General features: G+C 43.9%; 1 protein-coding gene and 1 pseudogene across 1 annotated transcript; one reads left to right on the forward strand and one right to left on the reverse strand.

Moving 5' to 3' along the window:
* Positions 1–4926: 4926 nt before the first annotated feature.
* Positions 4927–49961, forward strand: MXRA7 (matrix remodeling associated 7). Its single transcript, XM_066587140.1, has 4 exons — positions 4927–5394; positions 23016–23076; positions 37726–37822; positions 47613–49961. The coding sequence occupies exons 1-4, from the start codon at positions 5017–5019 to the stop codon at positions 47725–47727; spliced, it is 651 nt and encodes a 216-aa protein (XP_066443237.1). The 5' UTR covers positions 4927–5016; the 3' UTR covers positions 47728–49961.
* LOC136588914 (5.8S ribosomal RNA) lies at positions 36267–36420 on the reverse strand (annotated as a pseudogene).
* Positions 49962–72089: the final 22128 nt, after the last annotated feature.

Below are 72089 nucleotides of genomic sequence, written 5' to 3' on the forward strand. Positions count from 1 at the left end.
GGGTTGGATTCCACATTAGGGATCCGGCAGCGGAATCCGACCATGTCCACTGCCCGTGACCCCCGCATACCTGTCCACAGTCTTCTTATCTGTATTGCGGACGTGCCGGCCGGCGTGCCAGCACACATGTGCAGTACAGATAGTGCCGTGCCAACGCTAGGGGATAACGCGGATCCAGTGAGCTTTCTACAATGAAGATTGCAGAAGGGCCGTGGGTCAGACGACTGCCATTGACTTTAATGGAAGACGTCCGCACTGAATCTGCCTCAGAATAGAGCATGATGCAATTTTTTTCCCCGGCGAGCAGAAAATCTCAATTGATTTCCGCTTGTGGGCAGGAAAAATCGCTTTTCCATAGCATGCTATGAAAGGCATTTGCCATGGATTCCACAATGCAAATCCACCCGTGTGCAGGCGGCCTTACTATCTTCGAACTAAAACTAAGGTGCATCTTATAGTCTGAAAAATATGGCAATTAAGCTACTCCAAAAATGTTTTGATCTATATATATATATACACACACACTTTTGGAATTGCTTAATTACACTAAATCTATATTTTTTTTTTTTAGCCTAGGCTTGCATATCTCCTTTGTGTATCTCCTTTAATAAAAACAGCATGCGGCAATGGTGCTTTGAATTCTGCGCATCCAGCGACAGATAAATCAATACTATACGGAAAGAGGAAGTGGCTCTGCCCTTGGATCCATCAGAGTGTCAGGGTGATGTTTGATTTCCAACAGCTAATAAAAAAATCCTATGGCCATAGTTCTCTTTGACGACTTCTAATATCCTTGTTCCCACAACGGGCTCCTGACCGCGGTGAGTGAGACAATGGGCAGATATTGCTTGGTAACACTCCGCAAACATTCCTTATTTTATGATGTGATCACTATGTGGATAAGGCAGACTATATTACCCTCACTAAAGCTGGCCATCCACTTTAGATGAATGCTTGACAGCTATTCCTGCTGCCCGCCATACACGGGCACACTTAGGGCTTATTCACACAGTTGTCAAGATTGCGCAGAAGTTAACTAAAAAATTGCAGCTAACTAGCGCAAAAATCGAGTGAATGGACGACTTTTCTGCAAAGTTCGGAGACGAGAGAGAGAGATCACTGCAGCAGCCCCAAAGTCCCTCTGAATGGCAAGTTTTCACTTTTTAACCCCTTCCCGCTATAGGATGTACAGTTACATCCTGCGGGGTCGGGATGTGTATGAAGAGTTATCGCAGGGCAACCTCTCTTTACACAGTATGGGCGCCAGCTGTTTACAGGTGACACCTGCGAGCAATAGCTCCAATCAGCCACGTGGCTGATGGGTGCTATTAACCCTTTAAATGCTGCTGTCAATCCTGAATCGCAGGGAGTCGTGCGGGTGTCATGGCAGCTGGGGATCTTCCTAGCAGACTGCCAATCAAGCTATCCCCGTGGGATGGCTTAGTAGACTGTGTGCCTGATCGCAGCAGGATGTAATGCTGTGGCATTACATCATACTGCAGGAACGATCAAAGCATCGCAAGTTGTGGTCCCCTAGGAGGGCTAAAAAGGAAAGTGAAAATAGGATCAATAAAGTTTTACTTATTGTAAAAAAAAAAAGTAATAAAAGTTTAAATCACCCTCCTTTTTCCATATCTATAATAAAAGAATCTAAATCATAAAACAAAAATACATATTTGGTATCACTGCGTCTGTAAAAGTCCAATCTATCAAAGTAATGCATTATTTAGCCCACATGGTGAACATGGTCCAAAAAAAAAGAACGCCAGAAATGCTCTTTTTTGGTCACACTGTCTCCCAGCAATCAAAAAGTCATATAAATTCCAAAATGGAACCAAGGTAAACTATAAGGACGTCCTGAAAAAAATGAGTCCTCTTACAACTATGTTGATGGAAAAATAAAAAGGTTAATGCGCGCAGTAGATGGGGGCAGAAAATAAGTTTTTCCGTGAATTATATGGTACTTTAAATAGCACCATTGAAAAATACAATTCGCCCCGCAAAAAACAAGCCCTCATACAGCGACGTTGATGGATAAATAGGAAAGTAGGGAAAAATAAAAATGAAAAAAAAAAAAAAAAAAAGGTCCACGTCCTTAATGGGTTAAATATCCTGCTGTGTGCTCATGTTAGTCCCCGAGAAACCTCTGCTGGAGCCTCCCTTTATCCCTGCCAAGCTTCCCTTCATCTCCCCAGAGTCTCTCCTCATCCCCACAATGAAGGGAACCCCCTAGGAGATGAAGGGAAGCCCCGGGGAGTGCCCTCATCCCCATGATGAAGAGAAACCCCGAGGAGTCCCATCATCCCCACAATGAAGGGAACACACGATGAGATGAAGGGAAGCCCTGGGGAGTCCTCTCATCCCCATGATGAAGGGAAACCCAGGAGTCCCCTCAAACCCGCAATGGAGAGGGTCCCCCAGGGCTTCGCTGATGTCCTATCTTTTTAGGTGCAATTTTTTTTGCATGCCTAAAATTCCTTTAACTGAACTTTTCCGTGGGAAACCATTAGTTCTAATAGTCACTTTTTTTAAATTTAGCTGCACAAATTCCCTTGCGTGAATGAGCCCTTAGCCATAAATCGCTGCCAGACGTCTCTGACGGTGACTTATCTCCTCTGATAACAGAAGAATTCGATGTATTGCAATTCAATATATCTGACTCTTCTTGCTTAGGGAAGAGTTGGCACATCTCCATATACACTAGATGGTCAGCTGTTCCCAAAGAAACAATCAGGTTCAGGTGACATTCATCTAATGCGTACAACATAGAGGAAGCTACATTTGTAATGCTGCAGCCATGAGGGCATGCATATATGGGGCACAGATATTGTGCATTTCCACTGCAGATTTGTATGCAGAAAATACACAATATATTACAGTACAAGCCAAGTGGATTAGGCTTTAAGAAATCACATCCACACAATGCAGAAAAAATCTGCAGCATAAATTGACCTTTAGTGGGGATTTTTTAATCTGCAACATATCAATCTATGCTGCACATTTTGACTGCAGGTTTCACGCCATAAAGGTGGTGGTTAATTCCACAACAAATGCGCTAGCAGCATATGAAAACTTTGCAGCGGACCTGCAGCAAAATCCAAAGCATATTTTCCTCTGTGAATGTAAGAGGGATGTCGTGAAGGAACTCACCATGTTTGTTATTACCATACCATATCTGAAAATAAGCTAATATTTGCGTTAAACTGTGGACAAAGGCTGACCTCTAGTGGTCATTCAGTGTTACAGCTTTCCTTTGCAATGTAAATGTATGGTATTTTGGATGGGCTGTAAGGAGATCACATGTTGGAAAGGTCCTGGAAGTTCTGGGGGACTAGAATAAAAGCATGATCTGCGAGAAAGATGGAGCAGCTGCCTGTAGGGATGCTGTACCAGGCCCCCTGGCATATGATGAAGAGAGCAGAAGGAATGGCTGCCAAATGGGTTCAGTACCAGGCCCTATGGCACGACCTACATAGAAGAGCTGGTATCCAGCCTGTGAGCTCAGTGTAAGGAGTTGTTGCCTGGTGGGGAACTCCGTACGCATACAAGACTGTATCGTTTGATGAGCGTGACCTCAATTCGTGGTGGGGAAAGAGTGAGAGAGAGATCTCCCCCCTGTTCACTCCCGCCGCTCCCCGCCCCCCACCAGCACCCGAATCTTTTGAGACGAGCGGGCAGGTACTCGCATAAGGCACTACTCCCTCGAGTAGTTTGCCTTAGCGAGTACGCTCGCTCATCTCTAGCCGCAACCCATTGACTATCTTGATGCACTCCTGTGATAGGCCAGGTATGGCCCGCCACTAACAGCACCCGTGGGTTCAATCCTGGAGTCTTCTGTGGTCACCAGCCCCCGCAGCTCCAAACCTGCCAGAGGGCCCAACTTCCACTCTGGGGCCCCTTTCATGGACACACCCTTAGGGTGCTTTTACATGGGACTATCTGTCGGTCAACAGAAGCCTGGAAGTGTGGTAGTTAATAGAGGCGGAGCAAAGACAGGAATTGTTCCGGCCAGCCCGCCTTCATTCACAGTAAGCATGCAGTTTACACGGAACGATCTGGCGTTCAATTTTCTGCATACAGAAACTCAATGGCGAACGAGAACAACTAATTCGTCATTCAATTGGGGCACGCATTTACACTGAATGATAACTGATCAGATTCTCGCTGGATCGCGGTAATGCGAACGATAATCATTCCGTGTAAACGCACCTTTGCTCTAAATCCCTGTAAAGCCCGGATATCCGGGATTGACAATACCGTGTACAATATCTAGTTATTGCAAAGCGCTGTAGAGTATGTCGTCACTAGATTAACAAAGCTATTATCTGTAATGGCACTTAAAGGGACACTTGACCAAAAGTCCATCTTCTCTCTATTTGCAGGAATGTCCTATTTAGTCGCTTGAAGGACTGCACGAGTGCTGACGTCATCGTTAAGGTCGCCAGCGCAGGGCGTTTCATTAGTCGTCCCGTGTAAATGTCCCTTTAATTGCAAACTATAATTATTCCCCTTTATTTGCCCTTTCAACTTGAGTAATGTGTTTACAAGTGTGTTTACAGTCAAGCAGTCCAGAAAAAATGTCTGCCCCATGATCGCCGCCTTATCTCCAATTGTGAAAACATTGACCTACATACGTGTGAATATTAGCAGCTGTTTAGGTTTAGTGATCCTCTAGTTGGCTGAAAGAGACGAGTAGCACATAGTAAGACCGAGTAGAACAAACACTACGAGCAATAGTAGTAGACCTCGATGCTTGGTTGGTCGGTCCTATATATTATTTCGGTGCTATAGGGTCATAAGTAAGTGACTGGGAAGACGGGGCAGACCTGGAGGGTTCCTATTGCCTGCTGTATACTATATGGGTAGGCGGAGAGACGCAGGGAGATGGATTCTAATGGAAGAGGCAGGGCCAGGACAATGACAGCTGTTTTGTGGCAGGGTAGCTGGGAGGAGAGAGGATCAGTCAGTACAGCTTCTGCCAGGAGACAGAACAAAAGCCTTCTCATCCCAGACAGCATGGAGCAAGCCGGGGACTTCTCAATGACAATTCCCCTGATATTCACAGCCCTAGCAGTCATTCTTGCCACCGTTATAGTCAAACTCCGAGCTGCCAAGGAGAAGCAGCCAGCTGAGGCTGTCCAAGAAGAGAAGAAGGAGACCCTGCTAGAAGAAGAGCCCTCCGAGACGGAAGAGAAAGACAAAGAGGATGCTATAGCAGAGGATGAAGTGGGTGAGAGGACAGAGAGCGATGGGGCAATCCCAGTAGAAGAAGTTGGCACAGTTGACGAGTCGCCACAAGCCAAGGAAAATGAGACTGAGGTAGAAGAGTGCACTGCCAAGGAGAGGACCCCTTCCAGTCACTCTAGTCAAGAAGAAGAAGAAGAAGACAGTAAGGTAAGACCGGAGACACAATATCCGAACAATAGAGTACTGATTACAGACCTAACAATAGGCTAAATATAAGGAGTCAAGGAAAACGTAACTTTCCAAGAAGTTACGTAGCTTTTTTTCCACTGCGTACGACAGCCCGGTGCCAGTCTGAAAGTGGTGGCATCATCTCTCACCAGAAACACCTTGACAGCATTGAGTTTCGAGTTTCTTATCTAAACTTTAGGGTGGGCTATAAACATGTCCGAGTACGCTTTATCTGAAGTGGGTAACAAGGCCAAGTTAACTTAAAATGGCTGCAGATGAACTTTCAGTGCCAGCGTGTAACTGGCATCCAGACGGTACACAGCTGTCTGTACCCGCCCTGCAAGCGCAGTGTGTATTGTTAATGGGCAGTGTCACAATGGTGTCAGTCCACATTTTCTTGACCAGTTATGCCCCCCCCCCCCCCCCTCCAAAAAGTGCATTGCTATTAATATAGTTGGGTAGGAAATGACTGCAGTAGTAAGTTGTCGGTGAAGATGCACCAAGTACAGTAACTTTTCCTTTAAAAGTAGCAAAAGATTCCCTTTCAAGTCGATACGTAATTCTTTGTGCAGATGTAGCAGAGCTAAATGTATCATACCTATAACTTTTTAGAATTTAGGTAAAATCACCCCATACTACAATGAGCTGTGCCAATCTGCTACTTATGTACTTCTTTATCTACCTGCATGCTAGTATATAGCACTTTCGGGTTGTTACAAAGTAACATACATGTACCTCTCCCCGCTCCAGTCTGTCTGGCCTTGTCTATATTGAATTCTGCCCTCTGGGTTAGGAATTTTGGTCTCCTACCCAGGAGCAGGCTCATTTCCTGTCCACATTCCTACCCTGTAACCCCTTACGGTCAGAGGACTATGCAAGGCATTGCAGGCTTCCTAGTTCTCTACCTTTACCATATGAGTTATGTTGTACTCCACTATACCTACTGCCACAAGGAAGACCCTCATACTACAGCTGCCGGTATATTACTTCGGATGTCTGCAATTATCTTTTATTACAGCCCTGGAGTTTCTGTAAAGTTTTTCTAACTTCTTTTCAACTTTCTCCTGTATTAACCCTCATGACAGCCATTTTTTTTTAGCGCCCACTAAAGTTGTCACCCAGCTCTCCAGGACTCCTGAATGATATATTTCCCTCGCTTTGCAGAATTACAGGATTTATTACTGTGTAATTAGGCATATTTGACTTCTAGATGTCTGGCTCACAGCAACCGGCGGTGCTATAAGGGTTATTAAATCTGCAGTCACCCAACTTTCCCGGAAAATAGAAAGAACTCTTTAAACTGTGTCCGTATTGTAAAAATAGGCTGGGCGTATTGTTCCATAGTATAGAGTATATAGACACACCAGAATTTATAATCAGTGGGTGGAGGTGTCAGATCATAGAGTATAAAGCTGTGCTTGACCCAGGTCCACACGCGCCTCGCACATACGCTTGCAGAGACGGCATACATAATAATGCAGATATTTTGGCAGGATGCGGGTGATTACATAATCATGTCGGAGTTAGAGATACCTTATTTGGGTTGGGTGTTAAACATTAAGTCAGAGCTGTTAGATTACCCAAAACTTCCAGCTCTACTTGTATGGGCCTCTCGCTCCTATCTGCCGGCAAACATATTAATAGATATCAATGTGTAATACAGTTTGCTGTGCGCATTTCCTTGATAAGTTGCATGTGGCGGCCTAGAAACAGGCGCTGCTGTCAGCGGGTGACAACACTCAACTTCCACAAGCCTATGGTGATCCAGAGGTGTCTAGGAGGAGACTACAGAAGTAACACTCCTCAGTTTAAACCATGGTGGGCACTTAACCCATATGACGGTGCGCTGAGTGCTCTACGGCAGGGGCGTAACTATAGAGGATGCAGGGGATGTGGTTGCACCCGGGCCCAGGAGCCTTAGGGGGCCCATAAGACCTCTCTTCTCCATATAGAGAGCCCAGTACTATGAATAAAGCATTATTGTTGGGGGCCCTGTTACAAGTTTTGCATCGGGGCCCAGGAGCTTCAAGTTACGCTTCTGCTCTACGGGCCTACTTTATGGGTGCTATCAGCAACATTTATCAAAAAGTTAAAACTCAACTAATTTATTGACATGGGTTGTGACATACTTACATGCCCTATTTGATAAATTTCACACTGGTTAAAAATACGGCACTTTTCTGTAAAGTAGAGATGCAGCTTTTTTCTCATTTGTGACTTTTTTACTGTTACTTTTCATAAATATGCATGTCATAAATAAGTCTAAGGCCGCTTTCCCACCTGCGTTAGAGCTCGGTTCAGGGTTTCTGCCTCTATGCTCTGTTTTTGTAGGGCAGAAACTGAAAAAAACTTTTGTTTTTTCCCCATTGATTTCAATGGGTTTCAAAAAATGGAAAGGCTTCCGTTTGCTTCCATTCCCTCAGCTTTTCGTTTTTGGATAGAAAAATTGCGCAGCATAATTTTCAAAAAAATGGAAACCTGCCAGAATGGAAGGCTTTCCGTTTTGCTTTCTGTTTTTTTTTTTTTTTTTGAAACCACATTGAAATCAAGGGGGAAAAAAACAGATCCATATTTTTTATTTTTTAAGTTTTATTTCCATTTCTCTCCTCCAAAAATAGAGCAAAGAGATGGAAGCCCTGAACTGAGGCCTAACGCAAGTGTGAAAGCAGCCTAGTTTCTGTCTGAGCAGTGAGCCGTGTCCATTTTTCACTCCGCTCCCACTGACGTGTGGTACAAATGGTTAATAAATATGTTTCACTGCAGATAAGGTATTATAGTAGGGCAAAATGCACTGAAAACTAAGTAAAAATATGTTGATAAATCTGTACCTATGTGTGCCGCCTCCATGCGGCACTATAATATGGCATGTTCTGGCGTATGCCATGATTTTTTCTTAATGGAAAACCTGTGTGTGTGTTAGTGTGCCAACGCACCGTATGGGACCATAGAATGGGCACCATGTCAGGGATTAATGTGTTAGAGATCCCAACTACAACAGTGTAGATAAGGTCTAAAGGTGGACGTTTACCAGGGGCGTAACAATCTCAACTGCGTCCAATTCTGGAGGGGAAGGCGGCCAACCTGGATTGTTGGCTGAGCGCTGCTTTTCAACTGGGTCCTTGTCCTCAGAATATGGATGTAGTTCAAAACTATGTCTGTGCACTACAATTAAAGGGGTTTTCCAGGAAAATGACTTGCCTGTGGCTCTTACTAGGAAAATGAAAGTTTCTTCCAAACTACTGCACAGATTTAAACAGCAGTCATGTCGCCGATGCATGTGTAAAAAAGCATAGTATGTTCCGCAAAAACTTTCCGCTCATGCGCGCACAAATATGCTCATGTGATGCTGGCCATAGAAGTGGGAAAATGTAGGGATCCACGGTCTATCTGGCAACATCTTGGGATTTGTGCTTTAAATGGAAACCCCTTTTATTTATTTATCCAATGCATGTAAACTAAAAATGAAGCCATTTTGCAAATACTTGTTTTGTGTCTACAGCTCCCTTGCAGACTTATGTGTCTCCATGGTTTCAGGCTACAAAATATCCTCATGTAGTCTTCTGTAGTCCTACTCCCTTCTACCTGTGTCCCATTACTTACTAATGTACATTTGGCAGGTTAACAAGAAGTAGGGGGATAGATGGAAGAGAATATGGCCACAGGATCAGACTTCGCAGGGTTCATTAGGCTGTTTCCATGACAACATATAGACCTGCATAGGAGCTGCAGAAAAAAATAGCAGCAGATTTTTAATGTACTATTTGCAGAATTGCTGCATTACTAATTTGTATGTGCAGTGGGAAAATAAAAGCCTGTAATGGTTGTGAAGGTAGATCATTCCTTTAACATTTTTGTGTCCCACATTTTAAAAGTGAGGTTGTGAGTCTTGTGCAGATTGCTGCAGCAATCACTGCTAAAACCACAGCTCTAGGAAAGGGTTAAAACCACAGCATTGTGCTGCCCGTGAATGGTTAATGCATGTCATTCCCAAGTGAGTCACTGCAGCAGGAATCCAGCCTTACAAGGAACAGATCCTCACTTGGTCTTGACTCACAATGATTCCGAATTTTAAGTTCTCTTTCTCTACATGTAAAAAAAAAATATTACATTTTGACCCCCTGTGTCCTGATCCAACCCATATTCTCCGTCACGGCATGGTGCCTCTGCACTTCCTGTGTTTGCGCCCTTCCTAGTTTTAGTACAATCGCACCGTGAGGAAGTCTCGGAACATTTCCATGGTTGGATGTCACGTTGTCCGTCTTTGCATTGAGACCCGGTCTTATCTGCACCTTGCACAATTTGAAGTATGGCTGGAACCTGACAAAGGAAATAAGCAGATTACAGACTGGAAAAGATTAAACCATCTAAATCTTCACTGCCAGCTAATTCTAATGACATTAGGTTACTTTATATGAGGTCAAAGAATGAGTGTGTCTAGTGCCACCGCCACTAGAGAGACAACACATAGCTCTTCTAATAAATTATTATATAGGTCGAGCCCATACTACTGTACCCACCAGACAGAATTAGCCAGGAACTTCTGCTTTTACATAGCAGGACTATAAAATAATCACATAAAGTGCCTACAGTGCAGTTACTACTATAGCCAGGGGCGTAACTAAAGGCTGAGGGGCCCTGATGCAAAACGTGAGCTGGGCCCCCCCTCTATCTGTATCTGTACCCGTACCCATACCTAAACCATGCTGCACAGAGACATAACTTGAAGCTTCTGGGCCCCAATGCAAAACCTGTAACAGGGCCCCCAACTATAATGCTTTATTCATAGTACTGGGCTCCCTATATGGAGAAGAGAGGGAATGGATGCAAACGGAAGCCTTTCCATTTTTTGAAACCCATTGAAATCAATGGGGAAAAAACAAAAGTTTTTTTCAGTTTCTGCCCTACAAAAACAGAGCATAGAGGCAGAAACCCTGAACCGAGCTCTAACGCAGGTGGGAAAGCGGCCTTAGACTTATTTATGATGTGCATATTTATGAAAAGTAACACTAAAAAAGTCACAAAAGAGAAAAAAAGCTACATTCCCTACTTTACAGAAAAGTGCCGGATTTTTAACCAGTGTGGAATTTATCAAATAGGGCATGTAAGTATGTCAAAACCCATGTCAATAAATTAGTTGAGTTTTAACTTTTTGATAAATGTTGCTGATAACACCCATAAAGTAGGCCCGTAGAGCAAAGGCGTAACTTGAAGCTCCCGGGCCCCGATGCAAAACCTGTAACGGGGCCCCCAACTATAATGCTTTATTCATAGTACTGGGCTCCCTATATGGAGAAGAGAGGCCTTATGGACCCCCTAAGGCTCCTGGGCCCGGGTGCAACCGCATCCCCTGCACCGTCTATAGTTACACCCCTGACTATAGCAATGCCCACAAGACACGTATCTCCTCCATATTCTGGCATTCCTCTACTCCAGTAACAAGAACTTAAACTTGGGCAGAAAATCAGAAGCCTCTTGTATGTAATTATCCCTTTCTGTGCTAATCTGTACCACTAGAGATAAAGAAGTCCATTGGCAATAGTCTATTGATGTCCATTTTCAGGGCAGCGTTCTGGTGTTCGAGGACAAAGCCAAGAGTCGTTGACTGTCTTAGAGAAGTTTAGAAAAGTTAGGAGCCACAGGTATGGAGTCCATTAGCCAAGGGAATAGCACTGTTAAATATTCATATTATATAGGCAGTACCAGGCTTGGCATTGTCAAGAATCTTTGGAAACATGAATGAGTATGGCCGATTTCACATCTGCGTCGGAACTTCCAGATGGAGGTTCCATCACAGATGTGACAGAAAATACTGTAAGGAAAAGCGCTAAATGCAGCGCTTTTTCTTCTGGCGAAAAATCCGCCAGCTGAGCGGAAACCATACGGACCCCATTATAGTCAGTGGAGTCCGCTCGGCACTGTTTGGTTCCATTCAGAGACTGAACCGTTCAGCCGTGGGGATTCCCCTTCCATTTGGGGAGCAGGAAAGTGGAATCCTCAGCACAGATGTGAAACCCCCCTATGGCATGACAGACACATTGGATGACAATACAGCAAGTAACATAATGAGAAGATAATGTGCTATGTGGATCGACTATACAGCATATCAGTATGAACAATACCTCATATGTATAGATACAGTATAGACCAATCGGCCATAACATTACAGTAGCACCTGTCAAGGGATGGGATATATTAGACAGCAAGTGAACAGTCAGTTCTTGAAGTTGATATGCTGGAGACAGGAATAATGGGCAAGTGTGAGGCCAGAAATGTGCCAAATCTATCAAATTGTGTGACACTGTGATAGAGTTGGTGTATCTTTGGAACACCTCAATAAATTTATGCTGTATATGCATTAGACAGCCTTAATAAATCTTCCCCATTGAGTCAACATCCACAGTGCAGGGAGAAAAAGTAAGGTGTGAAAGTATTGAATTATATTTCATGCAGCAGTGTCATGTGCTTAATATTAGTGCTGTATGTATAGCAAGACGTACGTGTACAAAAGACACATATTGTAGTATTACTAACAGGGTCCCAGACGCTGAGCATGCAGCTTTGTCGTAATTAACCTTTGCAATGTTTTACTGAGATAGAAGTATCACACATGCTGTAGACTTTGAATTGTTGATTTTGTGGAGGATGCCACACTATGTAACCTCTTGCATTGTAATAATAAAACAGAAGAGCTTGGAAACCTCACCCGAGGGTTTCTCATTTTATTCTTCGCACTGGCCCATGTAAATACGGCCCTAAAGTCAGGACTCTGACTTGGTCAATCCAAAACTCAAATCTACTTTTTCAACTCTTCTTTAGTTGATTTGCTTCTGTACTTTGGGTCATTGTTAGATACATGGTCCAATATCTCTTCAGCTTGAGGTCGTGGACTGCTGCTCTTACATTCAACTGTAAAACGTTTTTATCCACCTTACGTTCATTACTCCCTCAATGACCCCAAGGCACTCAGGTCCTGAAGGGGCAAGGCAGCCCTAAACCATGATGGTCGCTCCACCATATTTCACACTTGGGATGAGCTTTGGTGTTGGCGACCAGTGTTCTTTTTCCTCCAAACATAGTGTTGTGCATTTGTGCTGAAAAGATCCACTTTTGTCTCATCTGTCCATAAAACATTTTCCCAGAAGTATTGTGGAACATTGAGATGTTTGTTTGGACAACAGCAGCCTCCGTTGTGGTGTCCATCTACGAACACCAGTCATGTTCAGTGTTTTTCTAATACCAGACACATAAGCAGATGTTTTTGCAGTTTGTGAAATCTTTTTCAGTTATTTTGCTGCTGCCCTTGGTTCTTCCTCACTTCTTTTAGGACTGCCCGTTGAGCTTTTGGAGGGATTTCAAGAGGACACCCCCTCCTAGGGAGAGTAGCAACAGTCCTGCATTTTCTCCAGCTATAGATAATGCAAAGACAGCTACCATAGATGGTATTTTTGGGTCCTTAAAGCCATGATCGGACTGGCAATCATGGGGTAGCTTGGCAGTACAGAGGATCAGATAAGGCTTGGCTATATAGTTGAGCTGAGCAGGTCCTGGCTTAGCAAGGCTAGATATAGCAAGGTTGACATAGCTTGGCAATTCACAGGACCAAAATGAGGAATGAACTACATTACTGCTCAAGCAAGACACGAATGAAGTCCCAGAGTATAAATAGAGAAGTTAACGAGCTATTTAGGAACCACTGTGGCAACAGAATTCAAAGACAAAGAAGAATTAACTATTGTATAGCCTTAGTGGACCATAAGACATTAACAAAGCATGCCTGCAGGATCATATAGTATTCTGGCTGAGATACCTCTGGCAGCCTAGTGACATGGTGCAACTTTTGTAAAATTGCAGAAGAACAGTACCAAAGTGATGAGCTGTAAGCAACTTTACGATTGGTGCATTATATTACAAATAATTTATCTAACTGTGAAATTTTAGGTACAACCAGGTCTTTAGCAATGCTTTTGTAGCCTTTTCCAGCTATATTTATCTCCATAAGACATATTCTAAGATATTCTGAAAGTAGTTTGTATCAAGGCATGACTCACACTAAGGGTGCAGGCTGATGTTGCAACAACCACAATGCGGCTGCACCTCTGCTCACCCACGATGGCCAATACCTGCATGATTTTGCTGATAATGCTAGCAGGATTGTGTGGCTATTGGCTGCCATGGGTGGGCAAGATTTCAGCTGCATTTCAGCTACCGCCATATCAGCCCATACTCTGACCAAATTCTTGGGGGAAAAAAACAGATTTGTCAGTAACCAAGCTTTGTGTGCTTTTATTTAATGGGCAAAGCGCTTGTAAACTTACACTTCCAATCTTATCTCCTTAATTGAAACACTTTTACCAGTAGACTCTTGGAGAAGTTGTTAACACAACAGTTCACTTATTTTTCATCCCTACACTGTGGATGTTACCTCAATGTGCTCAATAAAAGGCATGAATGAGGCAACTGTTCATGTGTTAGCAGCTTAGACACATGGTGTTTGTCTATGATTGTGACTTAGATGACGATCACACCTCATGAGTGGTAATCCCCAAAGGTTCACTTACTTCTTCTTGCAACTGTATACAGTTATATATATTTGGATTGATCTGATTTTTAGAATAGAACAGTGCAGTCACGCAGGACACATTTCCTCATTACAAAGACACTGAACAAAAACTCAAAAGACAATAATTTCTGATTTACCCTGTTGACTGCCAAGAAACGGCATCTCACCCAATTCTTCCGTCTGTCATTACATACACAATGAACATGCTCTGCCTATTTGTTTGACACCAGCTATTTGGTCCAAGCTATATTATATCATGAACTGGAAATATGTCTATAGCTGGTCTGCCCTTCCTCAGTGTATATACAGTATGGCATTGTTTTCTACCAGTTATCTCCCTTACCACCTGATGTATTATACAAAAAAAAATCGCCTTGGCATTGATGCTATTTACATTTGTTCCTTATGAATTGCTTTTTTTTTAATCACGGAGTCCAAAAATGGAACACAATATGCAAACAGATGAAAGATTAGATTGTTGGACAATGAATAAGACCTGGATTATGTGTAATATCTTCAGATTGAGTATGAGTATATTCAGTGGCTGGAGTTCAGAAAGTGAGTCAGTGTCATGTATAATGAGTATGACACATTACTCATCTGCGGGGCCAATGTCAGTACCAGGCAAACCTGGGCAGATGCCATGGTTTATGAGTGATTGCCATGGTAATATATGTTTGTGAAGCTGAGGTTGGGATAGTCAGGGGTCCCACTGTGATTGTGTTGGCAGTCATGCGCCTGGTGCCAGGCTTGCTTGTGTGGTACCATAAACTACAATGTACAGATAGTTAAAGGAGTATTCCAGCTTTTTGCCATCTGATGACCTATGCTCTGGATAGGTCATCAGTAGTTGATGGACGGGAATCCGCTCATGATCCCCATACATCAGCTGATCATCCAGGCCCGCTGTTAGTGCAGCAGAGCCGTATGTCATCATCAGCGGACAGGGGAGGAAGTGGGAGCGCCGCGCTTCACTCTTATTGAAATCAATGGGAGAACCGCGCTTCTATTACACTTCCTGCTCCTGTTACAGATAGGACCACACATTCTGTAGATAAGGATCCCGAGCGTCAGATTCCCTTCCATCCATCAACCGATTGTCTGACCAACTGTCAGTGCAGCAGAGCCGGATGTCATCCTAAGTGGAGGAAGTGGGAGTGAAGCCGGTGCTCCCATTTCCTCCCCTATACGCGGATGACGAACCCCAGCCTCTCTTGCACTGACAGCAGGTGGGACAATCGGCTGATGGACGGAGATCAGCCTCTCAGGATCCCTGTCCATCAGCTACTGATGACCTATCTAGAGGATGAAAAAACTCTAGAATATCCCTTTAACTAGTATTTACCCAATTAAGTAAATGTAAAGTCCCCTGGTGCAAGGAAAAACTGCGGAATAACTCTTTAACTAGTATTTACCTAATATAGGTAAAGTTCCCTGGTGCAAGTACCACGTCATGACTGACTCCTCGGGTGACGTTACAATGTGACATTTTCTAGCAGACTGTTTTGTCATTGTCTTCCCCAGTCATCTTTTACCCCCAGCAAGTTGGATATTCATTTTACTGATTGAAGTATGAGTCAACCTTGAGCTGGCTACCTGAACCAAGCAGGGATTGAACCTGCAACCTTCGGGTCATGAGCAAGAGCTTAGGACTGCATTTCTGCCACCCTAACACTCTGCGCCACACAAGGCTCTTGCATTTACCTAATTACCAGGGGCATAGCTATAAAGGCGTAAACGATGCAGATGCACCTGGGTCCTGGAGCTTTAGGAGGGCCACAAGATTCCTCTTCCCCATATGAGGAGGCTAGCACCATAAATAATCCACTGTATTTTTATAGCGCATACAAGTTATGCAGCACTTTCCATCACTTGATATTGGGTCCTGTCCCCTTTGGGGGTCATCATCTATATTCGCCTTTCTGCATGTTTTTGGAGTGAAGTATTATAGCTGGGGGCAGCCCTTTCACACATTTTACATTGGAGCCCAACAGCAACAAGTTCCGCCTTTGTGGATTACTGTCCAAAAATGGGACAAATTCATTGGACAGTGAAGATCAGCTTTAGTGTATTAGGGTATTTTGCCATAAAATATCAACAAATTAAAAGGAAAGTGTAAAAGTAAGGCCGCCTGCACACGGGCGGACATCCCGCGGCGGTATTTCCCGCGGGATTTCCGCCACTGAAAGTTTTCATAGGAGTGCATTACAATACGCACTCCTATGCAGACGGCCGTGGCATGTCCTATTTTTGTGCGGGGCTCGCACTCACCCGGCCGCCGGCTCCGGTCTGCGCATGCGCCGGCTGCGCCGCAGCCGGCACATGAAAGAGCCGGGGCCGCCAGGCACGGGTGAGTATGCGCTCGTCTCTGCAGGCTCTCGAGTCGGGTCCCACGGCGAAATTCTCGCTGCCGGATCCGACCCGCTCGTCTGCAGGCGGCGACTACACCATCCTTAAGTAGTCAGACCATAGTGTTGCTATCCTGATGAACATACCAGTTTTGACCTGGACCTTCTGGCAGGTTCAGCATCACTTTCCTGTTCCAAGCTCTACTTTGCTGTTCCTCCTGCAATCCCGACTCTGCTTTGTAACCACCACCAGTAGCGTCAGGCCAAGGGTGCATGCACATTGACGATATTTTGGTCCGATTCTCCTTTATTACCTAGTTCTCCCAGAATCCTGTGCCAGTTATAAGTTGTTTCTGACTTGTTGGTGTGGCTTGAAGTGTGATTGTCTGACTCCTGGATTCTGACCCGACTTCCTTGACTACTCTTCGGATTACAGTCTTCTGCTGTTACCTGAATTCTGACCTTGACTTGCCTGTCTGACTACTCATTTGCCGTCTGTCTTGTACCTTCTAGTTCTCCTAGCTTCACCCCTGTTGTATACCTGACTCTGATCTGGATTATCCTTTGGCTTCGACGTTCCCTCTGACCTTCCAGTACTGACCATTTGCTAGTTTGATTTTGTCGCTAATTAGCGGCTACTCTGGTATCGCACCCTAACCGCTAAATAGCACATCTTAAGGTGGTGTGAAGGGTGCAAACATGCAGTTCCTAGTAGTTAGCTCAAAATCTGATTATATATGCTCTATTATTGGATAGATGTTTCTTCCCTTAATATCAACGTGACCGTCCCATGTAGACTAGTCACTGCAGCAAGATATCACAAGACTGTGAAAACATCATTGTAGTTATCGGGTAATGTGGCCATGTGACATTACAGCCATATGAATACAATGTCACTGTGGCCTTGTGTATACAGAGTCTCTCAACCTTCTTTGAGTGTATGAGTGTATGTTACTACGTGTTATTCGTGTGTGTTTTGCGTGCGCAATATGCTGTACTGATCTCACATTGACTTACAATTGTGCAAAATACGTGCGCAAAAAAGAATGTGGCATGCACTATTGTGGCGTGCAGTATGCGCATAGACACCAAGATAATGTATGGGGATTATCAGCATACAGCAAGTATGCAGGTCTTTGCGTATCATTGCATACTTGCTGTGTGCTCCCTTGTGAGAGATACGCTGCAAAAAAACTCTTGTGTAAGAGAGCCATTACAGATCAGCATGATCCAAGGAAGATCTCTCTTCCCAAGGAGAAAAATATCATAACTAAATTCATCACTCTCATACATGTACAAGTGTGTGGGTGAGAGGAGTAACTATAGGGGATGCAGGGGATGCGGTTGCACCTGGGCCCAGGAGCCTTAGGGGGCCCATAAGGCCTCTCTTCTCCATATAGGGAGCCCAGTATTATGAATAAAGCATTATAGTTAGGGCCCAGGAGCTTCAAGTTACGCCTCTGCTTACACTGAGTAGGGGGGGGGGGGGGGGCTTTACACTGGCGATGAAATCACATGATTTCCCAGCACTACGAGGCTCCAAGAAATAGCAAAACTATGGAGCCAATGGCTTCAAATGGCTCCATGCACATGTGCGATGTTTTAACGCTTGCGATGCAGCATTAAAACAAAATTGTGGCATGTCCATTCTGCAGCGCCAGCCCCATTGAAATCAACAGGAGATACTCGCGATCCTTTGCCACTGCTGTGATAGCAGTGGCAGAGGACTCCCCGTGGCAAGGATTTTCAGAGGTGCTTGAAGTATAAGTTCCCCCTGAAAATAATCCATGAACTGTAGAAAAAAATATTAATATATCACCTTGGAAAGGCAGTCATCTCCGGCGCCTCTTCTAGCTGGTCCTCAGCACTTTTCTTCTCCTTCTCTTCTGGGATTTAAAAATCCCCGCCTTTTGAAAGCACTGCCTCTGATTGGCTGAGAGCTGTGACCAATCAGAGGCAGCGCAAGCCGTCATTCCCATAGAGCAGACAATCTGCCCATGTACACTGAGTGAACAAGCACTGACTAACATGGTCATTGTTGGTCGGTGCTCTTTAGCACTACCAGAATTATCTGCCCATGTAAAAGGACTTTATTTTGAAAGAAAAAACAAGTCCATCCAGTTCAGCCTATTATCCTGCAGTGTTGATCCAGAGGAAGGCAAAAACTCATTTTAGGAAAAAAAAATAACTTCCGACTCCAAATCTGGCAGAATAACTTGTTAGATTAATGACCTGTCTCCAGTAATCTAGCGCACATAACATTTAATATTCTTACAAGCTTGTGGGTTTTCGAGATTCAGTGGGAACAGTGATGAAGTCTCAGCATTGCAGACATTGGCCAAGAAAGCTGTTATAGGGAATTTCCATATCTTAAACCATGATGTCTGATGTGATCTAAAAACTGTGTGGACTGTTCTGGCTCTTGTTTTTGACTTGTGCTCTGATGCCATTTTTGAGTTCAGCTCTCATTCTTCATTCTTTAGCTGTTTCGGCACTCCTGTATTTGTGATCCGCCTGTTGATAGCACCCATCTCTGGATCTCATATAGACAGTTGTCACAGCTGCTGCCACTTGTTGACTGGGCAGATTCTTGATAACATTTATAGAATAGTTCAAAATTGGGGTGGTCATGCCAGCCGCTAAATCCTTCCATGCCAAAGTAGTAGAGGGACTAAAAAATGTTAACTATTCTCCAAATTAACCAGTTTGCACGAGCTTGCCGTGGTCCAGTTACAGAAAGGATTGGTTAGTGAAGAGAAAAATGTGATGGGTGAAACGAAGCTGACCGAAATATAAAGTTCAATACAAGAAGTAAGCTCAGCTTCTCCATTTTATTTTATACCAGCATGAAAAGACGTATTTCGGGGCAGCGCCCCCTCCTTAGTTATGGCTGGGGATACACCTTGCAGTGGCTATTGGTATGTGCATGGTGTACTAATTCATCAGAATAGTCTCACCTGCCAGTGCGACTATCATTGGGTTGGCTACACCCGAACAACTAGGTCTTTTCCACGACCCACCATCTTAACGAGAGAGAAGAATCACATCTTCTGCACGTTCCTCTACCTATATTTATCCAAATCACCCACTCATTCAAGTAGCTCCACCACAATATATATATATATATATATATATATATATATATATATATATATATATATATATATATACATATACATATATTATATTTTAGTTTTTTTTACCTTACTACCAGATAGGATTGGTGAGATGCTGGTGGACGTGGTCTGCATTAAGGGTTTCTTCACACGACCGTATTGTTACAGCATATTCTGCGCACAGGCTTTGCGCACGGAATACGCTGTACCAATCTATCATAGGCTCCCATGCTGCCAATCACACGTGCAAAATATGCACGCAAAAAAGATCGCAACATGTTCTATCTTGGCACATGTTACGCGTGCATACAAGCCAAGATAGTGTATGGCGATCGGCGGCCCACAGCAAGTATCCAATGTCATTGCATACTTGCTGCATGCCGGGCGACTGTCACATGCGGGTGGCATGCAGCAAATTTCGTTTGCGTGCAGCCGGCCTTAACTTGCAAAGGCTAGCCTTGCAGTTTTTATTGTATTCGGTTAGAGCTTTGAGGTACAGGTTCTTATTGTATTCATACCCTTTGTTTTATTAAACTTGTGTAGGACATTATGTCCTCCACCAGCATCAGTCCAAACAATTTCTGCAGTCATGTCTGTATTGATTTTCACCCATTTTTAATAATATGTTAGGGTTTGTATTGTAGATAGCGTGAGGGTTGGTTTGAAATACTTGACGCCAAGGCAAACCGTTACAGGACCCCTATCTATGATGCATCACACTGATCTTGTTATATAGGGCAGTGCAGGGGTACTTTTTGGGCTTCTTCAGGCTCCAGGAACGGGATACAACTGTAACTTCTTCCCCTCCTGTAGTTACACTCCTGTTTGTAGTTCTGTATAAGTCTTCCATGTTTGTGCAACTACATAAAAACCGTCCAGAAGATGTTTGTCTAGGTATATTAACGTGCTAATAAATTGGAACAAGTAACAGCTGAACACTCAAGTACAATAGCAAAGGAACAAGGTGAACTGCATTCTGACTCTACCAGGGTCATTATTCTTTGATCCCATCAAGAAGCAGATGGTAGAGTGCGCAATGGAAATTCAGATGGACAAGTGAGAACATACAAGGCAGAGAGCAATTTGGAAAAGATGAGAGGAATGTTCATTATATAAGAGAATTATCATGCTGAATGTCCTGAGTTATTAAGCAGTAGATGGTATTTATAGCCAGATTCCACATAGGTGTGCCAAGGGCGAATTACAGAAAAATTACACCATAATTGGATCGAAACAAGTTATGCAAGTATCGGTTGATTAAATGAGTTGGCCAAGTGATCTATCTATATATATATATGGAGTTGCAGTCTTGGACTTGTTGAGTTATCAGAAGAAACCATGAACAGTGATAACCATGAATGAAAGTGACCATGGGGTGTCGATTGGGTTTAATTCAACAACCACCAAGTTCTTATTGCAGAGCAGACACATTCCACCACTCGATTTTTCACTTCTACAGAGTTTTTTCTGTTGTGCATGTTCTAAAGGTTCAACTAGAGTCGGAGCGCCAAGCCAAAACACCTGAGGATCCTTTAGAAGAGCCCAATCTCTGATACAATAAGGAGCCCAAAGATCCAGCAAGAGACTTCCCAATTTAAAGCTGACTTGATCCCACACTTGCTGCTGAATATTGATTCCCGAATGACTTATTAGAATGTATTGGTGATTTATGACCTCTGTGCACAATGGTAACAGCAGCATTCAGAATATGAATGAAACTGCATATACTGTACACATTGTGTACAGGATGGGCCTCAGAATCATTTCCTCTAGTGGACCCAAAACTGGGTAAATAATAACCAAACTACCTAAAAGTTTTATGAACTTTTAATTTGGTAATCACCTTGTATGAATACCCTTGAACACAAATGACTTTAGATTAGATGATGCCCTATTTGTAATCTTCAGTGGTCACCCCGTACCCTATAATAATGTACCGTCATGCTATGTACAAATAACCTTACCATAAAGTGCCTAATTATAAGTGCTATGCAATATCAAGTCTAAATAATATCATATATTAACATATAATATATTTAGCCTGATGATACCTTTTTATTACAGTAAATGTTTTATTACTAACTGTAATGCATAAACCAGTTATGAGGCGCTTGATGCCGGAGTCGGAGTATGAAAAAATAGAGAAGTTGGAGTAGTATGTTTGGCTTGCTGAGTCCACAGCCCTATAATTAACAATACTTAACATGCTCTGCAAAACTATAGTGTACAGTGATACACCCCACCTAATACCACCATATAGTGCACAAATAATACCAACATACAGTGACCATGCCAAAGCTGCACACATGAATATACAATGCCTATAATACAACAGCCATACAATTAATTTTAACCCCTTGGCAACTTCCATTCAACAAGTAGGTCAGATGTGCACAGTTTGTATAGAGTAGGCTCGGGAGCCAGGGCCACGCCATACACAGTGGGTGTTGGTTGTCTTTGACGGCTGACACCCAGCTGCAAGAGTCACAATCAGAATTCACTTTGATCATGACTGTTAACCATTAAAATGCCACTGTCAATTTTGACAGCTGTATTTAAATGGCCCAATTGGCCTCTATAAGTCCTGAATAGATCACCTGTGATGAGATCATGGGATGCTATTCAGGTGTCATGGCAGCCAGGGGCCTTATGAAGGCCTTGTGAAGGCTCCAAGGCTGCCATGGATGTTTGACTTTTAAGAAAGCCTGTCAAAATGCGGTACGCTGCAATACTCAAATGATCGCGAGTTCAAGTCTCCTTAGGGGACTAAGAAAACAAAGTAAAAGACAGAGCTACTAAAATAATACATTATTTATCCCACACAGTGAATGCCATCAGAAAAAAGTAAAATGCTAGAATTGCACTTTTGTTGTCACAATTACAATGGCACAATTACGTTTTTTTCCATTTTACTCCATCTAGAAATGTAAAAAAGTTTTTCAGTACATTATATTGTGCATTAAGTAGTACCAATGGAAAATACAACTCGTTCCACAAAAAAAAGCTCTCAGACATCTATGTCAATAGAAAAATTAAAAGTTATGATTTTTAGAAAGTGGGCGGAGGAAAACAAAATTGTAGAGAAAAAAATTGCCTTTTGCACAAGGGGTTAAATATTTTTTTGTAGACACAAGACTCAGGTACCAAGCTCCTAGAAGCAGATGATGTGCCCTTCACCCATTCAAACCAGTATGGTTTCCTCCTGGTGTACTGTCCTAGCCACGATTTCTTAGGAAACCGTTTAATCCGTCAATGTATTTTTGGACTCATAGATACCAATAATATGAGACAGAAGCCCTTGTGCACAAGTGGAGAACCAATATATTCATGTGAGATGATGCTGGTGTAGGTGTCTTAGATTGTACAGTCCATGGCAGTGGTCATAAGAGGGTTACTTGAGACGGTTGACTGTAGATAGCACTAGAAGGTCCTTCCTCGGGCTTAAGAACTTAGCAACGTTGACCTTCCCAAGTAATACAATGAGCTCTGGGATAGGAGTTTCATTGTAATTACTTGAATGACACTTTGTAGCATCAATATTCAGTCATTTCAGTAATGTTCACATTTTTGTTGCAGGAAGAAGACTTTGAAACAGAACATGATAAGGTTTTGAAGATCAGTGAAGCAGATGATGCCGGTGAGTGTGGAGCAGAGTTGACCATGATAGTCATATCGTATCTGCAGTCTTATATATTCTTGGGAGCCATAAGAACTGTCATGGTTAGCACATGTTTTCTGAATGAATTTATGTTCTGTACAATGGACTTGCTCATCGCTATGTTATCATTTATTCAGTTGAAAGAATGAATAATGAATAGCCGTGTCTCATGAGCAAGAGATCTAAACAGGAAGTGACCTAAAATTGGCAGATTTTCCGAGATGCAAAGGGCCTGTTCCATGGGGCAATTATTGGCCGCACATTTATTCATTCCTGATAATTGCCAAGTGATCACATGACAAATAATAATTTGCTCTTATATCACTGATTACATCTTTTAGCTAGACATAAAAATTATAATCTGTCTGCAAGACGTCCCCTCATGTAAACAGGGGACACATTGACAACAATAATGGAAATGAAGCATGAACGATGGTTTGTCTGGCCCAATGTAAAATGTCTTTACACAAATACTGATTGACTTGCTATATCATCGATTGGCACTCGTTACAGGCAAGGACCCTAACTCCACACTTGATTAGTTGGAAAGTGACCTTGGAAGCATTTGTTTGTATAGTTTCAATGATGCAAATAAAGTGGGCAGTATAGATTAAAAAGTTCTAAAAGTTTCTGAAAAAACAAATTTAATTCCTTTTGATGAGATGTTTAAAATACTATGAATGGTGCAGGAATACCTAATCCTACTTCTGTTAGTACTGCTCTCAGGTTAGTAATAAGAGTAGGGCAAGTAGTGGTATAGAAGAGATGGGGCCACATATTAAAAACCTAAATGGGTCCCCCATTACGATGTCTGGTTTTGCCACCTAAGACAGGAGGGCATGGTGTTTGTTCCTCTTTAAAATGACGCTTGGGCCAATTCTCCACCTCCTCGTTTGCTAACAATACAGTTCCTCTTTGGAGGAAGATCCTGCACACGTTCTTGTTCCCCAATAGTAAAATGGATGGTGAAATCAGAGCTGCGGCTCCCTCCTTTCAAAGCCCCATAGGGTCTCTATAGTACATACGCTCTTGAGACCAAAGTACCTGTTAAAGAGACAGGTCATTCTACTGCTATGCGACTTTGACATGAATCCTCTCTTCGTTCGAACATAGTTGGCATCCATGTTTCTGATTGGGGTCTTAGGCTCCTTTAAAACTGATCTCCTACGCTCCCAGCAGCAACGCCCAGAACTCCTGCCAGTGAAAATGCAACAAACTATCAGCAACCGCATTCTTCACCCCAGGAACATGCCTGGCCCTGAAAGAGATATTGTGTTCCAGGCAACACAGGACCAAGTGGTGAAGCAAGCTGAGAACCCGCAGGAAGGGAGAGATGATTTATTCAATTGTCTACGCTGAGTTATCTGCCCAGAAACATATGTCGATTACGCAGGCATTCGTCCCAAATCTCTACAGAAACACCTGTGGGTAACATTTCCGTCAGCATTAGGTTCCAGTGCAGTCCTGTGTCAGACCATGCCGTTGGCCAAGGAGCAGAGTGCTAGTCTGAACACAGTCCAAAACCCATGGAACCTAAGGCATTACTAAACAAGGACAATTTGGAGTTAATTCGCTCCTCAGCCATGAAGCATGTATGAGCGTTGTAAGAATACAAGAAGGACCTCCAGACCTCGAAGTCTGCCTTAAGGGACTTGATGAGGCAAATGTGATGGCTTGGAGCCCTTGCTCCCCTATACACTAACAACAGGCAATGGGTAAAAACCTTGCCCATCGACATCACACAACAAGCAAAAACTAAGAGACCAACATGGATTGAAGCTGCTTTAATGTGACCTTTGGAACTGCCAAAAAACATCAATCAAACCCAGGAGCTTTTCAACTTTATCACAGGGTAAATGAAAAAGCATGTGCAGTGTCCGAGGAGCGGGCCCTAGCCTAGGAGACAGCTGGGATGAGTTGTAGGCCTTGTCACGGTGGTTCTACTGTCTCCCACTCGGAGGGTAGCCAGGAGCCCGTCTAACAGGGCCGCGGGCAGGCTGTTAAAGTGTGGGAAATGGAGAACTTGGTTACCTGGTTTCTTCTGCTGGATTGTCACAGGTGACACCACCGTTCCTTCCTCTGCGGCAAGGCTAGGTTATAGAAAGATAAACCACACACAGAGTAGTTGAAAACAAAGCCGGGAATGGTCGTCAATGTTGCTTTACTTGAACTCCAGTAATAAACAATTCACAAGTACACAAGTGCAATACAGCACGGCTATAGATGGAATTAGTAGTGAGACAGGGAAGTAGAACACAGCGTGAATATCAGGCCCACAGTCCTAGTTATCTGTGCAGCTCCGCTTCTGGAAAATCACACACTCCTTCCTCTCCGGGCTCTCAATCTGTCAACACTCACATTGTCAGATGCTACATGGCAAACTCCTCTTGCTCACAGGGGCTGTTAGTTATCCCAAGGTTTCCTGAGATCAGCTAAGTCCAAGGGAGACAGGTGATACCTTTCGGCCTCCTCCACTCCTAGTAGCATAGGCCAGACTACTTGCAGATGGACTGGCTAGACTAGCTGGATCGCTCACAATGACATTTACTGCTGACTCCCTTTTTCCACTTCTCCACTTCACCACTCACACTGTGCAAACATTAATATCAAGCATGGTCAGGTGACCACAGATTCACAACACAAAAAGATACATTTCCAGACAGAGACAGCTCATGCAGACACTAAGGATGGCTGTCCATGGGCGATGCGGTATCCCGCGGCAAAGCTCCGCCGCGGGAGCAACCGCCCAGGAGCAGGAGCCGCCGCCGAATCTCCACCGGTAAGCCCTATGTAATAGATAGGCTGACCATGGAGAATCAGGGCAATTTGCAGCATGCTGCAAATTGCCTGCCGCGAGAGAAGAATCGCAATGATTCTCCGCTCGTGGACAGGTGCCGGCGCTTTCCATACCAATGCTATGGGAAGCGTCAGCCAGTGTGATTCGCCGGTGGTTTACTGCCGTGGACAGGGGGCCTAACTCTTTCAGTGCTGCAGAGGTGCACCATACATACTTCATGCACACAGACGTTGCAGACAATTCAAAGGCATAAGACAAATATGAAAGACATTCTGAAGTGGCCTATAGGTCTGGGCCACTACACATGTTAACTGTGTCGATCTCAATCCCCAAAAAAGTGAAGGTTGCAACTGAGCCCTCCATCTTCTGCTGTGATATCGGAACCCCGAACTGCTTCATATATAGATGAAGCGTGTCCAGTAAAAACCTACAGTTATCACCATCCCCAAGGGCAACAAAAAGAAAACCCTCAATGTAGTGAATAACTGACCTCAAACCCGTTTTTATAACGGACCATCCACTCAAGAAAGGTACTAAATATGTCAAAGTAGTGGCACGAAATGGAACACCCCATCAAGAGGCAAGTGTCAAAATAGAACTTGCCATCAATGTTGCAACCAGGGAGGTAATAACAATCAGGATGAACGGGCGTCAGACCACAACAAACTCCATGTCCGATTTTGCCAAGAGGGCTCCCTGGTCCGGCTCTTTGACCGCGAAACTATCTGATCAAAGGTAACGTAAGAGACCGAGAAGTCTTCCAGAGAAATCCCATCATTCATCGAACCACCCTGATGTAAGAGCCGAAACTTACCCTGTTCCTTTTTGTGAACCACGCTCAAAAGAAAGACCCAAAGGTTTGGAAAGCTAGCCATACAACTTAGATGCATGTAATGTCACCCCAACCCCTGATTTTGTCATGATCGGACAACCATTTAGTATCTATGGAGGCCTCCTGACTCTTCGTGGACGACAAATGTTGGAGGAGACAAGGATCGGGCAGTTGGATTTCAAGGCAACCAAACCTTTCTTCTCACAGGAGATAAGATACCACCAGAGGTATCTGCTAGTGGGTTATTCCCATATCCGCATTCAGAATACACGCACAACCAGCCGAGCTGAGTACATATGGGAGATGGGAAGTGGGGGCCGGGAGAGAGAGCTCTTGGCGAAACAAACGTTCAGCTGACAGATATCCAAAATGCTCAGAGAAAAGCAAGCAATCCTTGAACTGTTGTCATTTCTCAAATCCCATGTCTGGACACATGTCTGTTGCCGCATGTCTGTCATATTTGAGCAAAAAGGATTAGATAATCAGATGTATGTTTAGTAAGTGCAAATCAGAAAGGCTGTCTTATGCTTCTGATGAGAGGGGATGTAAACTCCCACAAGTTCTTTGGTATGTTTTTCTTAGTTGGCATTGCCAGTCTGTTTGCTAACTAGCAGACACTAATGAGAGCGCTCAATTGAAGCTTTGTGTATAAAATGGCTTTCACCGTAGGTGTCTGTATAGATCCAGTGACCCCATAAATGGAGTTCCTCTAATCCAAACAATGGGATGTTTGTCAGTCCTGCTGCTCTAAAATAAATTGCTATGCAGAATTGGATTACAGATAAAACCCTTGCTCTACCTAGCTGACCATTTTTCTGCCAACAGTATGAAAATGATTTTTTTTTCTATGCCCCCCCCAAGGGCATCTTTGGTGATGTACAAAGCTACCTGCAGAATACAGTTACGATGCTACTAATATTAGGGAGAATGCAATGAATGAAATATGATTAAATATGTTCTGTAGTATAGCTTTACAGCCAGGGTCAAAGAAAATACTATAGCAATGGGACAAGCCATACAATGGGTAGAGCTACAAGGAAAGCTGGTGGGGCATATGATGCCGGTTTTTGCTGATGTTATATAAGTATGTAGGATACTTTAACCCTTTCCAATCCACTGTCTGACCTCTAAAGACATTATGATTTAGGGCTGTACAGCTCGATGTTGGAAGACGTCCGTCGGGGTTCTCTTACTGTATATTGCCAGCCTCTCTGCTGTTGGAGCCTATCCAACGTGTCGCCTCATGCAGTACTGGCTTTAGCCAGCATATAGCGCTGTTGTATAACAGCAAAAAAAGAGTAAGCCCCCTAGGAAAACCAGGATAGAAATTGGATTGGAAAGGGTTAAATTCAGCTTGATTGGGAACTACTACAAAAAGCAGTTCAGTTGACAAGTTGACAGCATCAGCAGATAAAGTAATATTGATAAATGTAAAGTAGTGCATTTTAACTTGCAGTATAAAATTGTAAGGCTGTGCATTAAATAGAATACAACTAAAGATAATAGAAAGATCACCAGTGAGCCAAGCAGCAGCACTCAATGCCAAGCAGCAGATGCATAAGTACATACAATTATAGGGAGCATAAAAGGAGAGATAAAACCAACATTTCGTTAATAACCTTGGTAGTATTTTGGGTCCTCACACACTAAAGCAAAGCTACAGGAGAGATGGGAAGGGTTCAAATGTGGCATCTACAGTAATAAGTAAGACAACAGTTTAACTTAAAGCAAAAGGGTAGAAAAACTGGTCTGGATTGCTCTAGCAAAGAATAAAAGAGCTCTTAATTAAAGATGATCTTGTAGAAGTATATGCAAGGTCAAGAACAAAGAACTGGCTTGTGAACTGTGCAACAAATTAGAGAACATCCTGTATGTGGGAAAGGGTTCTTTACAGTAAGAGTATTCAAAGTTTGAAATGCTCTCTGATTAAAAACTAGTAATGGTAAATACAATGACGGTATCTCAAATATGTCTAGACAAGGTAAAAATTGAAAAATTGGCTAAAGTTGGCCAGGAGATTCTGTTTTGCTTGTTCTGGATAGAAACTTTGACTCTTTTTTTTTAACCTAAGTGACTATGTAACTCTGTGCCATGGTGGATGACTGTGAACAATATGTCATCTTAGGATATTTTTACCAGGGACACAAATTGCTCTTCAGGAGAGATGGTCATTCAGTGAATGGAGGTGGAGCAGCTGGAGATCTCTTCCAGGCATCCGCCTCCATTCACTGTAAATAGGCATTCGCTCATAGATAAACAACTTACCTGCTTACACTGAGCGAGAACTTGCTCACTGGTCCCACTTTTAACCCTTTCCAATCCAATTTGTATCCTGGTTACTCTTTTTCTGCCATTATACAATGGCGCTATCTGCTGGCTAAAGCCAGTACTTCATGAGGTGACACGTTGGATAGGCTCCGACAGCAGAGAGGCTGGCAATATACAGTAAGAGAACCCCGACGGACATCTTCCAACATCGGAGCTGTACAGCCTTAAAACCATAATGTCTTAAGATGTCAGACAGTGGATTGGAAAGGGTTAAAACTATAGGTCAAAATTGCTCTTTGACCAGTTTGTCAGACAATAGTCAGCCCATGTCAAAGTAACTTTAGCGTCTGATTTTTACCCATATACCTTGAGGCACAGGAAGCTCTAAGGCCTCCTGCACACGGGTGAATATCTGTTGCAGTATCCGTGGTCGGCATCCACACTGCGAATCCGAAGCAAATACCGCCCGTTACTTCCTATGGAGATTTGCTGCTTTCTACACATGAGCGGAAATGAATTGCGATTTCCGCTCGTGGAGAAAAAAATCGCAGCATGCTCCATTTTCATGCGGGCTCAGCATGGACGGCTTCCCTTGAAGTCAATGGAAGTCGTGCGACCCGTGGCCCGTCCGCAATGAACATTGTGGACAGGTCGCGGATTCCGCTTTGTCATCTACCCTGTTTCCCTGAAAATAAGACATACCCTGAAAATAAGACATAGCATGATTTTCCAGAAATTTTGAGGATGCAAAATGATTTTTCAGGCTTTTTGAGGATGCTTGAAATATAAGCCCTACTCCAAAATTAAGCCCTGCTAACAGTTAATTAAAAAAGTAAATTTAAATAGTGTCCAGGCAGCTATACATGTAAAAAAGGTAAACCTTTTTGAACAAAAATCAATATAAGACACTGTCTTATTTTTGGGGAAACACGGTAGCAATGGCACAAGAATTTTTTTCTCTTAATTTGTACTGCACATGTGCGGCAACGAGCCGCCGGGTCCATCCGCAGTACAGAAAAGACGGTGACAGAGCAGGTGAGTGTGGATGGAGGCCGGTGCAGGAGGCTTAAAGGAAGGACGAGGTTCTAGACAGAAATTGATTTTCTGCACACGGATAGCTATGGAGTGCTTTGTGTGTGGGTGTTTACAAGATGTCATCAGCTAATTTAGGAAACTATCGAATACCCTATATACATTTTCCAAGGACAGTCCCTGGTTTTGTATATTGTCATTTTCTAGGGTCCATGGACATAGCCCTGTTATACTTAATTCTATCATTTGTAAGACTGGAAGATGCCACCATGCTGCTGTTCACGGATCCACTAGTCTGTATGCACATTATTCAGCCTCTTTGCTCACTAACACATGAATATCCAATGTAGTGGCCCATTTAGACACAACGATTCTCACTCAAAAGACGGCTTTGAGTGATTTTTGAGCGAAAATCTAAATGGGCCTTAAGTGTTGGGGTGGCCATGCACATTATACATAGATTGGCGAAACCCTTCAATTTCAGCAGGACTGGCAAATTGTCTACTGTGTTTGAGGGCTTCTCTACTCCATGCCAACGGTAGATGTCACGGCAAAGAAGGATCAGGCAGCTGGATTTCATCTGCCTGATCCTTTTGTTCTAGGGAAATAAGCGGGAGGTGTCTGTCAGCGGCCTTCTCCCCTCATACATATAAGACACATGTCCATTTGGCCAAGCCAGGTGTGTGCTTGTATATGGTGATTTCGGGTTGTCGGCTAAGTGAGCATTCAGCTGACCGATGTCCCATGTGCATCGGCAGCCTTAGTCGGGATTCACAAGGGCGTATGCGCATTTACACGCCCATTCGTTAGACGTATTTCTGCATTGGGTGTTGCATTTTTATGCGAACCTCTGCATTTTTATGTACTTTTTGTGCACCCAAATCATGCTCATATGTACATGCAAAAAAACGTACAGCCACTGTCCCTGCTATTGAAATGGCCAATTAGTGTAATTAGTTCCATATGTTCTATTTCCCGGCGCAAATACTGTGTATTTTTTTGCATACGCAGAATACACGCCTGTAAACGAGCCCATTAAAATCAATGGGTTCTACTCACTGCATGTTGCGTGCGCAAATACATGCAGCCGTGTGAATCTGGCCTCAGTCATATAAAGTGGAATCTTACAGTAATCAGGGTGGTTTCACACACAAAGTTTTTCAAAAAAAGCAGGGTTTTCCTGGCAGTTTTTCATGCATTTTTATTTCAGCCAAAACCAGAAGTGGATTCAAAGGGAATGGGAGATATAAAGGAAGGACTTCTACCTTCTGCTGGATCTGAAGGAGAAAAATGATATTCAAAGGCCCTGTTTATATATATATATATATATATATATATATATATATATATATATACTATATCCTCAGTTTATAGACTATTTGCCAATGGTGGGGGTTAGTCAGACGTACTGTGGGGCCATAAATGAACTTTGACCAGACAAGACTTATATCCTGATAGTCAGTTGCTAACAATGTAAAGGTCAATAGTAAAAGACCACGAAGGCATGTATGACTGTATCTCATCTAATGCTCCTCAATACGGGCGACCCTGAAGCTTCCGGAACTCTCTACGCCTAGTCAATGGTATCCTACAACAGATCCACTTCTGGCATTTTTTGAAAAACCCCAGCGGCTTTATGGATCTGACACCATTTTATTTCCATGCTGCACAGGTTGGTTGAAGGAGTATTAACAGCAGTTAAGGGAGTATTTAGTGAATTTCCGGTTGAAAAAAATGATATCTTCCTAATTTTGGAAGCTGGATTCGTTAATAGAGGCAGTAGTCCCACACTAATTATGACCCCAAAGTTTTGAGATGAAGTTAAAAAACTATTTGGGTTGACAGATTATCTAATGTTGAACCCTTTCCAATCCACTGTCTGACGTCTTCCTACATTCTGATTGAAGCTTGTACAGCTCCAATGTCAGAAGACATCCGACAGGGTATTCTTACCGTCTATTGCCAGCCACTCTGCTGTCAGAGCCTCTCTGGCGCAGACACACTGGCTTTATCCAGCAGATGGCACCGTTGTATAACAGCAAAAAGAGAAAGCCTTTTAGGAAACCCTGAATCCAAAATTGCATTGGAAAGGGTTAATAGGGTAATTTGCAATGAACTGTATTGGGAAAAAATTTGGACTAATTTTATTTTTATCTCTCAGCTGGGTCCAGCAAGGGAATTAGAAAACTTTGACTGATTTACAACCCGAATATAGACTTCAAAGCTTTCACTTCTCTTACTTCCAGATTTATTATGTACTAAATAGACAAACGGTCATGTGTTGTTTGGTGGAATGTGACAGTCATATGCTGTCAATGTTCTGCTCATCCCGAGCCACAAAAGGAGGATTTTCTAAACTCTATGCATCTTTTAACAAGACATTGGGGGATATAGATTTTTGTATCCTTCTTGTTTCAAGTGACAAAGAGTCTTGAGTGTTCTCTCCATCAGGCAATGGGGGAATGTACAGGAAATGGTGGTAAAGGTGAATAGGAACCAGTGTTAGAGGAGATGACAATTTCAAGAGTATTAACCCTTTCCAATCCACTGTCTGACATCTAAAGACATTCTGATTAAAGGCTGTACAGCTCCGATGTCGGAAGATGTCCGGCAGGGTATTCTTACTGTAGATTACTCTGTTGTCGGGGGCCTCTCCAGCATGGCACGTACTACAGTACTGGCTCTAGCCAGCAGATGGTGCCATTGTATAATGGCAGAAAGAGAAAGTCCCCTAGGAAACCCTGAATCCAAAATTGGATTGCAAAGGATTAAGATTGTGTAAATTTGGACTCTAGGAAAAGCATTGTGGTTTAGTAGGGATTTTCCCACGATCTTTGCTACATTTTTTGCTGCAAAAATGATGCGGCCAGATGTTAGTTGTAGATCAGTATAAAGTTATCAAATCACTATGAACAGTGTGTTTTTGTGGCCTTTTTTCTCACTTAGAATAAGAATCATAGAGTTCGACAGGACCTCCAGGGTCATCGGGTCCAACCCTCTGCTCAATGCAGGATCACTAAATCATCCCAGACAGATATTTGTCCAGCCTCTGTTTGAACACTTCCATTGAAGAAGAACTCACCACCTCCCGTGGCAACCTGTTCCACTCATTGATCACCCTCACTTTGGGTGTGTCTTTTGAGTCAATGCCGGTTTTGTCCAAAATGCAGTATGCTCTGGGTATGGCACTTTTTAGCTCTGTTCTTGACTGCACAAGACAAGTTTTTTTAGCTATTCAGTCCATCCAAGCTCATTTCTATTCCCCTCAGACAGCAAAAAGCCTAGAAAGAGTAGTGAATATACTATAGGGTAAAGAGAGCCTAGCTGTAGGCTCTGCCAGCTAGGGAGAGTCTGTACTGCATGGAGTTTTGAAAGGAAACAGTAAAATGTCAAGTGAATTGGTAACATGATTTTTTTTTATAACTTATGTAATTATCATCAATACATTTTTCGTAGTTACAATCTATTGGGATCTGGTAGAAATGCGGAAATCAGATCAACTATAATGAATGATGGAGACAGCTCCCCAAGGATTCTTGGTGTGAGTGTTCATCAACCACATATTCTTCACTGCATATGGCCATCAGTGATGTCCCATGTATGCTAACACCTAATAGTGTGAATCCCTTGTGAGCTGAGCAGTGTACACAGATGACGCTACTGGAAATTATGTACATCCTGCAGCCTTACCCAAATACTGTATAATCAAACTGACAGCTAAAATCGTATTATCATCCAGCATGTAATACTGTAGGTATATAGGAAAGAGTTTCAAAAAGAATTTAACGCAGAAGGTATTTGCCGCCCAAAATCGTGAGATCATTTTTGTCCCCTTCTGGCAAGTTGCTGATAATTATATTCAGTTGGGTGACAACCAATAGCACGTCCAATCCAATTCCCAGAAGGTTTGTCACTTCAATATTGCCCCTTTAATATGCACTCATATTATTCAAAAACAAGGAGCAGATGTGGGGATCTAATTACAACCTACTAAAGACAGGTACACAATCCTCACTTCACCGAAAAGAGGAAGGTTCAAAGTTTTTTATGACGTATCGCAGTGTTAGGTGTCTTGTTTACAGTTTCATGGTCCCGGAGGTATGTTGGCATATGCAACCAAGTTCAACAAATTTTCTGTGCCTCTTGTAAATTTGCTAGTGACGAGGCGGCTGTTTTTGGAATCGTTGCCAGAATAAACGTGGCACTTCAACAGTGGATTCACACTTAGCAAACTCCAGCACACAAAACAATTCCCCCTGCGGTGTCGCCATTTTCCTATAAACTGTAAACAAGAAACAGCGCTGAAAATGGAACTTACTAGTATGTCATAAAAAACTTTGAACCTTCCTCTTTTCAGTGTAGCTGTATTTTGTAGTTTGTTTGTAAATAAATACCCAAATCTGCTGCTTCTTTTTGAATAACCCTGTATAAATGGTGGAGTGAGAACTTTACAAAGAGTCAGGCCTCATGCACACGGGCGGATTTGATTCGCGGAATCCGCAAATAAAGCCACCCGTAGGCTCCCTGTCCATGGGCGTTCCGGTATACCACGGCAGATTTCCGCCGCGGGAGCCGCCGCCCGGGAGCAAGAGACGGCAGACGGATCTCCACTATCAGCCTATCTGACCGATAGGCTGACCGCGGAGAATCGCATGATTTTGCTCAATTTGCAACATGCTGCGAATTACCGGCCGTGAGCAGAGAACCGCAATGATTCTCTGCTCGTGGACACGGGGCTAGCGCTTTCCATGGCAACGCTATGGAAAGCTTCAGATGGCGTGATTCGCTGGCAATTTGCCAAGGGTGAAATTACGCCCATGGACAGGGGGCCATAGGGAGACATGAGCGCCTGAAGAACAGCTTAAAGCATGTAGATGTGATTTTTTTTTCCCCGGCGTGCGGATCGCACGCGAGGGATGAAATCGCGGCATGCTCTATTTTCCTGCGGATCCCGCAGGGACGGCTTCCATTAAAGCCAATGGAAGCTGTCCGAACCGCGGCACACCCTCAGCTGTCATTGCAGATGTGCCGCGAATCTGCAGGAAAGCAGGAGATTAAAAGAAAAAAATGGCACTGTGCATGCGCCAGGTGCGTCGGCCGATGTGACCGGACGCATCCGCTGTGCTGAAGAAGGAAGCTGACACGGAGAAGTAACAACCTGTCTTTTAATGCCCATGCCTGTGAGCACGCACAGATTCCACTGCGGGTTTTGACCACAAATGTAATAGCCATATTGTGTTTAATCTGCTGTCGCACACTCCTTTGGCCACCAACGGCCATGATTTGGCTCCAGCCCTCGAGTTCCATCATTGTAACTGTGTTCTTCTATGAATGTCTTATAGATGCAGGTCCCAACTCTATGCTTGGCTGCTTCCGTGGCTCACAGAGAAATGGATGGTGAAAGCAATGCACATGCGTGGTCACCTTGCCTTTCATTCTCTAACGGTTGTGGGGTCCAGCCAATATCTGTCCTCCTCTGGATATGCCATATATGTCCATATTGGAAATACTCCTTTAAAACATGATGGAATCACATCATGCTCACCTCCCTCCAATCCAGAGAATAAAGGTGTGGACGCTCCTTTGGCTGTGTCTCTGGAAATTGCAATTCCCGTTCACATGTTGCAGCGTAGCTCCATCCAAGGAAAGAACTATGAAGAAGCCTCTGCATTAGCTAGCTCCTTCATTCTAAGGAATGGTGAGGGTCCCAGAAGTAAGAACACCCAAGCATCACAACCTACTTGATACTGACAATCTTCTGCAGAGTATAGTGTATGTCTCCACCGTTGGAGAGCCCATGATCTTGGATGCCATGGTGCACTGGATGACTTGGCTTTTAGGCAGCTGTTAGACTGGGAGGTTTGTAAAGTTATTCCATTAATCATAAGGCAAAAAGGGGTGGAATATCGTACTATATCCCCCGAGACGTGAAATCAAAGACTAATGTAAAACCACTGACTTAGACTTCAAAAAAAGAGAAATGTGAAGTGATTAAAAACATGAAGTATTTGTTTTAACCCATTAAGGTCCAAGCAAATGCTTCACCAGGGTCCCCCAGCTAACAGTCAACAGCTTTGCTTTTTTTCCATAGGGGAGTACTATACTATACATCATGCTCATATGGGAGTACTATACATTATGCTCTGTAGGACGTATAGTATACAGAATCTTAAGCTCAACGTTACATCACTATGCAGTTAGCATAATAAATTATAATACCGCCACGCTGTACACATGTAGCGACCCTCAGACATGCTTAGCCTCGGGAGGAACCTGGTGCCACAAGATGCGTTCGAAGCATTGATGATCAATGTGTCCTGCAATTCTCATTAATTCTCACAGCCTGCTGCACTCTTCATCATTGCGCAAGCAGAATGACCCAATGCTAAGAGTTGCAAGTCTTAGCGGTGGAACACTGTACACATATAGGGCTGTTGTTCTTTTATGTAGCATTAGTGGTGCAGCGTCCGAAGAGCGGGCCAACAGCCGAGGAGACTGCGGGGTAGATTGAGGCCTTCTCACAGGGCTCTACCATCTCCCCTGGGGGTAGCACAGGACCCGTTCAAGAGACCGCTGGGGGAACTTTCACGGGGGTAACCCAATATGTAGATTAGCTTAAAAGTCCTGTCACTCGTGACGCCACCATTCTTTCCTCTGTCGTGAATCCAGATAGAAGAAATAAAAAGTCCACATGCAGGGATAACGTTATGAGCAAAGCCGGGAACGGTCGGCTGTGCTCATTTACTTGAAGAAATAACCATATACAGTCCAACAGTGGTACAAACTCACACCAGCAGGAAAATGGTGCAGAAAACAAAGTGGTGTGACAGGGAGGAAAATCACAGGATAGCAGAAGAATCCACAGTCCAAGTTATCTGCTCCCGGCCAAACTGCTTCACTCTCTCCAGCTTTCTACCGATCAGCACTCACATTTGGAATACAAGCACTCCACACTGCATGGCGGTTCCTTTCTCTCTCCCTCACAGTGTTTAAGGGTAACACTGGAATCTCCTGGGTGAAGTAGGCCCAGCGCAAGCTGGTGGAAACCTCTCAGCCTCTTCCATTCCGGACCACACAAAGCAGATGGTGTTTGTGTGCCTCACTTGCAGAACTTCAACCTCTCCTTCCTTGTAAGCCCAGACTGGAACTCTTGCAAAACACCTTGCAAACACATATATATATAGCATGATCACGTGACACACAACAAGATACATTTCTCAGACATCTCACATAATAGACAGTTAACCCATTCAGTGCTGCAGAATGCAATACACATCATATTCCTGGAACATAGAAGACACTGACAACACATAGGCACAGAACAAATGCATACATACATTAGGGAGGGACCTCTTTAACTCTGGGCCACTACAATCTTAAGTGTCTTTAATGCTGCCTCCATCCTATCTCACTAGGTCCTAGGACCATAAAGGAAGAACATTCTGGTTAGTACTGAGCTATGATCTATCTTGGCCCCATCTTGCCCAGTTATTTTATGCCATTTGTTGCTGTTGAAGCAAATTAACAGCTTTTAGTCCCGGGTAAAGTGATTTGTTTGTCACAGCTATAGTATTGTAATACTTCAGCGGCGAACCATTTGTTCTTTGACGTCTCTTCTACAAACGACCCGATGGTATGAAATGACTGGCATATTTTTGGGATGTTCCATGTCACTCCCTTTTTGTCTTTCTATTTTCAGATGATGAAACATTCTCCTTTAAATACTTTCCAGGAAAAATGCGGGGCAGCGATTATGAGAAAATGTTGACCAAGGAGGAGTTAGAGGAGGAACAGAGGTAAGTCCGCTAATTCCCAGAAGTTCTTGCATGTCATGCACTGAGCTTGGCTCCATTGTATGGGGTGAGACATACACATATAGCATTTCATTGGATACTGTAGAACCTTGCCCGTTGTATATGGCCCAGCACAGATTAAATTCTACATGTACATTTTTAACTATATGCATATTAAGGCTGGTATTCTGTTATACCGGTGACCCTGCACAAGAGCTTGCAATCAACTTGAACACTGATGGAGTTGCAACTATTTACCTACACATTTATCCCTGCCTGTTGTTGAATAATTGATGTCGGTAAGCCATGCAGTAAATGTCTGAGCGGTGCTAGTGCTATACGCAGGGCTGGCCAAATACTGCCAACACATCGTGTTTTCCATCGTTATGTTTCCAGTAGTAAAATCATCTTCATGTATGTAGAAAAAAAATGTCCAATATGGGACAGACCCTATTCATCTCAGCAGCAACGTGTCCTAGGACTCATATTTGCAGAATATCACATGAGGCCCATCCACATGGTCGTATTTCTATTTCATGTTGTGCGGATCTTTAATATGGTGCCCACAGAATGCCAAGGGTCTATACCATACTTCTAATTTAACATGGGCTCATAGAGTTTATGACATGCTCCATTGTGTGGCATATTATAGCAGAACCATATGGTCCATAATTATATTATAGCATACTGCAGTTCTATAAGGCCCCCCACCATATTGGATGATAACTAGCAGATGAATGTGACCAGAAAAAAAAATTAAGGCTATCAAATATTCAATACATAATGGAGTCACAATTCCTTCTGAATTGACTGACTGCTACAAAAGAAGTGGCCCAGTAAGACTGCTATAGGGGCATGTGGAGAGGTTGACCCCATATTTGGTTAGCCACATTCCCTATCCAATTGGTAATGTCAATGTGTGCAAGATTCACTTCCGATTAGAAGCTGGTCATGGGTCTGGCCCCAATGCACTAGGCTCTTCTGAAAAGGTGGTCATGGGTCTAGCCCCAATGCACTAGGCTCTTCCTGGAAAGAAGCTGGTCATGGGTCTGGCCCCAATGCACTAGACTCTTCCGATAAGAAGCTGGTCATGGGTCTAGCCCCAATGCACTAGACTCTTCCAATAAGAAGCTGGTCATGGGTCTAGCCCTAATGCACCAGGCTCTTCCGATGAGAAGCTGGTCATGGGTCTGGCCCTAATGCACTAGGCCCTTCTTCCTTTGAATGGGGATGCAGTGTGCAAGAAGAGGAGTCCCCACTTTAACTTTTGCTCCGCAATGTATGCTGTGGGTAATCTTTCCTCCACGGTAATGTTGTGACAGGTACATGAATCTAGTGATAGTACATAACTGTGTAATAATTTGTTTAATATGTGCACCCAATGAGCTGCACAGCTTTGTGGTAAGCATCATGCATTTGCCTTTCAGGATTGAGTTGACCTCTGATCTCACATCCCTGTAACACGTACAGTGCCCATACACTGTTACATGTGGTAAGATGCTACAACCCATGTGTTAGTAATTAGACCCCAATAAAACTCATTAACGTGTCTGTTACATAACTCTGTATCCCCCTCCCCCCCTCCCACCCTCCATTTATGCCCGTCACTACTATACCTCCAGTACTTGAAGTGCTAAAGGTTCTCACTTCCTATACCTATAGACTTCTGTATCTGCATGGCAAGTATGATTTAGAGCAGATCCCTAATATAAGTCGCTTTGAATTATATTAATTTCCACTTCGCCGTAGTATACTACTAACAGAATAGACTCTGTACGCAGTGAATAGACGACAGGAGGTGTTACACGACAAATAGCCACTTCTGTCGTTAAATCTACCTTTAGAGCTGCGGACCGCTGGCAGCCATAGAACTATCTATAATCGCCTGGATAAATGGAGCTGTATCGCCCTCCAGTGTTTCCCATCTATATTACACCACTGCAAATCTGGTAATAATAGTGATATGGAAATGCTCTTCTATAAAGAAAGTAAAGAGAACCTTTACCACCTCGGTGCCCAATCCCCATGCAACCCATCCTAATGAGCGAGGTATTGTAGTGATTCACTTACTTTCAATTATAATTTTGTTTTTAAATTATGTACAAAATTATAGAAGAAGATTAAAAAAAAATATATATCACCATCAGGTCATTAACCATAATGCACTGTGGTAGCTAATGCATTGCATGGAGAAGATGACAACTTTGATACATCAGAAATCACACTATTGCTTGGTGGTGTGATCCTATTCAATACACATAGGTGCTTTAGATATAGTTGGCCTATGGGGAGGGATACTTATATGGACTCCATTGGCTCAGACCAGGGACATAACCAAAGGTCCTGCAGCGGCAGCTTTTGCACATGTGGCTGATGGGGCCAAAAGTTCCTCTAACTTTAACCCAACAGAGACCAAAAGAATGTCCTTTTAGCCTACCTGTTTTTATAACTGTATAGGAGAATGCACTTTCCTACACAGAGGGTCACTGTAAAAAGTATATTGGGTGGTGTGGGATTTTTCTTCTGTTTTCAGTCAATTCAGTGTATAGGCGACATATTGCACTGTGTGCTTATATAGTGGCCAGGGGCGTAACTATAGAGGATGCAGGGGATGCGGTTGCACCCGGGCCCAGGAGCCTTATGGGGCCCATAAGGCCTCTCTTCTCCATATAGGGAGCCTAGTAGTATGAATAAAGCATTATAGTTGGGGGCCCAGTTACAAGTTTTGCATCGGGGCCCGGGAGCTTCAAGTTACGCCTCTGATAGTGGCATACGTTGGCGCTCTTCCATTGGAGATATATGTCTGTAAATCTTTAATGAAAGGCTCGAATGTCCTGCATGGATTACAGCAAAATTGCAGTTAATTTGCTAAAAGCTAAACCTGCAGGACTTCCGTGTCAAATCTGCATCAAAGTGTGCATGTAAGGTCAGGAAGGGTATAATTTCTTCTTAAGGAGAGCACCTAGAAGGTGTGAGGAGACTTATAAGGCCATCCATGCTCCTCTGGGAAATATGCAAATGTTAAGATGGAACAATGCTCTACAGCACCACCTATTGCAAGGCAGCATTCCTGCAAGTCAATGTCAGACTTTTTAGACAAGCCTTGTAACGATGACTGGGAATTGTAAGCCAAGCTAGAATAACCATGACTACTCATTGTTTTAAGGTTTTTCTAAAAAGTCTGACATTGACTTGCAGGAATGCTGCCTTCCAATAAGTGGCGCTGCAGAGGTATTGTTCCATTTTTGCACTTGCAGTGTGCACGTAAGACATGTGGATTTGTCCACTGTAGAAACTTCCTCTCCTGCTTTTAAATTTGCACAAAACTTAATTTTCTTTAAATAACATTCATTTTTATAGATATTGCTATTAAAAGGGCTATCCATTTTTTACAATCCCTTTTTTGTTAGAATGATCCCTTCAATATTCTTGATCGCTGGTATTCACAGCAGACTGTCCAGCTTCCGTGACCACCAGTGATCAACTGTGGGGGAAAGTGGCAGCCTATAATCTGTGGGGGAGAAGTGGCAGCCTAAAATCTGTGGGGGAAAGTGGCAGTTTATAATCTGTGGGGGGGGAAGTGGCAGCCTAAAATCTGTGTGTGTGTGGGGGGGGGGGGGGGGGGGTAGTGGCAGCCTATACTCTGTGGGGGGAAGTGGCAGCCTATGAATCTGTGGGGGGAAGTGGCAGCCTATAATCTGTGCGGGAAGTGGCAGCCTATAATCTGTGGGGGGGAAGTGGCAGCCTATAATCTGTGGGGGGAAGTGGCAGCCTATAATCTGTGCGGGAAGTGGCAGCCTATAATCTGTGGGGGGAAGTGGCAGCCTATAATCTGTGCGGGAAGTGGCAGCCTATAATCTGTGGGGGGAAGTGGCAGCCTATAATCTGTGGGGGGAAATGGCAGCCTATAATCTGTGGGGGGAAGTGGCAGCCTATAATCTGTGGGGGGAAGTGGCAGCCTATAATCTGTGGGGGGAAGTGGCAGCGTATAATCTGTGGTGGGAAGTGGCAGCCTATAATCTGTGGGGGGAAGTGGCAGCCTATAATCTGTGGGGGGAAGTGGCAGCCTATAATCTGTGGGGGGAAGTGGCAGCCTATAATCTGTGCGGGAAGTGGCAGCCTATTATCTGTGGGGGGAAGTGGCAGCCTATAATCTGTGGGGGGAAGTGGCAGCCTATAATCTGTGGGGGGAAGTGGCAGCGTATAATCTGTGGTGGGAAGTGGCAGCCTATAATCTGTGGGGGGAAGTGGCAGCCTATAATCTGTGGGGGGAAGTGGCAGCCTATAATCTGTGGGGGGAAGTGGCAGCCTATAATCTGTGGTGGGAAGTGGCAGCCTATAATCTGTGGGGGGAAGTGGCAGCCTATAATCTGTGCGGAAAGTGGCAGCCTATAATCTGTGCGGAAAGTGGCAGCCTATAATCTGTGGGGGGAAGTGGCAGCCTATAATCTGTGGGGGGAAGTGGCAGCCTATAATCTGTGGTGGGAAGCGGCAGCCTAGTGTTCAATTCTCCTGCAACAGAAGCACCGAGAAAATGAAGCATAGCACAGTTCTAGCTATATAATGCATGGAGGTGCCAGGTCTTCAAGAGCTACAGGTACATAATTGGTGGAGGCTGGCTCCACAACTTGAATTGCATGATGTTTTTATTGCACACACTCATATAAGTGAATAGGAAAAGTTTAGCAACTATCTTTAGTCCATATTTACTAGTTAGATAGTTAGAATTAGTCCATATTCACTTGTATCAGAGTGTGACTGTTGTAAGCCCTGGGCTTTCCAATGGCTTCAGTTGCTCAATACCAGTTGCCGGAATCAAATTTGATGATGTGATTATTTGGCACTAACATTTCCCTGTTTGAGTGAGTCTTCAATAGGATTACATTGGAAAAGTTGCATAAGAGATACAAGACCGCTCTTTATCCTATTCACTTCTGTTGCGAGACTTGTAAATCGTTGCAGCAAAATGCTTCTATGCATCTCTGAGTTGCAGAAAAATATGCATTCCTAATAAAAATACCGGATTTACATGTCAGGAGTCTATAGGGAGTAAAACCTCTCCCATTGAACAAGCACCATGGTCGAGTACAGCACAATAAAGAATTTATCTCATTGCTCACACAATAATAATTACATTATATGGATGTAGATATCTAAAGAAGGTTTTTGAAAACTAGGTGCCCATTGCTGTAGGAACATCCCTCGGCACAGGCCTCCTATGCCTAAAGGCAAATTCAGTACTGTCCAAGGATCTATCTCCTACCCAGCAGTTATAACACAGTGACTTTGAGCAGTGATTCACATTCAATATGAATGCACTGAGTTTTGTAAGTTTTTTGACTTTCGTATGAACTAACATTGGATTCTGTGGTTACACCGACAAAGCCATCCTTGGTGAGACCCTCACTAACAGCCTCACTACAATCCACAGAGTCTCAGTCTCATAGTACCTCCAACAGTGCCAGCAAATCACACTTACCTCTTACAGTTTCCCACTATTCTCACTACTACAATGAACAATACAATGTACAGGACACTTTTCAACCCTTGATTGAAATCATTAATTAAGCCAATATTTTATGAAGTCACCAGTCCATAAGACGGTTCCTCAAGGTACAACCCCAATTCCAAAGAGTTGGGACTCTATATAAAATGCAAATAAATGTAAAGAATGCAGTGACTTGGAAATCTCATCTAACCGTATTTTATTCACAACATAACCTAGAACATATCAGATGGTGGAAGTGAGACATGTTTCCATTTCACTTTAAAAAATTAACTCATTTAGACATTGATGGCAGCAACACATCTCACAAACGTTGGGCCGGGGCCATGTCTACGATTGTGTAGTATCCCCTCTTCTTCTTGCTGGAGTTTTGGGAGAGGAACATTGTCCCATTCTTGTCTGATGTAGGATTCTAGCAGCTTCACAGTCCTGGGTCGTCTTTGTCGGATTTTTCATTTAATAATGCTCCGGATGTGTTCTATTGGTGAGAGTTCCGGACTGCTGGCGGCCAATTCAGCACCCGGACTCTTCTTCTGCATAGCCATGCTGCTGTGATTGATGCAGTATATGGTTTAGCATTGTCTTACTGAGATATACAAGGCCTTCCCTGGATGGGAGTATGTGTTTTTCTAAGACCTCAATATACTGCTCAGCATTGATGGTGCCTTTCAGGATGTGTAAGCTGCCCATACCATAGGCACTAATGCAACCCCATACCATCAGAGATGCAGGTATTTGAACTGTGCACTGTTAACAAGCTGGATGGTCCCTCTCCTCTTAAGTCTGCAGGACATGGCGTCTGTGGTTTCCAAAAAGAATTTAGAATTTTGATATTCTACAGAAGTTTTTCATTTTGCCTCAGTCCTTTTAAAATGAGCTTTGGCCCAGAGAAGACGCTGGCGTTTCTGGATTGTTTTGATATATGGCTTCTTCTTCATGACGTAGCTTTGACCTGCATTTGTGGATTCCACGGCAAACTGTGTTCACAAACAATGATTTCTGGAAGTATTTCTGTGCCCATGCAATGATTTGCATTACAGAATCATGCCTGTTTTTAATGCAGTGACTCCTGAGGGCTCGTAGAGCATTCCATATTGATCATCCGCCTTGTCCCTTGTGCATATGAATTTCTCCAGATACTCTGAATCTTTTGGAGATATTATGTATGTAGATAATCAATGTCTCCTCAATTTTACGCTGAGGAACATTTTTTGGACCATCTTTGCTTCTGAGAGACTCTGCCTCTCTAACACGCTCTTTTTATGTACAGTCATGTGACTTAGTAGAAAATTGACCATCCATCTGTGTTTCCTTACTACCACTTACTTTTCCAGCCTTTTGTTACCCCTGCCCCAACTTTTTGAGATGTGTTGCTGCCATCAATTTCTAAATATTTTATTTAAATGTAATTGAAACATCTCTCTCTTCCACCTTCTGATAAGTTTCTATGTTTTATTGTGAATTAAATATGGTTATATGAGATTTCCAAATCATTGCATTCTTTTTTTCTTAAAATGTATTTACATTTTACACAGCGTCCCAACTTCTTGGGAAATTGGGGTTGTATAACCAATGGACATTCTGCATGACACTATCCCAAGATATTTGCATTGTGTTGCTGTAACACTGGTATCAAAAGCATTGATAATAATCAATCGAAAGTCATGTTTATCTCGCCTGTTTTTAAATTCTGATTGATTGTTGTCATGTGATCATTAGAAGTATTAGGGGCGTTGTTAGTGATTGTTCAAAACTTTTTATATTATGGATAATCATTGACTATATGATCGAACAATATTGAATGGTAATTTTAAATTATGACTAGGTCCTTTCTAAAATCTAATAAGAAACTAAAGCTGGTTATAGATGCCCGTTTATGACAACCAATGGCCAATGGAAGTCAAGAAAACTTCTAAAAGAAATCTCTGTTAAATTAAGCTGAATTTACCTGGGATTGTAGCAAATATCTCTGCATGAATGTGATTAAGGAAGACAAATACATGCTGGAATGTTCACCTGATCAGAAGTCTATGCTTAACCTAAGGCCTCATGCATACATCCATATCAAAGCACCGTGCAACTTGTGAGTTGTATGGAGCCATAATATGGCCTCCATAGTAGTGTATGGGACCTTACATTGCCTCCGTACATGTGCCATATTCTATTAAATGCCGCATTGAGCACTTTTATGGGTTACAATATCTCTATAACATGGCACTGTACGAAGGCATCGCATGGATGGCCAACCACTCCTTAGTACACAACTGTAGGGACTCCATCATATTTCTCCATGAAACCTCTATGTACATGGCTCTGTCATGTGCATGAGGCCTTATGTCTTGTAATTTCAGAAGACCGCCCTGCTTTTCCAATGATGGTCACCTATATCTAGTCATTCCCTCTTGTTTTTGTTTTTCTACAGAGCTGAAGATGATAAGAAGTTATCCTTACAGTCCAGCTAAAGAGATTTACAGAAAAGATCAGATCTGCCCAATCCAACAATATTATGTCAGCAATCCAAAAATGGCAACCAATACAAGGGGAAAATGGAAAATAAATAACTTTATAACCGATCCTATGTAGCTAAGAGTGAGATGGGATCACTAAACACAATGCATGGTCTCACACAGCCATGTACTGTAAAGGGAACAAGGCTTCTCGACTGTAAGACGTGTACATTGTGAATGGTGAAATCACATTTTCTAGAATAGCTGTGCATAGAGAAGAGTTGCCTTGGTTCTAGGGAATTTGCAAGACGGCCTGGCATCCATGACTGATTCCATGATTACCCATAACTGATCTGATCCTGCTTTAAAACGAAACGTTGAGTGCAATATCTGTCTTAAAACTATGCAAGCCATGCCTTATGTTGATATATACATTTAGCTTCATGCAGAAAAATACTGTCTAAAAGGCGTAATAGTGAACATATTGCAGTGCCAGCTCCGTCATTAATAATGCTTAGATACAATTGGACGGGCTAGCTGGGTTTTGTAAAGTTTAGGACCCTCTAAAGAACATAACACGCTACAACAAGGCCTTGACCTTGTGCTTCCACATGTCCTCAGCACCTCACACATTTTTTTTTCTCTATACCTTCAATCATTTAAACTGCTCTAAAGAACATTTTCACTGTACAATGCTGCATGACTGCACTGAATGTTGCTTCTGGGACCTTCGCGCATAACTAATCTACCACTGCCCATAGACAATAGCTCATTGTTGGCCAAGAGATGCTTTGGCTGGAACTTTACGCCATTGATCTTTCCAAAAAATTAATCCAATACATCCATATCCATATTTTTGGTGAGTGGGAGGTGGAACGGGTGATACATGGCTTACTGATGGAAATGTGGTAGAATCCTATACGAAAATCAAGTCTCCTTAAGAACTTCTATCCAAGGATATTTGATAGCCCCATATGCATTTGATTGTCTAATCTCTATGGCGGTCGTAATCAACTGTTACTACTGACAAAAAGAGTGGTGTAAAGGTGTTCATGCACGGCGCACTAAGGTTAGCCAAACCCAATGATTTCGGAGGGATCAGCCAAACGTCTAATGTGTATTAGATCTGCCTGGTCCATAAAGGTCGGGGAAAAAGGATTGGGCATGTTGAATTTTACATGGTCGATCCTTTTGATCTCAAGGAAGCTGCTACTAGAGGTGTCTGGCAGCAGCTTACTCCCTCTACCAATTGAGAACACATGCCTAACCAAGCGTGCATGGTGATATTGGCAGGAGTAGCTGGCCAATAAATGCTCAACAGCTATTGAAGGTGTATGGCCAACATTAGTCTTGCTCAAAGCAATAAATGAGGCATTTACAACTAAAATGTGATTGGTTGTAATCCCACTTTTTACCACAGTCACCCATGGTAGTCCCATTTATGTGACTCCACAGTGAAGAACATGTCTTGCATGAGAGTATTATACCTGTAGCATTTGTACATGAAACTTGCCATTTTTATAGCCGGCACCATGATTGGTAAAACTGCAGATATTTCACAATGCATTCCCTAAGAACTAATATCAACTGCATGAGCCTTCTGTGTTATCAGTCCATATTATACTGAAAAGCCCAAAAATGTTGGAGCCGAAATGTCTGCCTCTTCATTGTACAATGAGCTGTTGGCAAAAGTTACGCTTATTATAAAGTATATCAGCTGCATAATTGACATCCCCTTTTTGTGACAGAATTCCAGTCAGTCAAAGTTAGATTGCAAGCTCTGCAGGTTGAGGTGGATAGATTGCTTGGATTTAGATACATGATGTGTTTTCCTTGCCAGGGTACAGAGGGAACAACTGGGTGCCATCTTTAGGATGATGGAAAGCAACCAAGAAACCTTTGGAATGATGTCAGAAGGAGACGTGAAAGATCAGCTTAAACTATACAACATGTAGTATCTTCTATGGTTGGTTGAAGTGATATGAAATACATAACATGTCCACAGACTGGCTGTAATAGAGAGTGTTGTGAAGTTTTAGGCATATCATGGTGGTTAAACTAGAATGGGACGGTCACTAAACTGTGTAACATTTACAGGATGCAGTGATACTTCCCACAATGCAGAGCTGACACCACCGCAAGGGTTGGTACATTGTATGCATCATGCAATATCTCCAGTTCTACTGGAATACTATCCCTTTTTCCTTATTATAGAGTAATATATACTTCTCAAAAAAAATTCAGGGAACACTTCGCACATCGGATCTTGATGAATGAAAGTTCAAGTTAAAAATATATAGTCATATAAATTGTGTAATTTGTTGAGAATAAAGAGGCATATCAATGGTCAATGGAAACCAAGACCATCAACCAACTGAGGGTTGGACCCCAAATCACCAAGAATGCCAATTGAGTTGCACAGTAGTGGGCTGTGAGCATAGGTCCCACTACAGGGCGTTGTGCCCTTAGGCCACCCTCAGTTTGGTCAGAAACATACAGACTAGACTGGAGGTCATTCTGTAGGACTCGGGCAGTACTCCTCTTGTTCCATCTAGCTCAACGGAGCAGATACCTAATGCTGAGTTGCTGTCCTTCTATGGTCCTGTCCAGCTCTCCTTGTCTTAACAAGCCATGTCCTGGTATTTGCCCCATGCTCTTGAGACTGTGCTGGTAGAGACAGTAAACCTTCTTGCAATGGAATGTATGGATGTGCCAAACTGGAGGAGCAGGACTACCTGTGTAACCTGATTGGGCTGCAGGTAGCATCTCATGTACCAGTAGGGACCAGGACATTGGTAAAACCAGAGAAGAATCAGTCAGGAAGGTATGCAGAGAGTAATTATCTGTGGTCCCCACTTGCAAAACAATTTCTTTTTTTGGGTTCTCTTGCTGTTGCCCCTCCAGCACACCTGTTGTCCCTTTCATGTGCATCAATGCAGGTAAAATTTATTCATAATCACTTATGGTTCCTAACTGGACAAAGTGATATCCCTGAAGTTTAAGTGACCTAGGGTTATACTGTGATACTTAATTAAGTGTTCCTTTAATTTTTTTGAGCAGTGTATATCACAACATTAATGTCACCTCCTCTGAAATATAGTTTAATTAGGGCACAAATAAGACTGGATAAATGCAACGTAAACATTAAAGGGGTTCTTCATTTTCTTCCACAGCTTATCACATAACTTCTACAATAATTTGGTACCCAAGAGCAAATTTTATGGACAACAACAAAAGGGCAGGCTCTATGTATGCATACCTCATTCATGGATCTACTGTATATAAACAGTGTGTTTCCTATAGCTGAGGACAATGAGATCTTTTTGGGACTAAATTACTCAAAGGGTTTGTCCCACTTCTAACTGTTTTGCTGCAGGAAGCAGACAGCGCCATACATTGCACAGTGGCTAGGGTCAGTACTGCAGGCTGAGTCCCATTCACAGAACTCAGCCTCCAATACCAACCGAGGCCACTGCGCAATGTACGAAGCTATTGTCTTCCTGTACCAAAACAGCTAGAAGTAAGACAACTCCTTTAAGTCTATTAAAGGGACTGTATGGGATTAGAGAAAGGAGCTTAGCTGCTATTCATTAACAGCGCTACTCATTCCGTAGGCTGTGTGTGGTTTTACAACTCATCCCCATTCATTTTAAGCCCACGGAGAAGGTAGTGCCATTTCTGGAAAAAGTTAATTTAGTACAACACCTTGTGAACATTTTATATACTTGCTTCAATTAAGATTATTTATAGATACCGAGAGCCCCTCTAAAGCAGCAATATACAGTATATATGTATATACTGCTCACTGCATGCCTTCTTCCAATGAACCCTGACACACTAAACACAGTGTTTTACTGTCCTAAGCAATAGTATTTTGTGCTTTATATCACTACTGCTGTGTAATTAAGATGATTTTTATGTATATATCCTGATATTTGGTATTAAATGTATACATAGTTGTCTTTTCTTTCTCCTCCTGTGATTTTATGTAGGGTTTCACAGCTTCAGACCTATGCTCATAGAAGCACAGAGGCCTGTTGGGGTAGACGTAGTCTTTACTATATGAAATGAATGGAGTATGTGCTTCTCTTCATATGGAACTAGGAGATTTTCCGGGCTGTGCGGATAGCTCAGAGGTTTCTTCTTTAACATTTCTTATCATTTCTAATAAAATATTTTGCAAGCCTTACTGTTATGTGTCTGTGTTCCTTTCTGCGATCGGATACACATATTACATTGCATTCTTACATACAGTAGACATCAATAATGTTGGAAAATTCCAAACTGCTGTCATAGGGAGCCCCCAAAAATGTCTTGGCTGGATGGCTGGTAATGGTTTTCCTTACCTTTTACTCCAGCATATACTCCAGTGTTTCATGTTACCTGATAAGTGAGAGGTGATAAAGGTTAAATGGGTTTTCCCGGGATTTAATACTGATTACCTATCCTTAGGCACTGCCACTGATCAGCTTTTCATAGGGGCCATATGGCCACTTTACCAAGTACAATGCTCTTCATAGTTTAGTGCCTGATATTGCAGCTCAGTCCCATTCTCTTCAATGGGACTGAGCAGCAGAAGGGCCATATGACGAAAAAACGTGCACCCCTCACTTAGCTGATTGGCAGGGGTGCATGGAGTTGGACCTTCACAGATCTGATATTGTTAACATTTCCTAAGGGCTAATTCACACTTCCATTTGCTAATTACACCCGAGCTCAAGTGCAACTCTCATTAGACTGCAAACTATATGAGCGTCGTGGACAATGGGCATTGCATGTCTTACGAGAATAGGACATGCTGCATTTTTTTTACATGGAGTAAAAGAAACCCCATAAAGATGCAGTAAAGAGATTGGCTGAGACTCAAAAAGAAAAACCCATGCAGCTCACTTATTGAAAGGCCCCACAAGTTCAGCTCTGCCTCTTTGATCCTCACTGCTTCGGCTCAGCAAGTTGCTGCAGAGGTCGCATGCTATTCATTATTAACACAACTGCTCAGCCAATGACTGGCTTCAGAGAACACATGAGCATGAACGCCACATGACAGCTGAAGCCAATGAATGACTCAGCAGTCAGGTGAACAATAAATAGTTTGTGACCATTGCAGCAACTAACCAGACCAAAGGGGTGAGGACGGGGGTCCATTTAAAAGGAGAGTACAGATTTCATTCTCTATTTTAATTTTAATTTTCAGACAACTCTTTAACTTGTGTGGTGTCACTTTTGAAGTTCTAACTAACACAAACTATTAAAGACAATATCTGGAAGATTGACTATGTTGACTTGTGGTCTCTCATGTCTGCTTCTAAGAACCTGATGAAGATGGATGCTTGATGAAGATTCCTACAGTAAGTAATCTCAACAGCTTGCTATTTAAAGGGGTTGTCCCATGAAAAACATTGTTTATAGTTACATACATAGTAACATAGTATGTTAGGCTGAAAGAAGATAATGTCCATCTAGTTCAGTCTGTTCCACCCCCTCCCCCCTTGTTGATCCAGAGGAAGTAAAAAAAAAAACCAATGAGGCATAAGCCAATTTAGCCCATTTGGGGTAAAAATAATTCCTTCCAGACTCCATAAAGGCAGTCAGAATAAACCCTAGATCAACATTTAAAAGGTCCTACCTGACTCCAAGACCCAGATCAACAAATCCGCCGGTTATTTAATGTCTATATCCTGTAATATCATAGCTCTCTTGAAACGCATCTATTCCCCTCTTAAACTCCTCTATGGATTTTGCCATCACCACGTCCTCAGGCAGAGAGTTCCACCGTCTCACTGCTCTAACAGTAAAGAACCCCCTTCTGTGTTGGTGATGAAACCTTCTTTTCTCTAACCGTAGAGGATGACCTCTTGTTACCATAGCAGTCCTGGGTATAAACAGATCATGGGAGAGATCCTTGCATTGTCCCCTAATGTATTTATACTGTTACGGATTATGGATTGTGGATCCGCTGGACCAACCAAGCAAGCCTAGACCAGTCCTGGTATGTTTGGCAGATGACTTCTCAGATAGTGGGACTGTTGCCAGGAAAAGGGAGACTGACCCTTGGCTGCAAAGGGAATGGTAAGCCCCTACGTACCAGCAAGGCGATTGCCCTGATAAGGGCATCCCTTCGCAAGAACCTTGATGGGGAGCAAACGTAGGAACTGTCAGCAGACAGATGACCAAAGAAAGCTGAGTGTAAAAACACACACCAATTCTGAGGCCAAGGGGAAGTGCCACAGCTCAACTTAAATAGAGGAGTAATGTATATTTAACCCCTGAAAGGCAGAGAGCTGGTTAACCCTCTTAGTGCTGGATGAAAGCAGACAGGGAGAGCAGAGGGATGCTTGCAACTGCCTGGAACCGCATGTGGGTGGCAGACATGAGTAGCGACCTTACATATACATAATCATTTGGTCGCCCCTTAACCGTCTTTTTTCCAGGGTGAATAATCCCAATTTTGATAGCCTCCCTGGGTATTCCAGTCCTCCTGTTTTGTTTATTAATTCAGTTGCCCTTCTTTGAACCCCCTCAAGCACTGCAACATCTTTCCTGAGCACCAGTGTCCAGAACTGTGCACAGTATTCCATGTGAGGCCTGACAAGTGCCTTATATAGTGGGAGGATAATGTTCTCATCCCTTGTTCCATACCTCTTTTAATGCACCCCAAGATTTGAGTGACAAACAGGACTTCAGGCTACTTTGGTTGCTTTCCCTTGTGATCTCCCCCAACTAGTAACGGGGTTGGGTTCCTAGCCACTTGTAGCGAGGAGAGGGTAGATCCCCATGACAAGGCTATCACTCTACACTGCTGTCTCCTCGGCTCAAGGCCTGCCCCTTGGATGCTGCATATAACCTTACATTTATCAATATTATACTTCATTTGCCATTTTTCTACCCAAAACCCCAGCTTATCTAGGTCCATTTGCAGCCATACATTGTCCTCCTTTGTATTAATTATCTTGTATAATTTTGTATGGTCTGCAAATATTTATATTCTGGTCCACTTCAGGAAATATTCCAAGATAATCATGCAATGGCCAAGCTGATCATGCCAAAGTGATGGAGACCACGGAGATTGCAAGATGGTTGTTACGGGAGGCTCTGTAATCCCTCCTGAGAGTGGCGGTAATGGTGCTCTGCTCAGCTGTCGCACAGTGGCACAAATAACGTATAGGGATATGTTTAAAATAAACATTTGTTTTGTCATAGGTGGTGCTAGCACTCCAATCTTATCTCTTAAGTCAAGCGATCGTGAAATAATTTGAGACAGTAAACTGGGAGCACACAGTTTAACTTAGAATTTTAGAAATTAACAGTTGAACATCACTCAGACTTTACAGTGTTACAAGGATTTAAGAGAGCCGGCAATGATGCAGTTACTTAACACATTGAAAACAGTATAAATGCAACTGAACAACACTTTACTTCAACGCTCTCTCTCTATTTCTCTAGAGGCTACTCAGTAATGATTCCTCACAGGTTTGACTATCTGATGGGCTTACTGGAAGTGTAAGATACAGGTGTTGGATGAGAATTGAAATGACCACTGTCCTGGCTTTGAATTCACCAGATAGTTTAACTCACTGCTTTAGTGGAACGATGACCTCCAATTCTTTACTCCTCACTGCTGGAAAGACAAGGGAGCAGAAAAGGACCTCACTACCCTTGAGGGCTTGCTGGATCACTGCACGCTCGGCAGCAGTGCTAACACACCTCCTCCTCTGACCATGACTCGCTCAGACTCTCCCCTCCACCGACTGCTCTAACTCCTCCTTCACTTCCTCTCTCTTCCCGCACTTTCTCTGCTCTCCTCCCCCTCTGCATAGAGACCCATACTGATGTTTCCAGCTCTGGCCTCTCCCACCAATCAGTGGAGGCTTGACATATAGCCAGTAGGCAACCAGTTAAGTTCTCAGGCACGACGTACGGCACTTTCTATGCCTCAGGGAAGAACATAGACAGGTGTGACAGGACAAATGTTAGTGAAACTATTCTGGAGGACCCTCCGGGCCACTACAATCACATCTATTCTGCAGTTACACTGTCTTCTTCTTTTATCACTTGCTCAACATCTCTTCTGACATCAGAGAAGATGCAGCAACTTCCACACCATGAATCCCACCACATAACCAGTGGCGCACAGAGAGAAACAAGACTGAGCATATCTGATCTCCCTGTTAGGTTTTAGGTACCTTTACACATGATGAATGTAGAGTGCATAAGTGCCCACCAGCCATCCCAACAACTATTTCTCTTGTACTTTGACACAGGAGAGATAGTAATTCACAGAATGGAGGAAGAGTGGGCTGGAGATCGCTTCCTATCGCCCACCTCTATTCACTGCAAACAGGCATACAGGACGAATTCGCTGTTTCCAGCGATTATTAAGGCGATAATCGCCCTGTGTAAAGGTACCTTTACTGAGGTGGGTAGAGAGGAGCGAGCATACTCGCTAAGGGCAATTGCTCGAGCAAGCATTGCCCTTAGCGAGTACCTGCCCGCTCGAGACAAAAGGTTCGGGTGCCGGCGGCGGGCAGGAAGCTGCGGGGGAGAGCAGGGAGGAATGGAGGGGAGATCTCTCTCTCCCCCCGCTCACCCCTGCTGACTGCCGCTACTCACCGCTCCCCCTCCCCGGCACCCAAACCTTTTGTCTCGAGCGGGCAGGTACTCGCTAAGGGCAATGCTCGCTCAAGCAATTGCCCTTAGCGAGTATGCTCGCTCCTCTCTAGAGGTGGACACAAAAAGTCTCTTCAATATAAACAGCAGGTGGCGCTATTCTAACATTAGTTGTGGAATATCTGGGGATAAAAACATTTTTTTAATAAGTGTGAATGCAAAAATGTTTGTAATTATGGGTTGGATGTAACTTTAAACAATATTTTTTGTGAGATGACACCTTTAGGGCCCCTGCACACTTACAAGAGCAATATCAGGTCGTGATTCACGGCCAAATATCTCTCTCACAAACCTTCTAAAAACCCCTTGATGCGAGGCGTTTTCATGTGAAAACAGCCTTGCATCACTGTGGGGAATCCCTTCATTCCATTGCTTTCAATATGGCAGCAGCATTTCCGTCCCTCTTGAAAGCAATGGGAGAAGATCGCGACAGCTACAACAGGGGATTCCTTCATCCAAGGGTTTCACCTTGTTTTCAATGGGGCCGGCAGCAGCATTACCGGCCCCATTGCAAACATAGTGAGAATTGTGCGATGTCACTGCTGTGACAGGGGATTCCTTTATCCATGTGGGAAGTCCCCTCATCACTGAACACTGACAGCAGCAGCAGGGTGTTCAGTGATGAGGGGACTCCCTGCAGGTATTAAGGAATCCCCTGCTGCAGCTGTCATAGCAGAGACAGGAGATAGCGATCTTTTCTCTTTGAAAACAATGGGCGATATCACAGAAAGATAGAACATACTGCAAATTTTTTTCATGCAGCATCGCAGGAGTAAAAACATCACAAATGAGAATAAAACTATAGAAATTCATTGGTTTCATAATCATGCGTTTTCACTTAGCAGATTTTCTCGCCAGTGTGAAGAGGCCCTATAATCTTCATTCCTTTTCATTTTGTTACCCATTAAAATGTTGCATATCTGCAAGCATATGGTCCTGTTTCTCCTTTTAAGCAATTTGCAATTAATGTGGATAAAAGAGCGGACAAGTCTGAGGAAGACAGATGGAGTTCAGTAACCAAATCATTTAAAGGGGTCCAAGTTAAATTTTAAAAATCATGCTCCCCATGTAAAAAAAAAATTACACTTGTCAACAAATCAAAATATTTTTTCTGTATCTAAAACAGGTTGATTCAACTAATTTTGGGGTGCTGAATTCAGTGGAAGAATCAGATTCTACCTATCACATCACATTTCTGAGATACATAGCACTATTACATAGACAATAATACAGTATTACCTAAAATGACACTCAGAACTTAATAATGTTTTTTCTGGTAATGTATTTGTGAATGAAACGCAAAATATACCGATATGCTGAGGTAAGAATCAAGAGAAGTGCTTCATGCAAATTACAACAAACACTAAACAGGAGTACAGACAGGCTCATGTCGGTAACCTTCCTGCTCAACTACATTGTTCTACACCATCTAGTGACCATTTTTAGAACTTCATCCACTGAATATTGCATTCACATAAAGAGTTTAGCCTAGTCACTGATTTCATTTTATATAAATAATAATCCAGAAAATGAGCGCAAACACGAAAACCTAATTGAAATAAAATTGAAAAAAATCTAAATTACATAAAACCCTTACGTGATACAGCATTTCTAAAGGTAAATTTGGATTCTACACCCAAAAATCCATAAGAACTGATATATCGCACACCAGATGTAAAAATGCTCTTGAGCAGTGTTATCTGATACTCACCTCTCCTGGTTCCCCCACAGCTCCAGCACTGGATTCCTCCCTCATTCAGGCGCAGCTACACTCCGTACTGCTGAGCATTGCTGCGCCTACAGCAATGTGTTTTCGTCCTTAACCCCTTAACGACCGCCCCATCGGGAAACTACGTCCTGCTGTTGCAGGACGTGTATGGAGGGAGGTACCGCCGCTATCTCCCTCCATACAGCGCGGGCATCAGCTGTTTATTACAGCTGACACCCGCGGGCAATAGCTGCGCTCGGCCGTTCGGCCGATCGCGGCTATTAACCCTTTAAATGCCGCTGTCAATTCTGACAGCAGCATTTAAATCCCCCGAACGCTGTTCGGGGGTCCCGCACGGCCCCCCCGCGGTGAGATCGGGGGAGCCGTGCAGGTGTCACGGCAGCCGGGGGCCTAATGAATGGCCCCAGGGCTGCCTTAGCAGACTGCCTATCAAGCCATCCACACAGGGTGGCTTCATAGACTGCCTGTAAAAAAGCAGTATGACGTAATGCTATAGCATTACGTCATACTGCAGGAGCAATCAAAGCATCGCATGTTAAAGTCCCCCAGGGGGACTTTAAAGTAAAGTAAAAAAAGATCAATAAAGTTTTTTTTAATTGTTAAAAAAAAAAAGTTATAAAAGTTTAAATCACCCCCCTTTTGCCATATCAATTACTAAAAAATCTAAATCATAAAATAAAAAAATGTATTTGATATCACCGCGTCCATAAAAGTCCGATCTATCAAAGTAGCGCATTATTTTTCCCGCACGCTGAACGTCGTGTGAAAAAAAAAATAAAGAACGCCAGAAATACACTTTTTTAGTTACCCTGTCTCCCAGAAAAAACGCAATAAAAAGTGATCAAAAAGTCGAATGTATTCCAAATTGATACTATCGGAAACTTCAGGACATCCTGCAAAAAATGAGCCCTTGCTCAACTACATCGACGAAAAAATAAAAAAGGTATTGCGCGCACAAAATGACCGCAGAAAATAATTGAAAAAAATTAAATATCTTAAAAAAAAAATAAAAGTACTACAGCAAAAAAAATACTATACAAGTTTGGTATCGTAGTAATCGTACTGACCCATAGAATAAAAATATCAGGTCGTTTTTGTTGCAATTTGTGTGCTGTAGAAACAGGACGCACCGAAAGATGGTGGAATGTCGTTTTGTTTCCATTTCTCTCTGCAAAGAATTTTTTAAAAGTTTTTCAGTAAATTATATGGTACAATAAATAGTACCATTGAAAAATACAACTCATCCCACAAAAAACAAGCCCTCATACAGCGATGTCTATGGATAAATAAAGGAGCTACGATTTTTTAAAAGGGAGTAGGAAAAAACAAAAATGGAAAAAAGCAAAAAAGCTCCGTCACTAAAAGGGGTTAAATGTAGATTTTAGAATTCACCGAAGGGGAAATCAAATTAAAATATAGCTTTTATTTCTAAAATGTAAAAAAATCGGCAAAGTGTTTTAGACAAGAACACACATAAATTATACAACTCTCGTATTCTTAAAATGTTTAGCTGAGAGGTCCTTAGGTGGTACTTAGCTACACATATAAAAAGTTATCTCACCTCCTGGGGAGCTTGCGGTGCTTGTGGTCTGTCCACGCAGAGAAAGACAAACTCAGATCCGTTTAGCCATCCGGTCCTGTGGCTTGTTCAATAACAGAAAAGGTATGGGAATCCGGACACGTGAGTTGAATTTTCTTTGCTTTATTCCATCTTAAGCTTGCATAGTTAGGTACATGGTATCACAAGAACGCGTTTCGGCGTAATGCCTTGTTCACCTCAACATATGTTACAAAATTTACTAATTTATAGGTTAAAAACAATTACTACTGATTCCAGATACCTGACATGTTAACTTCTTCATTACCTTTGGTTAGCTGCTGGTTTTAGAAAACAAAATATTTTACTTATGTTTACTCAAAAAATGTCAGAAAAACAAAAAACAAAACCGCATCTGAATCGCATAATGACCGCATGGGATCGACCCCATGCGCTCCTTATGCGATTCAGATGCGTTTTTTTTTTTTCTGACATTTTTTGAGTAAACATAAGTAAAATATTTTGTTTTCTATGGATGTCCGATGTAGTCTTAATGCGATCATATTATGACAGCGGATTATCTAATATCTACATCTAGGTGCTACACTTTTTATTAGTATGATAATGTTTATCATAAGTTTTCTATTATGTTCCAATGGGTTTTTTCAGACAGTATAAACTCTTTAATGTGTTTACAGTTATAACTAATGATGGATATATATTAATGTAATATTCACAAAGGATTTTTTTGAGTGCATAATATGACTGCATTTATATCTATTAGTGCCGCAAGGGTTTAACCCCTTAGTGACGAAGCCTGTTTGCGCCTTAGTGACGGAGCCAAATTTTGGAAATCTGACATGCGTCGTTCAACGTAGCATAACTCCATAAAGGCTTTACATATCCAAGTGATTCTGACATTGTTTTTTCGCCACATGTTGTACTTCATTTAGGTTGTAAAAAGAGACCGATATAATTTGTGTATATTTATTAAAAGTACCAATATTGGAAAAATTTTGAAAAAATTGTCATTTTTTCACATTTTCAACCGTAATAGCTCAAATATGTCCAAACATACTGTACAAATTTTTGATAAGATATATATTTCCATCTGTTTACTTTATTCTGAATGCACACTTGAAAAACTTTTGTGTTTTTTTTAACCATTTAGAGGACATACAAATTTAACATTACTTTTCAGCATTTTGAGGAACACTTTGCTTTCCTGCACCAAACCAAGTTTGCAAAGGCTCATAAGTGTCAGAATAATAGATACCCCCTCAAATGACCCCATTTTAAAAACTACACCCCTTAATGTATTCACTGAGGGGTGTCATGAGTATTTTGACCCCACCAGTTTTTTTCAGGAATTAATTCAATTTAGAGGAGAAAAAATAAAATTTCATATTTTTGCAAATATGTCATTTTAAAGACATATTTTTTTCCTATAGAGCCCATGAAAAAGAGGATTTACACCCCAAAATGGATACCCCTGTTTCTCCCGTGTTCAGAAACATACCCATTGTGGCCCTAATCTTATGTCTGGATGCACAACGGGACCCAAAATGAAAGGAGTAGTCGGTGTCTTTCAGAACATAAATTTTGCTTGAAGGCGTTTTAGGCCCCATAGCACTTTTGTAGAGCTCTTTAGCGGCCAAAACCAAAGAGAGCCCCCACCAGTGACCCCATTTTGAAAACTAGACCCCTTAACAAATTTATCTAGGGGTGTACTGCCCATTTTGACCCCACAGTTTTTGAATGAATTCAAGCCAAGCAAAAGGAAAAAATTGTGATTTTCGTTTTTTTGTCAATTCTGTCATTTTAAAAACAGCTTTTTTTGTACAGCACACACATGAATGGAGCCTTGCACCCCAAAATGGATACCCCTGTTTCTCCCATGTTCAGAGACATACCCATTGTGGCCCTAATCTTATGTCTGGATGCACAACGGGGACCAAAACCAAAGGAGTAGTCGGTGGTTTTCAGAACATAAATTTTCCTTGAAGGCATTTTAGGCCCCATAGCACATTTGTAGAGCTCTTGAGCGGCCCAAATCAAAGAGAACCCCCACAAGTAACCCCATTTGAAAACTAGACCCCTTAACGAATTTATCTAGGGGTGTACTGCCCATTTTGACCCCACAGTTTTTGAATGAATTCAAGCAAAAGCAAAAGGAAAAAATTGTGATTTTCGTTTTTTTGTCAATTCTGTCATTTTAAAAACAGCTTTTTTTGTACAGCACACACATGAATGAAGACTTGCACCCCAAAATAGATACCCCAGTTTGTCCCGTGTTCAGAAACATACCTATTGTGGCCCTAATCTTTTGTCCGGATGCACAACGGGGCCCAAAATGAAAGGAGTAATCGGTGGCTTTCAGAACAGAAATTTAGCATGAAGGTGATTTAGGCCCCATTGCCTACTTGTAGAGCCCTTGAGCGGCCAAAACGATAGAGAGCCCCCACAAATGACCCCATTTTGAAAACTAGACCCCCTAACGAATTTATCTAGGGGTGTACTGTGTATTTTTACACTACAATTTTTGAATAAATCTAAGCAAAGCAGTAGGAGAAAAATTACAATTTTCATTATTTCGGCAGTTGTATCAATTTAAAAACAGTTTTTTTTGTACAGCACACATAGGAATGAAGACTTTCACCCCAAAATGGATACCCCCGTTTGTCCCGTGTTCAGAACCATAACCCTTGTAACCCTAATCTACTTAAAGGACACATGGCTAGGCCTATAATGGATGGAGCACCCGTTGGATTTCAGGGTACAACGGTATAAATTCCAGGCCCCATTGCCCACTTATAGAGCCATTGAGCGTCCAAAACGATAAAACCTCCCCACAAATGACCCCATTTTAAAAACTAGACCCCTTAATAAATTCATCTAGGGGTGTATTGCGTATTTTGACCCCACAGTATTTGAATAAATCTAAGCAAAGCGGAAGGAAAAAATTACGATTTTCATTTTTTTGGCAATTTTGTCAATTTAAAAACAGGTTTTTTTGTACAGTGTACATAGGAATGAAGACCTTCACCCCAAAATGGATCCCCCCGTTTGTCCCGTGTTCAGAAACATACCAATTGTGGCCCTAATCTACTTACAGGAAACATGGCAAGGCCTATAATGGAGGGAACACCCGTTGGATTGCAGGGCACAACTGAATACATTCCAGGCCCCATTGCCCACTTGTACGGAATAAAAATTGACACCTTAAAAAAATATCCCCCCCCCCCCCCCCCCCACACACACACACACCCACCCCTACCGCTCCGCCCTTTTCGGCGTTACCCAAATCTTAGATAAAAGTAATAATGTGAACTGTGTAATATTTCCAAAGACAAGGGTAATTACGGAGGCTGGTTGGGATGGGTACATGGGGCTATAAAACCGGGTATCCCCCCTCCTCTCATGCTTTTTGGGGGTATTTTTTGACCTCAGTAGCGGGTATGGGGTGTAAAAAGTGGCGCTCTGTGAGTCTCCGTAAGCTTAATGAGATGCGGCGGTCTCACACAGAAGGCGCTCAACAAGCTGCTCCTGGAACTGCAGGAAGGCGAACGTTCCCGGGGCTTCTTGTAAAATACGTATCACAGGTAGCGGTCTGAATAACGCAGGGCTCACATGGCTGTAGGTGGAATCTGCTTGCGGAGGCCCGCAGAGGATCCCAGCTGTGAGCCCGGCTGTGACCCTGCGTACGGCCGCGTAATGTACTGCGCATAACTGCCTACTCACACAGGCGGTCATACGCAGTATATATATATTTTTTTTGTTTGTATTTTCCGCACCGTCGCTTAGCGATGACATGGGTACCCGCAGCCCGTATACAACGTAGTTGCGTATGGGCAGCGGGTATATCCGCGACCATGGAGCACAATGGCCTCTATGTTGCGGATATCCGCGGTAAAATAGAACCTGCTGCGTTCTCTTTTCTGCGAGTGGATTACGCAATTCCAACCCGCTAATGTGAGCGGAATTGGGTAATCCAATGCGATTGATCTGCGTATTACCGCGGATCAGAAGCATGCGGAATCCGTAATTCCTATCCGGTCATGTGAGACCGACCTAAGGTAGATCGCTACCTTTTTTTCACGTGACCGGGGACCGCCCAACGAGGCCACCCGTCACTGCTCCAGGCTCTCGGTGACCGTTGGTCGCTGGGAGCAAGGAGATTTTAAATTTCCTGGGCTCCCCGACTCCTGCGCATGTGTCCGATGTTTTGCCGGCGGTCGCATGCGCAGAATCCGGGAAAGTTCACGGAAGAAGATTGTGTCGGGGCGCAAATACGGAGGCCTCCGGCAAAAAGTTTCATCTCCTCTCACTGATCGCATCAGTGAGGGGAGATGAACCTTCACCTTTTTTTTACTTTTACGTGATCGCCATTATCCATTGGATAACGGCGAACACGTGATCAGGAACCACTCACCGCGGCCCCCCGTGAAATCTCCAGGCTCTCGGCTAAGTTTTGTAGCCAGGAGCAGGGAGATTTTAAATTACCACGGCTTTTGCGCATGCACCTGCCATATTGGCGACGGGCGCGTGCGCAGAAGCTGGGGTAAGGTCCGCGGATAAATCCGCGGGCCTTAGGTACGTCATTTTATCCTCCCTCACGGATATGATCCGTGGGGGGAGATGAAACGCAAGTTTTTTCAACTTTTTTAAACTTTTTTTATTTAACTTTTTGCACTTTTTTTTTTAACTTTTTACCCCTTTTTTTATTTTTATTTTTTAACTTTTTGCACTTTTTTTTTTACTTTTCATGATCACTGTCATCCATTGGATGACAGTGATCATGTCCCCAGTGACATCCCTCTGCTCTTGGCTACACATGGCAGCCAAGAGCAGAGGGATTTTGAATTTCCCGGGGCTCGAGCCCCTCTGTGCACGCGCCCGATGTCAATCATCGGGCGCGCATGCGCAGACCGGGATTTCGGGTCCCGGGACATCGGGACATCGCAGAGGACCGGGGGTGAGTATTTTCACCTCCCCTCATGGATCCGATCCATGAGGGGAGGTGAAACCTTACGTTTTTTTTACTTTTTCAACTTTTTCGCGATCGCCGCTATCTAATCGCTAGCGGCCATCGCGGGCCCGGGGACCGCTCACAGCGGTCCCCGGTAACACCTCCTGGCTCCCGGCTACCTTCAGGAGCCGGGAGCCAGGAGATTTTAAATTTGCCGGGGGCTCCCGGGCTTCTGCGCATGCTCGTGACGTCATCGCCTGGCGCGCATGCGCAGAAGGCCGCCGGCGGGTCCGGGAGGACGAGATCTCCGTGGGACACCGCCGACAAGCCGGGTAAGTAATTTCAGCTGCCCTGGTGGAGCCGATCCAGCAGGGCAGCTGAAGAACTAACTTTTTTGACAGTTTTCTTTACTTTTTTGCGATCGGCGCTAGCCATTGGCTAGCGCCGATCGCAATGCCGGGGGGGACTGCCCGCATCCTGGGATGACAGCTCCATGCTGTCGGCTACCTGCGGGCACCGACAGCATGGAGCTGTCACGTCCTCAGGCAAGTGGGCATCAATCCAAAGAGGATGCATAAAACTACGTCCTCTAGGATTAAGGCCCACTTTCTGAGGACGTAGTTTCCCGATGGGGCAGTCGTTAAGGGGTTAACATTAAGTATTTAATATATAATGATCTACAAGGGTTAATTATGTAGTGACGTTGAAGCAGCAGGTTCTGAGGGAAGAAAACCAGCAGCTAACCAAAGGTAATGAAGAAGTTAACATGTCAGGTATCTGGAATCAGTAGTAATTGTTTTTAACCTATAAATTAGTAAATTTTGTAACATATGTTGAGGTGAACAAGGCATTACGCCGAAACGCGTTCTTGTGATACCATGTACCTAACTATGCAAGCTTAAGATGGAATAAAGCAAAGAAAATTCAACTCACGTGTCCGGATTCCCATACATTTTCTGTTATTAGCTACACATAGGCTCAATTTGTCAACCTTTATTATTAGCCCATATGTTTATAGAATTCTAGTACACTTTTATTAACCTCTCAAGACCTGATAACCTCTAGCTATTAGGCCTCATGTCCACGGGGAAAATCAGGCCCGCCGCGGATTCTTCATGTAGAATCCCTAGCGGGTCCCTCCTGCCCCGCGGACGTGAGGCCTAAAAATCAGAATAAACTCACCTGCTGCGGATGATGCGGATCTTCCTTCCTTCGCGGCCGGATCTTCTTTCTTTGGCCCAGCGGATGTGCTCGGCCCGCCAGCGGCGAGCCGCACGCATGCGCCGTGCACATCCGCCGGGCCGAAGGAAGAAGATCCGGCCGCGAAGAAGGGAAGAACCGCATCGTCCGGAGCAGGTGAGTTTAATTCTGGTACGGGTCTCCCGCGGATCCGGACGGCTTCTATATGCTTCAGTGGAAGCCTGCGGGAGCCGTCCCTGCGGGAGACCCGCACGAAAATGGAGCATGTCCATTTTTTTTCCCGCACGTGGATCCACGCCTGACAGGAAAAATGACATCCGCAGGTATTTAACTACCTGCGGGTGTCCAATGCATCCCTATGGGGCACAGATCCACGTGCGGGAGAAACGCTGCGGATTTTAAAATAAAAATTATCCCGTGGACAGGAGGCCTCAGGATTGCTTCATCAGGATGGATATTATCTTTTTTTATATTTTATAGGAGCATATAAAGTCAATGCAGTTCAGAAAGCAGTCATTGCGACAGTGGTGGCAGTGTCTTTGGTTTCACACAAACACATTTTTGTACGCATTTTACAGAAAATAGAAAACATTGTTTTCAATGGTTTATTCACAAGTTCGTTTATGCGCATGCATTTCCAGTGCAAAGAACCCACTATGTGTTCTGTTTTGGTGTGTATTTGCGCACCTCGGCATCCTAGAAGTCGGCGAATTGCACGATTTTGCGGCAAAATAGAAAACACAAAGTATTGATTAGACTGCACAATCTTTTAAATCGTGACGCGAGTGTGTCCTGCGCCAATGTGAACACTCCCTGGCAACATGAAAAGTACAGTAAAATGCGCTAAAACACACGCGACAGCCCACGTAAAGCCGTCCTGTTTTCATACTTAAAGTATCGTAGTATATTATAGAAGCTGGTCAAATCTAGAGATGAGCGAGCACACTCGTCCGAGCTTGATGCTCGCTCGAGTATTAAGGTACTTGAGATGCTCGTTACTCAAGACGAGCACCATGCGGTACTCAAGTCAATTGCATTTCCTTCCCCGCATGTTTAGCACCATTTTCTAGCCAATAAGCATGCGGGGAAGGTATTACCACTTCCTCCTGTGACGTGCCAGCCCTCTCCCCCCCATAGTAATGAGTGGCTGGGCCGATCAGGTGACCGCTGAGTACTTAAACTGGTCCCGCCCGCGGCTCGCCTCAGACGCATGCTGGCAGAGGTTAGGGATAGTGCTGCTGCTGAGATAGGGAAAGTGTTAGAGTAGGATCCTGTCGTCAAGAACCCTAACGCTCCTTCTTAGGGCTGCATCTGACCGTGTTCATTAGAGTTGTGGCTGGCTGGGAGCAGTAGTGCACCAATTTTTTTTTTAAGCATCTTGGGCTGTGCAGACCATTAAACTATAGCTTTCTCAGTCTACAGTGTATTACGCAGAGTTTAGGGACAGAGCTGCCTATATAGGGAAAGTTATACAGTCCTGATCCTCTGTGCAAGAACCCTAACGCTCCTTCTTAGGGCTACATCTGACCGTGTGCTTTACAGTTGTGGCTGGCTGGGAGCAGTAGCACACCAACTTTTGTATTACACATCTAGGCCTGTTCCCAGCCTTGCAGTTATAGCGTTCTCAGCGTGCAGTGCCGTATAACCAGCTCTCACCGTGAAACTGCACTCTAACATTTCCTAGCCTACTGCAAACTAGTTCAGTTATACCATTCTGTGTCTGCAGTGCATTAGACAGAGGTCTCACTGCTAAACAGTACTGTAATATTACCAGGGCCACTGCAAAGTATTTCAGCTCTGCCACAGTGCAGAGCGTCTCACAATACCCTTTCCTTGGTGGGGTTGAGATAGCCGCAGTTACCAGCACTATCCACTGGCTTTAGAGTCTTTTCCCACTCTACCCAGCCTCTGTTATCTACAAGTCTCTGCGAGCGGTATATTACCTCTAGGTATCAGCGCAAAACAGCGGGTTACTTTTTTCAAGTCACAGCATAGAGCCTCGGCTATCTACAAGTCTCTGTGTGCGGTGAATTAAGCCACAGTTGTCAGTGCTGTAAATGGGGTAATTTATTTGGGCCCTGCTCTATTCTTAATCTGCCCTGATTAGGAGTAGGGGTAAGGGTCGAGGACACGGACGTCCAAGTAAGGGTGTGGGCACAGGCCGAGTTCCTGGTCCAGGTGAATCACAGCTGGCTGCTGAGGGATTAGGAGAGAGGCAAGTTTCTGGGCTCCCCAGCTTCATATCACAATTTACGGGTCCGCGTGGTAGACCTTTCTTACAAACAGAGCAGTGCGAGCAGGTCCTGTCATGGATGGCAGAAAACGCGTCCAGCAATGTATCGACCACCCAGTCTTCTACACAGTCTACTACTCCCGGCCTAGGGACTGCAACTCTGAATCCTCTGGCTGCTCCTCCTTCCTTCCAGCCTCCTCACTCCATGAAAATGACATATTCTGAGCAGGCAGACCCAGGAACTGTTCTTGGATCCCTGCCATGAGTGGGAAAAAACTGTGCCTCTCTCACCTGAGGAGTTTGTCGTGACCTATGCCCAACCTTTGGAAAGTTCCCGGAGTCCGAGTGATGAGGCTGAGGACTTCCGGCAACTGTCTCAAGAGCTTTTTGTGGATGAGACACAGTTGTCTGTCAGGGAAGTAGTAGTAAGGGCAGTAAGTCCGAGGGAAGAGCGCACAGAGGATTCAGGGGAAGAGCTGCTGGACAATGAGGTGACTGACCCCACCTGGTTTGCTAAGCCTACTGAGGACAGGGCTTCAGAGGAGGAGGCAAGTGCAGCAGCAGGACAGGTTGGAAGAGGCAGTGGAGTGGCCAAGGGTAGAGGCAGGGCCAGAGCGAATAATCCACCAACTGTTTCCCAAAGCACCCCCTTGCGGTAAGCCTCCATGCAGAGGGCCAGGTGTTCAAAGGTGTGGATGTTTTTTAGTGAGAGCGCGGACGAGCAACGAACAGTGGTGTGCAACCTGTGTCGCATCAAGATCAGCCAGGGAGCCACCACCACCAGCCTCACCATGACCAGCATGCACAGGCATATGATGGCAAAGCACCCCAAAAGGTGGGATGAAGGCCATTTACTGCCTCTCACACCACTGCCTCTTCCCCTGTGCCACAACCTGGCACACAGATCCAATCCCCCTCCAAGGACACAGGCACGAGTGCCTCCCGGCCTGCACCCACACCCTCACCTCCACCGTCCTCCACTCCATCCAGCAATGTCTCTCAGCGCAGCGTTCAGCTGTCACTAACACAAGCGTTGGAGCAAAAGTGGAAATACACCGCCACCCACCACATGCACAAGCTTTAAACGTGCATATTGCCAAATTAATCAGCCTGGAGATGCTGCTTTACAAGCTTGTGGAAACAGATGCTTTCAAAAACATGCTGGCGGCGGCGGTCCTGCACTACTTGGTCCCAAGTCGTCACTATTTTTCCTGATGTGCCGTCCCCGCCCTACACCAGCACGTCTCCCGCAACATAAATCGTGCCCTCACCAATGCGGTTACTGGGAAGGTCCACTTAACCACAGACACGTGGACAAGTACTGGCAGGCAGGGCCACTATATCTCCCTGACGGCACATTGGGTGAACTTGGGGGAGGCTGGGACCGAGTCAGAGCCTGGGATCGCTCACGTCCTACCCACACACCCAAAATAGCGGGTCCTACCTCGGTGCTGGTATCTGCGGCGTTTTATGCCACCTCCTCCAAACCCTGCCCCTCCTCCTCCGCCACCTCAACCTCTCAATTAAGAAGTGTGAGCACGTCGCCAGCAGTCGGTAGCGCGTGGCGTGGCAGCACAGCGGTGGGCAAGCGCCAGCAAGACGTGCTGAAACTAATCAGCTTAGGTGACAAGAGGCACATGGCCCCCGAACTGTTGAAGGGTCTGACAGAGCAGACCGACCTCAGGCTTTCGCCGCTGAGCCTCCAACCGGGCATGGTCGTGTGTGACAACGGCCGTAACCTGGTGGCGGCTCTGCAGCTCGGCAGCCTCACACACGTGCCATGCCTGGCCCATGTCTTCAATCTGGTGGTTGAGCGGTTTCTGAAAAACAACCCCCACTTGTCTGACCTACTCGGCAAGGTGTGCTGCGTCTGCGCACATTTCCGCAAGTCCACCACGGACGCTGCCACCCTGAGGACCCTGCAACGACGGTTTCAGCTGCCAGAGCACCGACTGCTGTGCGACGTGCCCACATGGTGGAATTCTACGCTGCACATGTTGGCCAGGCTGTACGAGCAGCGTAGAGCAATAGTGGAATACCAACTCCAACATGGGCGGCGTAGTGGTAATTAGCCTCCGCAATTCTTTACTGAGGAGTGGGCATGGATGACAGATATCTGCTAGGTCCTCGGAAACTTTGAGGAGTATACCCAGATGGTGAGCGGCGATGCGGCAATCATTAGCGTTACCATCCCACTTCTTTGCCTGCTGACAAGTTCACTGCTAAGCATAAAGGCCAACGCTCTGCAGTTGGAACAGGAGTTGGGGGATGACAGTATGTCGCTTGATAGCCAGACCACCCTCATGTCTATATCTCAGCGCGTTTTGGAGGAGAAGGAGGATTGCTGCATTGTGGAGATGTGTAGAAGTGCTGGCACCTGAGTCCCCTTTATGCCCACGTTTGCGGCTCCTGACAATTTTGTGACGGTGGTGGAACGGGACTGGAATGATGATCGTACGTCAATTTATCATCAATTTTCAACAGCATTGTGGGCTATCGCCCACACTTTCAAAGAGGGTCGCTGCCTAGCCCTGCCAACCCTATGCAGTGTGTGTCTCCGGTTCCTCCTCATCCAGTACGCACTTATAAATAGACATGAGGGTGGTGTGGCTATGAAGCGAGCGTGTGGCATGAGGCCAGCTGAACGCTGTGCAGGGAAACTTTTGTGTGCGCTGTGAATGCAGGGTCGTGTGGGGGGGGGGGGGTGTTGGACTGCAATGCCAGCATGTAACCCAGGAGAAGAGGCTGAGCCAATCAGGGGCAAGTCTGAGTCACACCCATTCATGAATTCATGAATGGGTGTGACTGAGACTTGCCTCTGATTGGCTCAGGCTGAGCCAATCAGGGCCAAGTCTGAGTCACACCTCCTTCACACCCACTGCAGGACGGCCGTGCGGATCTCAGGCTGACGGGAACAGGTGAGTACATATATATTTTTTATTTTAACACTTTTCTGGATAAATTGCAGGGAAGGGCTTATATATTTAACCCCTTCCCGACAATTTATCCAGCGCTGTCCGGCAGCCCATTGCTTTCAATGGAGACGGCTGTATTGCCGGCTCCATTGAATTCAATGGGAAAACATCGTTCTTCTCTGCCACAGCTGTTACAGCTGTGGCAGAGAAGAATGATTTGTCTTCTATATGTTCTCAATGGGGTCGGCGCTGCTGCCGCCGGCCCCATTGAGCGCATATACAGAAGAGAACAGGAATCGCAGATCGCAGATAGGTGCGATCTGCGATTTTTTGTTCTATAATTTATCGGACGAGCGCATAAAAAGCGCTCATGTGTCCGATACCATTGCAAAGCAATGGTTTTATAAAATCGCTGGACGCATGCGCATGCGCAAATCGCTGCTAAGAAAGCCCTTCTGACTAAGGCCTCAAAAGGTCATATGTACCCAAAAATGATAGTAATACAACTCTCCTGGCGAAGAACAAGCCCTCTTGTAGTGCTATCAACAGAAAAATTAAATTATGTAGCTCAGAATATTTTTTAAATAAAAGGGTTTTTGATTTTCTTAAAAAGTAAAAAAATATTTAAAAAATTATAAACATTAGTTTAAAAAGTTAGCATTTCATCTTTACCTTAGCATGAAAACCGTAGAAGCAAAACCCCCTAAAAAACAGCACAATTGTTTTTTTCCCCATTTCATTCAAATTAAAAAAAAATGTTAAATACATTAAATGGTATATTAAATAATCAAATAAAAAAATACAACCCTCATACGGCTATGTCAAAATAAAAATAAAAAAGTTCTGGCTATTAAAAGGTGAGGATGAAAAAAACTAAGACGAAAACTCAAAAAGTGGCGGGTGGTTAGATGGCTGCCAGTGGACTATCCTTGGAAAGAGGAGGGCAGCTGCACAGTTGACTAATTTTGCTCTCTGATTTCCTGTGGTGCAGTACCTACAATCTGAGCCATGATTGGTAGATGATTACAGTTTACAGCCAATCAGCAGCTGCGCTGTTCTAATGTGCTGCGCTCCCACTTAGTCGCCTGAGTTCTAACACTATTTACCATGAGGAGGAAAGCGAAAGTTGCGTAGGCCTACTTGGGCGCTGCCTTCCTCATGCTGTTGGCGCTGCTCCTCTGCGCGTCATTTTTACCCCAGAGGTAGGGAGCCCCTATTCGTGTTTGTATGCAAGACTACGCAGGTTTGTGTAATGAATGTGTGTGGAGCATATTTTAAGAATATGTGTTCATTTGTGGGCACTTGTAATGAGTCAGCATATGTGTGTCTGTATATTGGATGTGTAACTTGGGAACATGTATGTAGGCCCAGATTATAGAGCGGACCTTGGTTTGTGTGTCCTGGAGCCTCTACTACTCAAGGCCTCCATCAAAATCCAGTTTTCCGACCCCAAAACAAACTCAATGTAACCAGACAATTAATAATATCAAAAAGTGAAATTTTATACTCTAAGTGTAGCCGTCTGCCCCATATGGACCAAATCTAGGAGTTGTGTGGTAAACATGGGTGCGGCCTGTTTTGTGAAATCAGCGCCTCCAACGGGACCTTCTTTGAGTCCTCAGTGTGGGTATTGGGCCTAGAGGATAGAATAGCTCATGGCACCAGACGTTCACTGGGAGACACAGTGGTAATGGGGGCATTGCTGGGGCTGGTAACTGGCGCTGCCCGCTGTGTCGATGGTGTTATACTGTATACAAACATGATGTGTTGCTATAATGATGTGCGGACAGGGACTGAGCGTTGTACTAGTGATATGGGTAGGTGTCGCTGTGCATTATGGTAGTATGTGTGCATCGTCGTTATCGGCCTCCATGTAACCTCTAGCAGGCTGTATAGTGTACACTGCCTATAGCCCTAAAATTGGTAATGCCCAGTGCTATATGTTAATATGGAAACAGTATTCACGTAGCGCGATCAAAACCGCACAATGAAAACTGCACACGTTTTTGCCGTAGTTATCTATGCTGTTACAACAGTCACATCAAACACTGATGCGGCCAACTGATGACTAAGTAACTGGGTCAGCGCAACTCCGAAACGGCAGGTCTTGTGGTGTGTTTTCAGTATGCAGTGGTCCAAAAGAGGACAGTCAGTGACCCGGTTAGCCAGTCTGATCCACATAACAGCTACTGTGGAAAGTTGTCAGCACATTCCGTGTGGTTTCACACGGGCATGGAAATTACGTAATTTTCGTGCGATTTTTGCGTGATGCGATAGTCAGTAAAAAGCAGATTATGAAACCAAAGAGTTACAATGGCGTCCTTCCCACCTGAGATATTTTCACTGATGCGATGTTGAGAGAACAAAAAATCGCTGCGTGCTCCATCTTTCTGCGATGTGCGATTTTTTTGGGGCATTGCGATGCCATCTTAACTTTAGAAAGTTCTACTGACATGTGCGATAAAAAATCACGGGCGGCAGCAATGCGAGATTATTCTGAAAAAAAGCATCGCTGACGCTCAAAAAGCGCAGCAACAAAGATGGGATTTTCTTGCGGCAAAATCGCAATCGCCCGTGTGATAATAGCCTCAGCGTATCGCCACTTTTTAATGTATGGGACTGCATAGCAACACACTGTTCAGAGTGTTACCCACTGCTAAAAGTACCTGCAAGGGCTTAAACAGACAGGCGCAGGCATTAATACGCTCGCCGCTATGGAGCGTTTTAGCGCATGTATCAGTGGGGTTTTTGATTATTCAAACTCTGTGCTATTGCGTGCGAGTTTGGGGGGAAAAAGCGTGAAGATTGATCCTGCCCTAGAAAAACTAGGGCAAGTCCTATCTTTTCTCACATGTAATATTAACACTAGAGATGAGCGAGTATACTCGCTAAAGGCAATTGCTCGAGCGAGCATTGCCTTTAGCGAGTATCTCCCCCGCTCGAGACGGAAGGTTCGGGTGCCGGCAGCGGGCAGGGAGCGGAGGGGGAGAGCCGGGCGGAGCGGAGGGGAGATCTCTCTCTCCCTCTCTCCCCCCCGCTCCCTCCTGCTGACAGCCGCTCCCCCGCG

The sequence above is a fragment of the Eleutherodactylus coqui genome, chromosome 13, assembly GCF_035609145.1.
Source record: "Eleutherodactylus coqui strain aEleCoq1 chromosome 13, aEleCoq1.hap1, whole genome shotgun sequence".
Classification (NCBI taxonomy): Eukaryota; Metazoa; Chordata; class Amphibia; order Anura; family Eleutherodactylidae; genus Eleutherodactylus; species Eleutherodactylus coqui.

What these genes read in the sequence shown, in the direction of transcription:
- MXRA7 (XM_066587140.1), top strand. Translation starts at nt 5,017, where the DNA reads ATGGAGCAAGCCGGGGACTTCTCAATGACAATTCCCCTGATATTCACA. An exon ending in AAGAAGAAGAAGACAGTAAG is followed by an intron (nt 5,395 to 23,015) that starts GTAAGACCGGAG and finishes TTTTTGTTGCAG; the next exon opens with GAAGAAGACTTTGAAACAGA. An exon ending in GAGTTAGAGGAGGAACAGAG is followed by an intron (nt 37,823 to 47,612) that starts GTAAGTCCGCTA and finishes TTTCCTTGCCAG; the next exon opens with GGTACAGAGGGAACAACTGG.